At 44.1% G+C, this 71,850-nt stretch overlaps 4 protein-coding genes across 4 annotated transcripts in view; 2 read left to right on the forward strand and 2 right to left on the reverse strand.

Annotated features, from left to right (window-relative positions):
- The first annotated feature begins 11,504 nt into the window (after positions 1-11,504).
- LOC137301176 (claudin-19-like) lies at positions 11,505-25,312 on the forward strand. Its single transcript, XM_067970630.1, has 5 exons — positions 11,505-11,970; positions 13,435-13,599; positions 14,882-14,966; positions 20,793-20,939; positions 24,924-25,312. The coding sequence occupies exons 1-5, from the start codon at positions 11,748-11,750 to the stop codon at positions 24,970-24,972; spliced, it is 669 nt and encodes a 222-aa protein (XP_067826731.1). The 5' UTR covers positions 11,505-11,747; the 3' UTR covers positions 24,973-25,312.
- Positions 25,313-31,666: 6,354 nt separating this feature from the next.
- On the forward strand, positions 31,667-42,469 carry LOC137300859 (claudin-16-like). The gene is made up of 6 exons (XM_067970112.1): positions 31,667-31,746; positions 31,909-32,043; positions 35,959-36,061; positions 40,086-40,250; positions 41,509-41,700; positions 42,057-42,469. The coding sequence occupies exons 2-6, from the start codon at positions 31,930-31,932 to the stop codon at positions 42,143-42,145; spliced, it is 663 nt and encodes a 220-aa protein (XP_067826213.1). The 5' UTR covers positions 31,667-31,746; positions 31,909-31,929; the 3' UTR covers positions 42,146-42,469.
- A 10,488-nt stretch (positions 42,470-52,957) lies between these two features.
- Positions 52,958-70,278, reverse strand: LOC137301178 (claudin-16-like). Its single transcript, XM_067970636.1, has 6 exons — positions 70,182-70,278; positions 69,963-70,082; positions 58,010-58,145; positions 56,003-56,200; positions 54,902-54,966; positions 52,958-53,488 (listed from the first exon to the last, which is right to left on the reverse strand). The coding sequence occupies exons 2-6, from the start codon at positions 70,053-70,055 to the stop codon at positions 53,255-53,257; spliced, it is 726 nt and encodes a 241-aa protein (XP_067826737.1). The 5' UTR covers positions 70,056-70,082; positions 70,182-70,278; the 3' UTR covers positions 52,958-53,254.
- A 129-nt stretch (positions 70,279-70,407) lies between these two features.
- LOC137301177 (CTD nuclear envelope phosphatase 1-like) overlaps positions 70,408-71,850 on the reverse strand; it is a 46,479-nt gene continuing 45,036 nt past the window's right edge. Inside the window, exon 10 of the mRNA XM_067970632.1 lies at positions 70,408-70,475. The gene's annotated coding sequence lies outside the window, so the exon portion shown is untranslated. The remainder of the gene's footprint in view (positions 70,476-71,850) is intronic.

Raw genomic sequence — 71,850 nt, forward strand, 5'->3', positions numbered from 1 at the left:
ACAACGCCCATAAGATACTCCCAAGTTGAATTCATACTCTGCAGCACTAGTTTTACTGTCTGCGGACAACATAATGTGTTTTACTCTCCGGCCCTCCATCTGGGGAGTGCTTGGTGTGGTGTTGCTGTTATGTCATGGGGTGGGAATGAGGAAAGTATTAATGTGATGCTTTTTTCAACCAATTCCCCCCACCACTCCCACTCCAAGAAATTTTCAGTCCCATATCCATTCCTTAAGACACCAACTCTTGGAATTTTTCTGGGGTTGCCCCCTGGTAATTAGCCCAAGTAGCCAATCTTTTCATATGTGCCTAGGCAGTAACTAATTGTAGGATATTTGACCATGGGTGGATCCTGTCCTCATCTGAGATTTACATGTGCACTTTCCGCAGGTGTCACTGGATAACAATCAGGAGCTGGAATCCCAGCTGTTACTTTGCTTCTCTTTAGCCCAGGATCATGGAAGGGAAATGCAGCTCTTCTATCACAATGGCATCGTAGATCAGCTAACTTTGCACGGTTGGGGATTAACATGAAGATTTCTGGTGCATTTATACCAGATCATGTACAGTGCCAGGCAGTGTATACTCCAGGAAATGAAACTACACCAGTCAGCGTACTACACCAGTAAATTAAACTACACTAATCAGTGTACCACACCAGGAAGTGAATACACCAGTCAGTGTACTACACCAGGAAATGAAACTACACTAGTCAGTATACTATACCAGACAGTGAACTTACACCAGTCAGTGTACTACACTAGGAAGTGAATACACCAGTCAGTGTACTATACCAGGAAGTGAATACACCAGGAAGTGTACTACACCTATTAGTATAAAACACCAGGTAGTGTACTACCCTCAGCAGTGTTCTACACCAGGCGGTGTACTACACATTTAATGGTGCCGCAAGGCTGTTGACCACACCAGGCATTGCACTACACTAAGCAGTATGCTACACTCAGCAGTGTCCTAGAATAGGCAGTGTACTAACCTAGATGGTGACATCAGGTTGTATACACACCAGGCGGTGACACCGAACAGTGCTCTACACCAGGTGGTGTACTACATTGGGTGATAGGTACATAGGAACTGGAGCAAACCATTCAGCCCCTTGAGCCCGTTCTACCATTCAATTAGATCATGGCTGATCTGTACCTCAAATCCATTTACCAGCCTTTGATACATATCCATATCCCCTGATAACCTTACCTAACAAAAACCTATCAGTCTTGAAAATTTCAATTGACCCAGCACCCCCAGACTTTTGGGGAAGGAAATTCTACATTTCTACTACCCTTTGTGTGAAAAAGTGCTCCCTGATTTCACTCCTAAATGGCCTCGCTCTAATTTTAAGGTTATGCCCTCTTGTTCTGGATTCACCCACCAGAGAAAATAGTTTCTGTATCTACCCTATTGAATCCTTGATGCATTTTTACTGTCAGACCTAATAAGAGGAATCGGTTAATTTCTGGGAACTGACTGTATTGGCGTACAGAGGTCATGTGATGTTGGTTCATTCTTTTAAGACTACAAAGGAACTCTCCCATTGATCAGTGCATTTGCAATCGAATGTGAACAGGGTGCAGTTAGGAGAGAATTTAAAGAGGTACTGTTGATTGAGTTTAGCTAGTGAATACCAGAACCCTGTCGACCATGAAGGACCCCAGATCTGATCCCTGGCAAGTACTGTGTCAGCTGATCTCATTGAGAGGAGCAGCTGGCCTCACTGTCCCCAGGTTAGGGAGGAGAAAGTGTGTCAGGGTTTCCATCTCGGGTCCCAATCTGTGACCCACCTCCCCCACTGGAAAGGCACGCCTGTTGGCATCAGGCCCGGCTGTGAAGGTCCCCATGGTCGAACAGCCTCCAATACTCACTCTCCAAGATCACAGCTAAAGATTGGCTACTTGGACAAGATACCAAAGGATGACTGGCATCTGTGGAAGTGCATCAAGCAAGGGAGTCAATGACTTCTGGAGAAGAAGGGGCAAAAACTGGTGGAGATAAAGGAAAGGCCACAACATAAATAATTTCTGTCATGTTAACTGATGGTTCAGTCAATTGACAAATCTGTACACTTGTTGCAAGAAGGTGTCAGCTGTTCCCTTAGTTTTGCAGTTTTCACCTTGTTCCAGACATTAATAGCTAACAGTAATGTAGAAACAGAGCAATTAAAGTCCAGCATTAAGCTAAGTGTGCCTGGTTAACCTTTAAATGGAAATAAGCATATTCCACCCATTGATGGACTGGGACTGGAAACATTTGTGAACCTTTCCTTTGCTCACATCGCTACCAGAAGATATTCTTTTGCTCCTTCGGTGGCTCAGCTTGGTGACTGCACTGCCCAGTGTGACACTGAGCCACACAGGCCAGGGGTGTCCCAGATTCCACCTCTGGTCCGTGCTGAGTTAGTTGATCTCAGGGGGAGCAGTAGGGGAGCTAGAATTGGCCTCAGTGATCCTGAAAGAGAAAGGAAAAATCAGTCAGGGTGAGAGCTATCCAACGACCCCTGCTGAAAAGTGATGCCCCACTTAGTTGAATGGCCCCTCCAACACTCACTGTTCCTCTTAGCTGACACCTGTAATCGTATCCCAGCAAAAGTCAGTACATTCAGGAGAGGAGGCAAGAAAATCAAAGTGAAATTTGGAAAAGGAAAATTAGGGACTGAAATCGCTGAGAGCTTTTAGTAAATTGAAACTGGATAGGGGGCAGTGAGGTGGGGACAGGATAGCGGTAGGGAAGGAGGTGGATCTAGAATTGAGATGCGATGTTTGTTTTGCTGTTGGTGAAAATTCATTGAAAACATTAATAACTAACAGCTCCAAGTCATTAGACACGAGAATAAGTGGAAATATGAATCTCTGTTAGAATTGACTTTCGTAGATTTAATTCTCTCTGTGTTATGGTGCCCAAGGCTCCTGTTAAATTCCTCTCTGTGTTATTTTAATGCAGTCATTACCCTGTTACTGCCTTTTGCATCAAAAGGATGCATAGTGAGAATACTAAGTGAATCCCAGTGTGCAATATCACTGCTAAATGGGGTCATGGTGTCAGCCTTGGCTCAGCAGTTGCACTCCTACCTGTGAGTCAGAAGGTCATGGGTTCAAGCTGCACTTCAGAGACTTGAGCCCATTATCTAAGCTGATATTTCAGTGCAGCACTGAGGGAGTGCTGCACTGTTGGAGGTGCTGTCTTTCGGATGAGATGTTAAACCAAGGTCCTATCTGCCCACTCAGGTGGATGTAAACGATCCCACGGCACGATTTAAGGGAGAATAGGGGAGATCTCCCTGTATCGTGGTCAATATTTATCCCTCAACCAACATCACTAAAAAGAGATTATTTGGTTATTTATCTCATCACTGTTTGTGGGACCTTGCTGTGCGCAAATTGGTTGCTGCTTTTGCCTACATTACAACAGTGACTGTACTTCAAAAGTACCATGTTGGCTGGGATGTCCTGAGGATGTGAAAGGTGCTATATAAATAAAAGTTCTTTCTTTCTAACTGTTATAGCGGGGCTACATAATTTGACACATGCACTCCTGGTTCCTGGTGGGTGCAGCTCACTTAAAAGTAGCTTGGTAGAAATGCTGACAGAGAAACAGTGTTTAAAAACTGCGTTAAAAAGGCTGAGATGGATCTAACGTAAATGTAAAATCCAGCGTACAAAAAATTGCACAGACAGGAAAAGAACATCCCCTCCCTGTGCCCAGTTTCCATTTTAGAAATATTCATCCACTTCACTCAAAAAACAAACTTTCCAATTCACACCTATGCAGATGGCAACTTGATCCAAGGGGAGGGAGGTGGTGCTGCCTTATAAAACCTTTATAATTCATTTTGATATGTAATGGAGCTGGGCGACTCTAAGTAAATGCACGCTCCATGTAAAAAGCACCAAACTGCAGGCAGCATTCAGAGTTTGAAAGGTCACTCAACACGTAGGATTTGCTAAAGCTTGCCACACATCTTTGACATTGAGAATGATCATGCACATTAATGTGGCAGAATAGCGTACTGACCCATATCAAAGTTGTAACACTGCTGAGAAACTATCAGAGCAGTGCACTGGAATGCCAGGGCACAAGTTCCTCGTCCAACTCATCCCCTTTCATGGGAGTTTTCTAATAGCTCCCATGGTTGAGTGGGTGAGGGAAAGGAGATCAGTGTATGAGTCACCCTCACATCACTCTCTCCCACCCCATGTTGCCTGGTTGTGGAGCAGCTATTGTGGAGGTCTGGGAGTGGGTTCAGGGTTGTCTTCTGGGCTGCAGGCATGAAATGTGGCACAGGGTGTCACAGAGGGATAGAGAGGGAGAGAGCAGCATAAAGAGAAGGGCTGTTAAATAAGAAGCTGATGATTGCAATCTTTCTTTTTCTCCTGCTTTTCTTCCCTACTGGCCTCTCCAGGCCTTGCACTTCCCATGGTGTGGACGACAGGTGAGTTGGTTGCTCCAAAGTCTTCATTCCATCGCACACTTTGGCAACAATCCTTCAGGTTTTCCTTACCTCCGTAAAGGTATACCCCACGCCTCGACTTAATGCCTCTTTATAACAATGCAGTTGAGATTAAACAAGCATCCCTGGACTCCATGGTGGCACACACTGTTGTCCCAGCAAGCTAACACTGGCAATTGTGTTACTGGATAGCTATGACAACAGGGGGTAATAACAGGTCTGTGTCTTACAAGGAACTGAATCAAATACAACAGTAAAAGACATGTATGTGCAGAGTCTTTATAAAGTCACTGTGTTTCCCGTTTTGTAGCAAAGAAAGATTTGGCAGTGTGGTGGCAGGAAATATTAGTGGGGTCAGTGCCAGGGACTGACTGCAGATACCAAATCGAATCCTGTTATATTCAGATGTCATTGAATGGAAAACACTGAGTAAAGGCTACACAAGCTACCAGCAAGGAAAGGGAATAAATTAGAAGGAAGAATCAGCCTTGAGCAAAGCCTGGCGTCTCCTGGCAATGAGTGAGAGGAGTCACTGGCAGCTGCCTGCATGCAGGTCATTTGCCTGCTTCTTGGCTACAGAGTATTTTAAAACTTTTTTGTGAAGGAGATTTAGATCATGGAATCATAGAATGATACAGCACAGAAAGAGGCCATTCGGCCCATCATGCCCATACTGGCTCTTTAATTAGTCCCACTCCCCAGCTTTTTCCTCATAGCCCTGCAAATTTTTCCTTTTCAAGTATTAATCCAATTCCTTTTTGAAAGTTACTATTGAATCTGCTTCCACCACCCTTTCAGGCAGTGCATTCCAGATCATAACAGCTCACTGCGTAAAAAAATGTGAACTCATCTCTCCTCCGTTTCTTTTGCCAATTAGCTTAAATCTGTGTCCTTTGGTTACCGACCATCTTGGCCCCACATTGTAGAACCTTCTCCCTTAAACCTTTCCACTTTACTACCTTGTCCCCATATGAAGGAAGAAAGGAGGAACCTGCATTTATATAACACCTTTTATATTCTCAGGACCTGTTAAAGTGCTTCAGAGTCAATGAATTAGTTTTGAAGTGCAGTAACTGCTGTTATGTAGGTCAATATAGCAGCGAATTTGCACACAGCAGTGTCCAAGAAACAGCAAAAGACAATGCAGCACTCCCTCAGTACTGCACTGAAGAGAAAAATAAATGATAGAACCAGCCATTGGATTAAACGGTTCTATTTTAATCTTTTCACTTAACTTTGAATTCCCCTCATCATATAACAGTTCAAGTTTTTCAGTCTATTCTGTGAGGTATTGAGTTAAATACATTCTCCAAAGGGTTGAACACATCTCTATATGGCAGCTATAGAAACAAGAGACTGGCGATGAAGGGGTTACTGAGCTGGACTAATCCATGTGCCGCATAAGTCCTGCAGGGAGCTCTACCTTGTACTTGGACTTCAGCTCAAAAGTTTGTGGGGAGGGAACTTTTTCATTCAATCAAATCTGCCTATAACTAAAGGGTTTAGAGTTGATGGATGCATTGAGCACAGACCAACTAATTCTTAAAAAATGCAACAAAATAAATGAATCGAGGACAAAATGTAAGATGGTGGCTTGGAATTCATAACACATACAAACTAGAGTCTAGTCCTGCCCCTTTAACAGGATTATTCCATGAGAGCGACAATCAGATTTCACCAGTTTTTTTCCCCATAGGAACAGGAGTAGACCATTCAGCCCCTCTAGCCTGTTCTGCCATTCAATCAGATCATGGTTCACCTACATTTATCTCAACTCCATTTACTTGCCTTTGCTCTGCATCCCTTGATACTCTTACCTAACAAAAATCTGTCGATCTCAGTCCTGAAATTTTAAATTGACCCGGTATTCACAGCCTCTTGTGGGAGAGAATTCCAGATTTCCACTATCCTTTGTGTGAAAAATCGCTTCCTGATTTCACTCCACAATGGACCAGCCATATTTATGAATGTTAGCAAACCTCCTGTGGTGTTGCTCATTGTAGGTCAGAGGATACATTATTTTAGAATGACAGGACTATTTTACCATGTGATGCACAATGTATTATTCCCTTGCTAAAGTGCAGCTGTATGTAACTTAGTGTGTCCCTTTAAAGCCATAAATTATAATTGCTGCGTTAATTAAAACCTAATTGTTCTTATGCAGATTCTGCAGGTCAATTAGAGAACAAATTGGCTTTCCTGAAATTAATTAGAAGCTATCTTCTGTTGCTGGAGAAGTTTCTTTATATGTTGGAAATGATTGGATTTTTTCCCCTTTTTCAAAAGAAACGTGACTATGTTTATCGATATAATGAGGCATGTATTATTCTGCTGCTAAGTTGAAGCTTTGTTCCTTTAAGGACCTAAAGTCTAGTAGCTGTTAAGTAGATACTGGGTGACATCAGCGTTTAATTGCTCTACAGATTTCAATTCACAACCCTGGCTTGAATTTTTTTAAAGTGTGATTGTTAAGGTCACTCAGAGATCACAGACTTTCTGGCTCCTGCGTCAAATGAGGACATTGCTTCTTTATAATTTTTTTGAGGGGTGACACAGAAATTTCTGTGTGATAATTGAAGTGCGAAGATTATGAACAGAGAAGAGTGACGGATAGGAAACGCACAGCACAGGCCCTAACGTTCTGCAGGAGTTCTCCCACTCTGCCGCTTAAATTTTGGCAGGAGATGGGCGGGACGCCCAGAGAAATGGCTGAATATGGCCATTTATGCCTTTTCTCTGGGGATTCCTGCAGTCACTCACCAAAGTTACAGTAGGAGATTGAGAGGTCTCCCTGGTAATTTTCAGGGTCACCGCTTTTATATATTAAGGATATATTATTTATATATAAAAACATTTTATCTATTTCTTTAAAAAAAAACATTATGGTGACTTGCACTTCCTGTCAAGATTTCTTGTTGTCACATTTTTGCCATATTTTTGTTTTGACTTTTCCATTATATTTCCTATGTCACATTTATAATGGAAGTTGCCTATGTAAACTTCTCTCACTGTGTTTACACCCTCCTGCTAGTGATAGTGCTGAAGTGCCTCCGTTTTGCACCTCCCCGCTCCTTAGCCTGTACTGCAGTTAAACTCCTATGCTTCAATTAACTCTACTTCTCTGCTTCCCAAATTGTGGTAAGTTTTACTATTTCATAATAAATAATTATATTAAATTAAAGTATTATATAAAAATAAAAACTGAATGTATGACTTGAAAAAGTTTATATTTTATACTATACATCTGCCTACATTTTATTAAAAGTCTGACATCTGTGAACCATGGTCCAGATATCCCCTGTTCTCTAACCCTGTCTCACCTGAAAAATACATTTGTTTTTGACTCCTGGGGGATAATTTTGACTTTGGGCGCTAGTGTAAAATGGACAATATCAATTCAGCCGCTTGTTATACATCTCTCCTGATTTTCATTCTATTGATGCAAAGTCAAAATTATGTCCCATGTATAATGACTTGGGAGACTGACCATTACATATATAAATATATATACTAAATAGTTACAGTCCACATTACAAATCAAACAGTTCCATTTTTTGATACGAAATCGGTTTTATTTCGCCTCAGTCTGGATGAGAAAAGACATGAGACTGACGAAAGATGAGGGAACAGCTCCAGAATGGAATGGGGCTCAGTGGAATATGAATTGGAGAAATTGGGAGGAAAATGGGGGGAGACAGCTAACGTCTGAAGTTGGTGTTCAGACCAAATGACTGTAGAGTGCCTGGCAGGAAAATTAAGTACGTTCCTCAACAAAGCACAGGAGACCAAAGATAGAGGTCAGAGCGGGAGTGGGAATGGGAAAGGGGTTGAAATGACAAGTGGCAGGAGGCCAGGAACATTTTTATGGACAGATCGGAGATATTCAGCAAAGTGGCTGAGCCTTCTTCTTTTGGTCTCCCCACCGTAGAGGAGACTGGACTGGGAGCAGCTGGTTAGATTGGAGGAACCATATATAAATTGGTGTCTCCCGTGAAAAACACTGGGATCCAGACAATGGTGCGGGAAGAGGCACATGAACCGATCTTTATAGGACTGACCAAAACAAAGAGGGGATGGACGAACGGAACTGAGAAGCCTTTTTATTTTCCTGATGCCTTTTCACAACCTCACTCGGATGACCTTGGAATATCATCCCACAATTCAGTTAGCACATTTTTCCTCTTTAATTTGGTCAGTCCTAAAAAGGGAACTCACTCTCTTCCTTTTCCGATTCTGACTAAGCATCTCTACTCGAAACAGTCTGTTCTCTTTTCAGACACTGTTGGATCTGTTGGACCATCATTGTCTGTTGCTCTTGCAGTGCTAGGAGTGAAGGTGCCATTTACTTAACTTCTCTTCATTATTCGCTGCATATTCCATTATTTAAGGTTTGGTTGCAGTTTATTAATGGTGACTAAGACCAGTCTTCAAGAGACAAGAGGTCTCCTGGGAAAGGGAAGCAGGGAAGGGAAGTGCAGTTTGGAGGAGGGAAACAGCAGGCTGCTGGGAAAGAAGGATCAGTTTCCTGAGGAAATATAGGAGAGTTGACCTTTGGGAGATAGAGTCTCAGTGATAAAGGCAGTGATGTGTGGAGAGAAGCTGTAGTCTGTGAAGGAAGGTCCTCACTTCATGTAATGGTGACCAGCCCACAGACCACTTCACTGACCACCCCACTGACCAGCCCACCGACCAACTCACCGATCACCCCACTGACCAGCCCACCGACCAACTCACCGATCACCCCACTGACCAGCCCACCGACCAACTCACCGACCAACTCACCGACCACCCCCCCGACCACTTCACCGACCACCCCACGGACCAGCCCACCGACCAGCCCACCGACCAACTCACCGACCACCCCACTGACCAGCCCACAGACCAACTCACCGACCACCCCACCGACCAACTCACCGACCAACTCACCGACCACCCCACCGAGCACCCCACCGAGCACCCCACCGACCAACTCACCGACCAACTCACCGACCAACTCACCGACCACCCCACCGACCAACTCACCGACCAACTCACCGACCAACTCACCGACCACCCCACCGACCAACTCACCGACCAACTCACCAATCACCCCACTGACCAGCCCACCGACCAACTCACCGACCACCCCACCGACCACCCCACCGACCAACTCACCGACCACCCCACCGACCACCCCACAGACCAACTCACCGACCACCCCACCGACCAACTCACCGACCACCCCACAGACCACCCCACCAATCACCCTACTGACCAGCCCACTGACCAACTCACCGACCAACTCACCGACCAACTCACCGACCAACTCACCGACCACCCCACAGACCAACTCACCGACCATCCCACCGACCACCCCACCGACCACCCCACCGACCACCCCACCGACCAGCCCACCGACCACTCCACCGACCACCCCACCGACCAGCCCACCGACCACCCCACCGACCACCCCACCGACCACCCCACCGACCAACTCACCGACCACCCCACCGACCACCCCACCGACCAACTCACCGACCACCCCACCGACCACCCCACCGACCAACTCACCGACCACCCCACCGACCACCCCACCGACCAGCCCGGTGATCAGCCCACAGACCAGCCCACCGACCACCCCACCGACCATCCCACCGACCACCCCACCGACCACCCCACCGACCACCCCACCGACCAGCCCACCGACCACTCCACCGACCACCCCACCGACCACCTCACCGACCACCCCACCGACCACCCCACCGACCAGCCCGGTGATCAGCCCACAGACCAGCCCACCAACCACCCCACCGACCAGCCCGCCGACCACCCCACCGACCAGCCCACTGAGGATCACACCTCTCACAGCCAGAATGTTAAATGACAGGTTTTCTTCTTTTTCCACCTACTTTTTCCTCTCTTGAAGAGAGTGACATCCTGGTTCCACAGGCCTAGCATATCCTCCAATAACTTGACCAAGAGACTATTCTTATCCTGAATTTGGACTGAGTGCCTACAGGCTATTTTACCATGTAGGGCATCACAACGGAGGCTAATCATGTCCTTATCTGATGTCCACACCCCCATTTCCAACAAGGGTCACTGGATAGCCACCAGGAGTGGGAACCGTGGCCAATTTTGCCCAGCCTAATCTAAGGGGGCTGAGGGCAATTGCATTGCTTCCTACTGCTGCTAAGCCTGGACTGTATGGCTTGGCTACTCCCTATCTTAACCACCAGGTGGGCTGTAACGCTAGATATATGAAATGATGCTGCACTGCTGTTTTTGTCTCCCTGAAACAAATTTCCATCTCAGACAGAGAATCCAGGCTCTGGCCCCTGAGTGTCCAGGCTCTGGTACTCAGTGGAAATGTCACTTCTCTAATTGTGGGCTGCCCTGTGAGTGATGACCCATAACTCGCGTTTCATGGGCTCCAGCAACCGTCCGGCACCTCACACAGGTAGCCTCGATAACGAAGATCAGTTAAATTATGGGGCATCAGTGCTGAGCATAACCAGAAGGTCCTGGGTTTGATCCCTGCTCTGCGCCGATTCAGCTGATCTCATTCGGATCAACAGGTGGGACACAACAATTGACCTCAGCATCCCATAGCCGGGGGGAAGGGAAAATGTGCTGTTCCTGATCATTATCCCCCTCCCCTCCTCCCCACACCACCCTCCATTTGCTGCAAGGTGCACGGATGTGGATGTCCAGGCTGTGATTGCCTTCACGGTTGAACAGCTCGCCAACACTTACTATCTCGACTCACAACATAAACAATGGGAAAGCGATTCTGGCCCGTGGACCCATAACTCAGTGATGGCAGGAGAAAAATTGAAACAAGTTACTGAATGTTTTAACACAATAAAATCAGAAACTGAAACTGTAGACATATTTAATTCAGTTACAACATGCAGGTTGACTCTATGTGGCAGTTTTGGGGTAGTTTCTTCGATGACAACCAAATTCAGTTAATTTCACATCTCCAAGAGGGTGTTACTGAAATGCAAAGGGAGCCAATCGCCTTTGGCCGGCTCCATCTGCTTTCAACGCGTCAAAGGCTTTGTTGGTGAGAAATTTATTACCTTGCCCTTGTGTTTCAAACTGCCAGCTGTCTGGTACAATACAAGACAAAATCCGTTATCAATCTGTGGGGCATTCCCACCATTACCCATCTCTTAGTTGAAGTTCCGTCTGTTTGATCAAGTTTGATGAGACCCTGCAGGGACTGCAGAATTACCCCTTGACTGGAGTTTGAACGGGAACTGGGAAAAAGAAAAGAATCCAGGGAGAGGGTTGGAATTTACGATGGCAAATTCAGGGTTTCAGCTGCTTGGCTATTTCTTGGCGCTGGGAGGCTGGGTGGGGATAATTTCCACCACGGCGCTACCCCAGTGGAAACAGTCTTCTTACGCCGGGGATGCGATTATCACCGCCGTGGGACTGTACGAGGGTCTCTGGATGTCCTGCGCCTCCCAAAGCACCGGGCAAGTTCAATGCAAAGTGTACGACTCGCTGTTGCTGCTGGAGCGTAAGTACAGGACCAAAGGGAAAAGGATTGCGCCTTCACTTTGAGCGGCTGTGTGTGTGTTTGTGAGACCGTTATTCGTGGTGTGACTTGTGCTAGTCTTTGGTTTGATGCCCTCGCTTCTCAGTGAAATTGACAAGCGGGTTTAGGTTTAGAATGGAAATTGACAGGAATTTGAAATGAGCAGCGCCTTCTGTGAAATTGAACCGTTTTAAACATTGCCTCCAAAACATTTTGGGCCATTGTAGCACACGTTGATTTCGTTTTATGAGCAACCTTTGGTATTTGCTTTCTTAATAAATGAACATAGTTAATTCCCAAATGTGAGAAAGTTCGCAAGTATTTATTTGTTTATTAATTCCAGTGAAATACCGATTATTCAGCAGGGGATTACTGTGGTAAACCGATTAAAACCTGCCAGCCCTTTTATATCCTCACAATTAGGGTTGCCAACTCTCCAGGATTGTCCTGGAGTCTCGAGGAATTAAAAATGTAATCTCCTGGTGGGAGCAACAGGGAGAAAAATCATAAGGGCATTAAAAAGAAATGTATTTCTTTTCAATCTCTTTGAACACTTTCATTTATTAGTTATAAAAATATAGGAGATGGGGGGAAAAGGCTGTTTGACTGACAGTCAAGAATCATGCAATTGGGGAAGGAAGAGTCTGTTTGCTTTACAATTGGCCATGGGAAGGCGGGGCACCACGAGGATGGATGTGTCGGGCGACCAATGGAGAGAGTGTGGGGGCGGGGCAGTTGGATGCGGGAGGTCATGTGATGAAATCTCCAGGAATACGTCCAACCAGAGTTGGCAACCTTACACAGCCCGAGGCGGAGTGGCGTTCCTGGGATCAAATCCCAAGCTCCAACTCAGACTCCAACTTTAACCACGAGGGGCGGTCTGAAACTTTCACGGAGGGTTTTTTTTGGCTGGGGGGGAGGGATATTTTTCTCACTTTGCTTTAGGGTTACTTAGCGTGACGCAGGATTGTCACATATACAGTTAACTGCCTCAAGTTTCCACAATAACTAAACTTTACTAAAAATTGAGACTGAGACATACTTACAGTGCATTTGCAAATTGAAGCACTGAAAAATACATTATCCACAATAACCAAATAAATTATTGAACTGAATCTTTTAATATATAATAAAGTACAATATACAATACATTTTAAAATCTTGATTTAGTAATTCTATTCTTAAAGTGTTCAGAAGGAAATCTTATGGTTAAAACAATTGATTGTAAAACTAAATTAAACTGGGGAAATGTTACATTTTTTGTGTGATGAAAGTTTAGATTTGAAAGGGTTTATGAACGGTTATTTTTATCTACGTATTTTGTGAATTGAATTGGTGACATTGTATTGTGTAGAATGAACTTAAAAGAATTCCTGATACTCCCGGAGAGGACTGAATGGTGCATTGTTATTTATTTCCCACTCTGTGCCTTTTCCCATCTTTCAGCCCACATCCAGGCATCCCGGGCCCTAATGATTGTTTCCGTTGTCCTTGGATTTATTGGCATCATTGTGAGTGTGGTGGGAATGAAATGCACAAAAGTAGGAGACAATAACCCACTCACCAAAAGCAGGATTGCGATCTCAGGAGGGGTCCTTTTCCTCATGGCTGGTCAGTTTCAAGATTATTTCTTTTATATACCAAGTTATTAAAAGAGGCACTTTCCAAAAATAGGGATCGTGTCAGATAATTTTGTAGCAGAAGCATTGAATAAGTTGGCTTGGACAAATGAAGCTATAATCATACTTTGACATTTTCTATCATTGTTATGATGCCCTGGATATGTTTCGAAGCTTATGAAGATTGCCAGACTTAATAACTTTAGCTACATAATTGTGAATTGCTAAAGTCTGGTTATATAGTGATTGCATCAATTATTTGTTTACTTTCAATTGATGGGACTGTGCTCAGTGTGCCTCTCTTGTTCATTAAAAGCACCAAATAGCCTCACCTGCACTCTCTTTCTCTTCCCGGAATCACCACTGTGTTTAAAATAAAAACTCATCCCATTGTCCCCTACTCCAGCTTGTTCTCTTCAAGCACTTCAAAACTGTGGAACTCCTGACCTCTCTCAATCTTTCATCCCTCCTACAATCTGCAGGCTTTTAAAACCCAAGCTCAGAGTCATCTAAAAATGACTTGATTCACCTCAATGTCTTCCCTACTCTTTTCGTCTTTGGTGATGTCCTGCACTGTGGGGTTTGGCCCTTCACCTGGGTTAACAGATATTACTGAGAGAGCACAGCGAGCCAGTGAGCTAATAATGTTACCGTAGAACAGATAAATTATCTTCCCATATCCTGTTGGTCTTCTACCAAAGTATTCTGTGTTTCTATGTAGCTTTAATATTTTCCCAAATGTTCTCCCCATCTCTCCTGAAGGCAAAGGTTCACACTAGGGGCTAATTCCCTTGGGTAGTGTCCCCTCCAGTAACCCCCCCTCCATGTGACCATTCTCCATGAATAAGCCTAGACTATCAGTATTAGCAGACTGTTCAACCACAGGGAGCTTGATCTTACCTGAGGTCCATATATGTGGAGTTTCCAGCAGGAGTCACTGTATAGAGGTCAGGAAAGTCTGACTGGATCTCCCCCCCACCCCTTCCTAACCCATGGACAAAAAGGCCAATTCTAGTGTCCCAACCAATGCAGCTGGGATTGTCTAGCTCAGCACATATTGAACCTGGGATCTCTGTGGTCTGTGCGGTTCATCTGAGCCATCGAGGTGTGTCTAGTTAGGAAGATAAATAAGAGTGCCATAAGTCAGATAGCAGGTCTGGCACTTTTTAATCCTGCAAAGGCTGCAGTTTGCTAATTTATCACATGTTTGCTGTTGACTCGATTCCACACTGAAGACTGACCACTGACTCCTGCCTGTTGTCTGTTCTCCACAGGACTCTGCACCCTGGTGGCGGTATCTTGGTACGCAACGAAAGTTTCAAATGAGTTCTTTGACCCTTTAACACCGGTCAATGCCAGGTACAGAGCACTGAGAAGGGACTGGGTCAGCGATGGCGCAGATCGGACAATCTCTGACATTTCAGTTTTCATTTTTGACGCTGGAGTGGATTTCATCCGACCACAGAAACAGGAGTAGAAAATGAATAATATAAGTTCGAGATAAGTTGGCACAAGTCTTAGGGACAGAACATTTTCTCTCCTCCCCTCCTAAAGGCTCTGACTCATGTTGGTCTTCTACCTCTAGCACCTCATCCAAATGGGCATCCTTTATGTGTGAGCCTAGACAGTGAGTATCAGCTGGCTATTTTACACTGGAGGGCATCGCGACTAAGTCCAATGCTGTCTGCATCCAAATATGAGCACTTTCCAGCAGGCGTAACTGTTAGGGTTGCCAACTCTGATTGGACGTATTCCTGGAGGTTTCATCACATGACCTGGCTCCTCCATCCGTCCCGCCCAGTCAAACAGCCTTTTTCCCATCTCCAATATTGTAACTAACAAATGAAATTGTTCAAAGAAAATGAAATAAAAACCCATGCAATTTTTTTTTCAATGAAATTTCTCCTGGGTTGCTTACAGCAGCGTCCAGGAGATTTATCTTTAATTCCAGGAGACTCCAGGACAATCCTGGAGGGTCGGCAACCCTAGTAACTGGATTGAGTTGGTTAATCTCAACCGAGGCAGCAGTTTAGGCCCTTCTGGGTTGGGACAGGATGAATCGGCCAGAATTCCTGCTTCTGTTACCGATCCCTGCTGGAACGTGCTTGTGTGTGAATATCAGCTGAGAACTGGTCCAGGGTGCGACACCCTCCACTGTCAAAACCCAGCATTCACTATCTGGGCTCAGGGATGAAGGATGGTGTAAGAATATGGTTTAAAACAAGCATAGAAAATAGGAGGGCAAAAGTTCAGCATCTCTGTGAGAACAAGGACAGCTCACACAGCAGATCATCAGGGAGACCACAGGATAGATAACATTAACATCAGAAAGTGGTTTACCCCAAAACAGTTGACGTGGTTGCTATGAAACTGACATTGGTGGGTTAGTGCAAGGCCAGATATTGGGGGGCAGTACTCAGATAAGAAGGATGCATTCCTCAGAGGAACATAGCAGCTTGTAAACAGAGATGGATGTGGAGATGCCGGTGATGGACTGGGGTTGACAATTGTAAACAATTTTACAACACCAAGTTATAGTCCAGCAATTTTATTTTAAATTCACAAGCTTTCGGAGGCTTCCTCCTTCCTCAGGTGAACGATTTTCGACATCGTTCACCTGAGGAAGGAGGAAGCCTCCGAAAGCTTGTGAATTTAAAATAAAATTTCTGGACTATAACTTGGTGTTGTAAAATTGTTTACAGAGATGGAGGTTGAGGTTATTAGCTACGTTATGTAAAACTGCTTATCTTGAGTTGCTAACATGGTGTCAGCACGGTGGGAGGACTTACGACCATGAGATAAGACCAGCGGTGCTTACATACAGAACAACGAAGCTGAGTGGTATACAGGTAAGGTGCGCTCCCTCCCAAAAGTTAGACCTCTCAAGACGGGATGGTCAGAAAGCCATCAGGTTGTATTGATTGCTTGTCATTTAATGTAATGTGTAGACAGTTGAATTATAACTATAATACTGTTGAATGTAATGTTGAAGACAGCTGTAGTGCAACTCTGTTGTAAGTCAATTTATTAAACTTGCTATTTTATAATCACTCGGGCTAAAATCAAGCAGAAGTTATTGTTGATGGATTAACAACCCATAGTTGCGACAGTAACGGGAGAAATCCACTCGTATAATGACATCCCTGAATGGGCGCCAGTTTTAAAGGTTTAAAAATAACCAGTGTTGGGAGACAGATAGAGACAGACAGAGAAACAGACAGAGAATTAGACAGAGAGATCAGAGACACAGAGACAGAGAGAGAGAAAAATAACCATGGTGAGTGCACCAGAAGGTTTATGTTCTAAGCAAAAGAAAAGAGGGAAAGAAATTGTGCAGGAGGACGAGGAGTTAAAATGATTCCTTTCACAGCAGACAGAGGCTGTAAAGGAATTATGTAAAAATCAGTAGAATGTTACTAGCTGCAGAGTGTGTGCTTTGTTTTAAAAGCCCGTGTAAGTGCTTTCTTTTCGCAATGTTTGCTTTGTGTTCTCTTTTGCGTAATGTTACAAAGATTTTGTTTAGTTGTGAAGGCTAAAGTGTCCTTCGATTAAAAGTGGAAGAAATGTAAACTTAATCTCCTGTCTCTATGCCAACAATCTGGAAAAGTTGGACGAACTAAAAATAAGATGAATGAACTGAAATATTATCTTCCCTGACACGAAAGGTTTTTAAAAAATTTATGTGAATGCTGTGTTGTCGCACACTGCGTGAGTTGTTTATATTTCTGTTAAGCTGTTAACTTTTTCCAAGGACACTGACATCTGTTTTTAATTCATCAAGCAACAACCTTTGCATCTATTTGAAATAAGTTTCTTAATGTAAGTGGATATTTCCCCATGTGATAGAAGGAAATATTGGGCATAATTTTGTGCTCCCTTTGTTGACTATTCCCCCTGGAGTGAGGTAATTAGATTCATTCACAGAAACGTGCATGGAGTCCTCTCTTGGCTGAAGGGTGACAGAAGAAAATTAATGAATGGTTTATTGTTTTTAACCCCTTGGGCTCTCAAAGAGAGCCACAATGAATTTTCTGTGTTTCTTTTAAAACAGGGGACCATGGTTTTCGGGACTGCAAAAGTGTTGGTGCAGGAATCGATCCAGTGGTGTTAAGAAATTAAGACCTTATCTGCAGACATTGGCGGATATCAAATGTCACAGCACAGTGACGTTTTGGACTAAGACTTAAAACTTAGATTTCAATAATTCAAAATTACATAGAGATGGAAAAGCAATCATCAGCCTTGATCCAAGTTGCTTTTCCTCTTTTGAAAACATTTTGATTTGTTTTGCTTTAACCCATTTTATTTTCCAAGACAGAGTGCTTATGAGGCGGGGGTGGGGGTGCAGATTACTATCCAAGAGTAATTACAAGCACTTTTGTCTCTACTGTAAAACCACAAAGCCTGGATATGATTTGTTTCTGAAATTGGAACTGATAACATAAATTGATCTGAGTTGCTATTCAAGCACTCAAATTGGGAAAATTTACCTGTAGTTTAAGGGGATAATCAAATTATATTTTAAAATAAAAGAAGTCCAGTCTAAATGGTTCCTATCCAATGCTGTGTATCAAGGTATTTTGTGGGGGGCAAAATAAAATTGTACATTGACAAGTCCTGTCAGTCCAACAATAATGCTCTTGAATTGGGATAATGAAAAGGAGAATTTAAATAAAATAAACAAAAAATGTATTGGCATATTGGAACAAACTGTAAATATTGTATTGGACAGTAGAGATCCTTCAGAGCTCATGAATGAGATGAAATGGTAATATAATGGGATGTGTAAAATTGGATGAGAGGAAGTGAATGAGGATCGAAGATAGAAACAGAGAAATTACAGCACCAAATGGGACTTTCTGGGTTATGTTGAGTAAATAAATCACCTGGGCATGATTTACCAAAAGATATCAATCTAATATAAATGTACAATCTGGTGAAAGTCAGGAAAGTGTAGTTAAGAATAGTAAATTGATAGCTTTCTGGTGGAGATATTTGTGTCCTTGCCTATACTGAACAGTGAGAAAACTGCATTCGGTAGCCTGGCCCCTACCTGAGGAATCAGGACCATGCAGGGGAAGATAAGCAAAGACCTCCAAACACCTCCCGATCTGTTGATAAGGTAACCTGAAAGCCCATGAATGGCTACAGTGGACATTAAAGAGACTAATGTATGTTGTCATCAATTGGAAACGGAGACCAGGATGAAGAACTAGATTACAAAGGTGAACTATTGGAACCACTTTTTAAACAGAGCAGTTGTTCTTACAGGATTGAATCTTACTGGACATATGGTGTGTGCCATGGAAAACACATTCGGAAATATCATGAGGAAAAAGAAACTGGCCAGCAAAAAGTTAATATCCTGTGATATGTTGCGTGTGAGGTGACCAGAATGCGGAAATGCGTGATGAAGATGCACTGAAGAATGGGTCTCAGATATGCTCAGTCACTGAACAACAGCACGACATGAAATGGTTAATGTGGCTCAGGAGAGTGAGAAAACCTTTTTTAACAAGGCACTGACACAGGCTCCATAGAGAAACCGACTAATTAATGAAACAATCAGGAAACACTGGTACCAATCAGAGGGACTGAAATTAAAGTAAAGAGGGACATAGTAATTTAGATTTCCAAAATTCAGTGTTAGTTTCTTTTCACTTAACAATGAAATTGGGCTATGGAGAAATAATACTTAGCAAAAATATCCACAAGATGGATATTAGTAAAAGGAGAGCTGGAGAATCTTTTAAGTCCATGATTTCTTGATTATATGATACACTGTAGGTTTCTGTATTAACCAAATGAAACTTAGAAGCAATATGTATATGTTTATTTGTGCTTACGTAAACTCGAGATGCTCTTAGGCAAGACCAAGGAGATAATTGAGGAATAAAGTGAAAATTGAACTTGGGTGGAACCAGGAGCCATATCCCATCTCGCATAGCTCGCATAAAGCTCCCAAACATTTAGCAAGAGGGCGGTGTTAATAGAAGGGGACGAAGTCGTGTCTCGGTGTGTGTATGAACGACAGTTTGTAAGAGACAGAGCATGCTGACACTTTAGAACTATAAACATCCAAAGATCAAGAGATGGCCCGTTTCTAGATGCTATAATTGAACCAGAGTAATACCATTCAGGTTCAAGAGGAGGGGATGTAAGAATATGGTTTAAAACAAGCATAAAAAATAGGAGGGCATAAGTTCCGCATCTCTGAGAGAACAAGGACAGCTCACACAGCCAAACATCAGGGAGACCACAGAATAGATAACATTAACATCAGAAAGTGGATTACCCCAAAACAGGAGATGTGGTTGCTATGAAACTGACATTGGTGGGGCCGTGCAAGGCCGAATAAGGGGGGGGGGGGGCTGTACTCAGATAAGAAGGATGCTTCCTCTGAGGAACATAACAGCTTGTAAACAGAGATGGAGGTAGAAGTCATTAGCTTCGTTATGTAAAACAGCTTATTTTGAATTGCTAACATGGCGTCAGCACAATGGGAGGACTTATGACCATGAGATAAGACCATCGGTGTTTACATACGGAATAACGCAGCCGAATAATATAAAGGCAGGGCGAGCTCCCTCCCAAAAGTTAGAGCTCTCAAGAGGGGACAGTTGGAAGTCCATCAGGTTGTATTGATTGCTGTTATTTAATGCAATCTGTAGACAGTTGTATTATAACTATAATACTGTTGAATGTAATGTTGAAGACAGCTGTAGTGCAATTCTGTTGTAAGTCAATTTATTAAACTTGCTATTTTATAACCACTCTGGTTAGAATCAAACGGAAGTTATTGTTGATGGATTAACAACCCATAGTTGCGACAGTAACGGGAGAAATCCACTAACAAATGGTCTCTTGGGTGAGGTGCTAGAGGGGAACCATAACCCAGTGTGAGTCAGTACTTTAAGGGCAGGGAGAGAGAAAGGGGGAGGGGAAATACTAGATGAAAAAAAATACTGTAAGTTTAAAAATTTGTCTTAAGAAAATAATGTTTTGAGGAGGGCCTAGCTACCTCATCACTAATGTATTGATTTTTATTTTAGCATACAATTTATTTAAACCTATGCTTTTTTTCCAGTACAGCAACATTTTACTTAGGTCTAAATGTTTGCTTTGTTACAAGGATGGAATAGTCCACACGGTGAACTTTGACCTCTTGTCCTTTGCCCTTTGCAGGTATGAGTTTGGTTCGGCCCTGTTTGTGGGATGGGCAGCTGCAAGCCTCACCATTCTGGGAGGATCTTTCCTCTGCTGCTCCTGTCCAAATGAAGAAAGGAGGGGCCAGTCATACTACAGATCCTCTCAACCATCCGCTGTCAAAGAGTACGTCTGAAACACAACTCACACAAAATTAGTTCACACGCAGGCCGCATCTTAAAACTAGGGTTGCCAACCCTCCCGGATTTGTTCCGGCATCTCCAGGAATTAAAGACTAATCTCCAGGACATTGCTGCCAGCAACTCGGGAGAAAAATCATAGGGGCGTTTAAAAAATTGTGTGATTTTTTTTCATTTTCATTGAACACTTCCATTTATTAGTTATAAAAATATTGGCGATGACTGACAGTCAAGAATCATGCAATTGGGTAATGAAGAGCCTACTCTCCAATTAGCCTGGGAAGGCGGGGGCCACGAGGATGGACATTTCGGGTGACCAATGGCGGGAGTGTGGGGGCGGGGCAGTTGGAGGTGGGCGGTCATGTGATGAAACGTCCAGGAATACATCCAACCAGAGTTAGCAACCTTACTTAAAACTGACAATACTTTCACCACATGAAGGAAGTGTCTGGATAATTTTAAAATATTTCTATTCACATTGTTATACTTTGTAAATTTTCATGAAAAAAACCCCACCAAAATGAAATGTGCAACTGATGCATATCAGGTCCCCAATGCATTTCATTCTTTCTTTTAACTGATTTTCTCAATTTTCTCCTGTAGGTGATGCCTCGTCCTCGGGTACATTTTTAAGGGTGCTAGGCATGCCTTGGCAACTCACCCAGGTGGCCATATGGGCTTGGACAATGGTTGTTAGCAGGTTATTCAACCATGTGGGGCATCCAACACCGATCCTGTCCTTGCCCAATGTCGACGCACCTGTACTTTGCAGCTGGGCTCTCTGGATAGCGATTAGGAGGGGGAGCCCTGCTGGACTCTTCTACTTTCTAGACCCAGGGCTGTTGAGTTCACCAAATGTTCAAAAATTACCCCCTATGGGCACTTGTGCTTTCTGCACTTACAGTGTTATTGGACTGGTAATCCAGAGATCGTGAGTTCAAATCCCACCATGGCAGTTTGAGAAATTGAATTCAGTTTTAAAAAAATCTGGAAATAAAAAACTGGTATCATTAAAAGTGACCATGAAGCTGTCGGATTGTTATAAAAACCCAACTGGTTTCACTAATGTCCTTTAGGGATTGAAACTTGCTGTCCTTACCCGGTCTGGCCTATATGTGATTCCAGTCCCACACCAATGTGGTTGACTCTTAACTGTCCTCTGAAGTGGCCTAACAAGCCACTCAGTTATTAGGGATAGTCAATAAATGCTGGCTTTGCCAGTGATGACCATCTCCCAAGGATTAATATATTTTTTTAAAATGGCACTGGTTGGCAAAATATATAAATAAAAATCAGAAAGTGTTGGGAGTACACAACAGGTCCATCACCATTGGTACAGAGAGATACAGTGATCATCAAGCAAATGTAGCTCTGATCTAGGCCCAACTGTTGGTCCTAGTATAGAATTCTAGAGTAACAAACCACATCCCATTCATAGAATCATAAAATGTTACAGGATAGAAACAGGCCATTTGGCCCATCAAGCCTGTACTAGTGTTTTTCTTCACATGAACTATCTAGTCTAATCCCACTCTCCTGCTCACTCCCCATTGGTGCATAAACTTAGCTTGTGTTCCTTTCAGTTTAGAAGGTTGAGGGGTGATCTAATTGCGATGTTTAAAATGATAAAAGAATTTGATCGGGTAAATACAGAAAGCTATTTCCTCTGCCGGGGGAAAGGGGCACAATCTTAAAATTAGAGCCAGGCCATTCAGGAGTGAAATTAGGAAGTACTTTTACACACAAAAAGTAGTGGAAATATGGAGCTCTCTTCCCCCAGAAGGCTGTGAGTGCTCGGTCAATTGACATTTTTCAAACTGAGATCCACAGATATTTTATAGGTGAGGGTAGCAAGAAATAAAGATCAACGGTGGGTAAATGGAGTTGAGGTACAGATCAGCCCTGATATAATTGAATGGTCGAACAGGCTTGAGGGGCTGAATGGCCTACTCTTTTTCCTATGTTCATATCCTTTAATATTTCTCTTTTTAAAGCAACTATCTGACTCCCTTTAAAATATTTAAAGACTGCTTCTAGCCACCCTCTGCATAAAGATTTTTATTAACCTCCCTTAAATTTTTTTGTGTCCTCTCGTTACCCATCTCACCAACTACTGCAATCAATCTAGCTCTATTTACCTTATCATAACCCTTCACAAACCCGACGGCCTCCATCAGATCACCCCTTAATGCCATTCACCACCCACTGAACAGAATTCCCATCCAAACACATGGTGCTGCACAAATGCTGCGTTTTTAAAGGGACGCTGTTTTCATGTCTGACAAGCTTTTTCTTCATGAGAGTGAGAGGAGCCACACTCCATCTTCATCATGGTGACCACTCGCAAGTGATGCGATGATGTACTTTGGTGCTGTTTAAGCTTTCCAGTCACTTCTCAAGAGGGTGTTGTCCTCCTTAGCAATGAGCTCATTGCGTTTGGCAAATCCAATTATCAAATTTCATCTCCGGGCACAGTGCATTTTAAAAATGAAATCACTTTTATCTAAAGCACAGGTTTCAGTTCTATGCTTTATTCTGGTTTTCTTGAGTTTGCGTTGGTTGAGTTGTGACATCGACATCTGCCGATTGGTGATGTTTCCCATTTGGTTTCAGGAATCTTAATTGGAAAATGTTTCTGGGCAAACCAGTATTGGGTTCAAAAGCGTGTTTTTTTGGTGAATTTTGTGCTCATCAAGGTGAGGGATGTTAATCCTGGGGAATGATGTACTTCCCCATTTCAGGCTCACAGTGTCAGAATCAATCATCACTTTACACCCCATGGTAAAGCCCTCTCTTTGCCAACAATGCACCTCAACCCCAATGTCAGAAAAACACCCCACATTCCAGGATGTCCATGCTTTTTTGCTTTGTTGGCCACATAGATATGTACCATGGAGTCTCAGGACTACACATTAAGTTTAAAGCTATGTTCCCATCAATTCAGGTTGCTGATACTAACAGATTTTGGTGTTCTGATCTGGGATTTATCTACCATTGAGGCAAAAACACTAAGAACAGCCCTTTCCAAACATTTGGGCCCCTGAGTAAGAAATATAAATACAAATAGAGCTGAGTTGCTTTGTCTTGGAGTTGCTGGATGTCCAGGACTCAGGGGCTGAGTGTTGTTGGACATCCCTGTTCAATTGCACCACTCCCCGCCAGCTATCCTGTGGCCGCTCTAAATGAGATTGCTAATTAGTGACATCAGGGACAGTCTTGTGTTGTCCCATAGACACTAGGAACTGGATTGAGTCTGCTCCAACTCATTTCATGTGGGCTTCTTACAGCCATCGGGAGAGGAGACTTTCATCTTACCAGACTCAGCTGGATTTGAACTCAGGTCTCAGAGGTGAAATCAATTGTAGCTCAGTGTAAATGTACAAAATCAATTCTCATTAAAGGTTTCAAACATTAAATCCTGTCTTTGACAATGAAAGACGGATAAAAAATGTGGGGAGAGGAGAATAAATAGGGCAACTGTACACTCGCTAGGGCTGAGATATGCTCCAGTACCTCTTGGTCCAAATTCCAATGATTTACTAATTATATCTTTGTTACCATCAATAAGTGGACAACACACCTCCCACTAGCAAAACAGACTTTTTCTGTTTTTCTGTCATTTGTTCTCTGCTATTTCTTAATTTTCATTTCTCTCATCCTGCCATGACTTTCTCGCTCTCTCTCCAATTCTCCATTCTCTATTTCCTTCACGGTGCTGTCTCTCCCACTCTTTCTGCCATTCCTCTACTCTCTATCCCCTCGCTGTGCTGTGTCTCTGTCTCCTTTACTGTGCTGTGTGTCTCACACAATGGGGTAGACTTTCATCTTCACTGCCTGGGCAGTAATCTGGCAGAGCAGATCACCCGGCAGATTGCCAGTGTGCTTTCGTTACGAATTTACACGATTAAAGCTGTGTTGTTGGAGAGCTTGTACATTTTTCTGACCTTTTGTCTCTTCTTTTAAATTCCAGATCAAATTTTAAAAAAACATCACCTGCCAAGGGGGAGCAGTACTTGTAGCGAGGCCGTGCACTGCGATTTTGTAACATCGGCACAAATGTGTTTGATTCCTTCACGTGAGCAATCTTTAAAAGAATGTAATTGTAAAGTTCTGTGTCTTTACCAAAAACGTACTTAGACCCTAGGACAATGTGCAGGACACTGTGTAGCCCAGTCCCCTTCCCTTCTTCACTGTTGCTTATATACGGCCTGGAATTAGAACTCAAATGTACATACATTCTCTGATTATATATGCTTTATGAAGATTGTATTTTCGTGTATGCTGAATGTTGTTAATTCAGCTGTTGTACTGGATGCTGAAGAAAAAATGTTTTCTTTTAATAAAGGTGAATGAAATGTGTCTCAGTATTTATTTAAAGTCAGGAATGAGAAAGATAGAAGGTGCATTTATATAGCACCGTTCACCTCCTCAGCACATCTCAATGTGCTTCTCAGTCAATGAATCACTTTGGAATTACTGTTGTTATGTAAGCAAACACGGCAGCTAAATTGTGCACAGATAGGTCCCACAAACAGAACAGATGAATGACAAATTAATCTGGTGTTAGTTGAGGGAAGAAAGTTAGTTAGTTGAGCAGGAGAGCTACCAACTCTTCTTCAAATAGTACCATGGAATCTTTTATGGGCACCTAAAGGGGGCCTCAGTTTAGCATCTCATCTGAAAGTTAGCATCTCTGACAATAAAGCAACAGCAACTTGCATTTATATAGCGCCTTTAAGGTAGTAAAATGTCCCATGGCGCTTCACAGGAGCGTTATTAATCAAAATTTGACACCGAGCCACATAAGGAGATATTAGGACAGGTGACCAAAAAGCACTTGCTTGCTGCTGTACTGAAGTGTCATTTCTAGATTACTGCCTAGAGGTTCCTCCGAATTTGTGCCCAGAGAAATGTGTAATCTGGGCGCAAACCAATTATGTGGCTTAAAAGATCGCGGAATTTTGGGCGTAAGTGACGTCCATCCATTAAACTCTTCATCTAAATGAATCTCGTCCACAAAACGGGCCACACCCTCAGCTCTCCGATGCGAGTATTCTCCAATTGCACATGTTTGGCAGGATTGGGTGGGGGGCTTCTCAATATCGCGACCAGATTTTCAGGCGCAGTTGGAAAGAAATCCTTCTTCTGGTGTTTAATTGCAATTTTAGGAACATTTATAAAACATTTATCCTCACTGTGACCCGCTCTGTATTTTCTGTTTCTTCGAATGGATTTTTATGGCATAAGCACATGTCACATTAAAAATTGAAAAGCTTCCCCCGATTGCAGGTTCCGAAACATGAAGTGCCTGATGTGCAGGAATAATGATTAAATGAGTTGAAACCCAAATTTTCATGCTTAGGGAGTTAACATACTGGTGTGAGTTCAATGCTTTCCTTGGGCTCTGATTGTTTACCCTGATTTATGCCCATTTTAAGTTGGGGCGTATTCTAATGAGATTGGGAGGAGATTTGGGCAAAAATTAACATCGGCAAAATGAGCGCAGCATTGGGTGCAATTTTGCTTCTAACTTCCAGGTTGTGCCCAAAGAGGAAACTCCAGGCCTCTGTGCTTCAGTCCTGACTCAGAGGGAAGAATGGTACCAACTGAGCCAAGCTCACAGTTAGGGGTGCCCATTAGGCCTATTGGTTCATTTTGTCTTCGTTCAGGATTTGCGTGACCTTTTTTTGCAATTTCTCCCCTTCTCTCCTGAAGATGCTCGCTTATGCTGGGGCTGGGCATTCTTCATGTGAAAGCCAAAGAGACTCAGTTATGGCAGGCTGTTCAAGCCAAGCCTCATCCTGTCCTCACCCGCGGCCCAAACACATGCACGTTTCAGCTGGGCTCATGGCAGCTGCCAATCAGAAGTGAGAATGCTGGTTCATCTTTCCTTTTCTAGCCCAAGGTTGCTGAGGCTAAATGTCCCAACCACCGATCACAGATGAGTGAACTCATCACAGACCAGGAATGGAGCATGGCTCCTTCCCCAACATTTTAAATTTAAAACCCTCATTCTTGTTTATAAATTCCTCCATGGCCTGACTGCACCTTAGCCTCTGCAAGTTCTTTCAGCTCTATAACCCCTCTCAAACTTTCTGTTCCTCTGATTGCGGCCTTCATTCATAGAATCATAGTATCATGGAACCTTACAGTGCAGAAGGAAGCCATTCGGCCCAAAGTGCCTGTGCCAGCTCTTTCAAAGAACGATCCAATTAATCCCACTCCCCCGCTCTTTCTCCATAGCCCTGCAAATTTTTCCTTTTCAACTTATATATCCAATTCCCTTTTGAAAGTTATATTTAACCTGCTTCCACCGCCCTTTCAGGTGGTAAAACCTTCAGTCGCCTTGGTCCTCTCTCTTTCAATCTCTCCCTGGACCTCTCCAGCTCACCACTTCTTTCTCCACCTTTAAAAACCTTCTCAAAATCCACCTCCTCAGCCAAACTTTTCACTATATCGCCTAATTTCACTTTTCCCAGCTCAGTGTCCATTTCCAACTCCCATCTGCCTTGAGACATTTTTTTTTACATTAAAGGCACTATATAAATTCAAGTCGCTATTATTTATCAATGAGTTAACAAGTTCTTCTGTAACAATAGTGAACAAAGATGTCAGCCAGCAGGAGGCAGCGCAGCTGCACGATAAATAAACAGCTCAGTCTCCAAGATAGGGTGCACCTCCTATTCCACTGAAAACCGGCCAGAATCATTGGACACCAATCAGAAGAGCCAATCCTGGCTGATATTTTCTCTGTCCCTAGTCTAGAGGCACTGAGGCCAATTGTAGTGTTCAATTACTACACTGGATGTGATAAAAATATGAGAAATCTTGGAGCAAGAAAAAACTATTCACCCATCAAGCCCACTCCATCCTGAACATTGAATGACTATTCTGTTGTGGAGGCCACCTCCCCCCGCCTCCCACTCCCAGGCAACTATCTGTTGATCCCCTACTTTAAGGAGCATTAAGTTCCTGCCCTTTCTCCCTTGAAAAAAAACTAATTAAGTAGTGCTGTTAATATCGCATAGTCCTCAATCCCTCTTCTCAACCGACATTAATCCAGCTCCCTCCTAAAGCTATTAATTGATCCTTAGTCAACTCCCTTCTCTGGGAGTCTGTTCCTAATGTCCACTATCCAGTGGGGAAAAAACTTCTTTGCTGATCTTGCTCAAGACTTGTGGGATTATCTGACTTGCATAGGCTGGGGACTGAATCTGGGATGTTCCTGGTCCATATGGCTCAATATCACACTAGGAGGAAATCTGCTAAAACCATATAGGACATAGGAACATAGGAACAGGAGTAGGCCATTCAGCCCCTCGTGCCTGCTCCGCCATTTGATAAGATCATGGCTGATCTGTGATCTAGCTCCATATACTTGCCTTTGGCCCATATCCCTTAATACCTTTGGTTGCCAAAAAGCAATCTATCTCAGATTTAAATTTAGCATCTATCACTTACCATGAGTCCTGGCCTGTACCCTGCCACTCCCTTTGAAATAAGAATTTATTTCTAAACTATTCAGGCAAGTCCACATTTACTGCATTAAGTGGCAGTTCATTTCATGGACAGTGCTATCAAGCGGCACTTATCAATAACCTGCTCACCGATGCTCAGTTTGGGTTCTGCCAGGACCACTTGGCTCCAGACCTCATTACAGCCTTTGACCAAACATGGACACAACAGCTGAATTCCAGAGGTGAGGTGAGAGTGACTACATTTGACCAAATGTGGCACCAATGAGCTCTAGTAAAACTGAAGCCAATAGTGGCCAGGGAGGGAACTCTCCAATGGCTGGAATCATACCTGGCACAAAGGAAGATGGTAGTGGTTGTTGGCGGTAGTCATCTCAGCCCCAGGACATTGCTGCAGGAGGCCCTCAGGGCAGCGTGCTAGGCCCAACTATCTTCAGCTGCTTCATCAATGAACTTCCCTCCATCATATGGTCAGAAGTGGGGTTGTTTGCTGATGATTGCACAGTGTTCAGCTCCATTTACAATTCCTTATGAAGCAGACTATGCCTGCATGCAGCAAGATCTGGATAACATCCAGGTTTGTAAAATGTTAAGTAAATTTCATGCCACACAAGTGCCAGGCAACGACCATCTCCAACAAGACAGAGCATAACCACCTCCCCTTGACATTCAATGGCATTACCATCACTGAGTCCCCTACCATCAACATCCTGGGAGTCACAATTGACCATAAACTTAACTGGACCAGCCACATAAATGCCTTGGCTACTAGAGCAAGTCAGAGGCTGGGTATTCTGCAGCGAGTGACTCACCTCCTAATTCCCCAAAGCCTTTCCACCATCTACAAGGCACAAGTCAGGAGTGTGATGGATTACTCTTCACTCGCCTAGATGGGTGCAGCTGCAGCAACTCTCAAGAAGCTCGACACCATCCAGGTCAAAGGAGCCTGTTTGATCGGCAGCCCATCCACTGGCTTAAACATTCACTCCCTCCACCACCGGCGCACCGTGGCTACAGTTTGTACCATCTACAGGATGCAATGCAGCAACTCGCCAAGGCTTTTTTGACAGCACCTCCCAAACCCACGTCCTCTACCACCTAGAAGGACAAGGGCAGCAGGCACATGGGAACAACACCACCTGCCCGTTCCCCTCCAAGTCACACACCATACTGACTTGGAAATATATCTCCGTTCCTTCACTGTCGCTGGGTCAAAATCCTGGAACTCCCTACCTAACAGCAGTGTGGGAGAACCTTCACCACACGGACTGCAACAGTTCAAGAAGTAGGCTCACCACCACCTTCTCAAGGGCAATTAGGGATGGGCAATAAATGCTGGCCTTACCAGGGACGCCCACATCCCATGAATGAATTAAAAAAAATCTCTGCTGGTTACCTATAGCCCCATTACCTGGTCTCTGTTACTCACTGTTGATTACCTGTAGACCCACTATCCAGTTCCTCTCCTGCTGCTGCGTTCACACAGCCCTAATATCCAGTCTATCTCTACCCATACACTTCCCTGACTCATCCAACTCCTGTTCCAGGGTCAATGAGACCCCTGCATTTTGTTCTTGCCCCCAAACCGTCTAATCTCGGCTCCTTATTGAAAACTGGCCAAACTCAATTGAATAAAAATCAGCAGCAGTAGTGGAAACTAACAGAATAATTAGCAGTCCCAGCCCACATTGATCAGGTTAGCAACACCACACTGCCCGAACAATTCAGTTTGGTCTACACGGACTAGGTATATCAGAGTGTGGGAATATTAAAGTGTGGGTATATCAGAGTGTGGGTATATTAAAGTGTGGGTATATTAGAGTGTGGGTATGTTACAATGTGGGTATATTAGAGAGTGGGTATATTGACTGTAGGTATATTAGAGTGTGGGTATATTAGAGTGAGAGTAAATCAGAGTGTGGGTATATTAGAGTGTGGGTATATTAGAGTGTGGGTATATTAGAGTGTGGGTATATTGACTGTAGGTATATTAGAGTGTGGGTATATTAGAGTGAGAGTAAATCAGAGTGTGGGTATATTAGAGTGTGGGTATATTAGAGTGTGGGTATATCCAAGTGTGGATAGATCACAGTGTGGGTATATTAGAGTGTAGGTATATCAGAGAGTGGATATATGAGAGGGGGATATGAACAAATGTGTTACATGAGAGAGTGTTGTCTATCAGAGGTACATCAGAGAGTATTATACATACAGTGGATACCTGAGAGTATTGTATATCAGATGGTTTGGTATATCAGAGAGTGGGTACAGTACAACAGAGACTCTGATGTGCTGTCTCGATTCTCGATGCACTACACTCTACAAGACTTGTTAAAGGTGTAAATGGCAGGTTGACTCAGTTTTAGCACTCATACCTCTGTGTTAGCAGGTTGTGGATTCAAGTCCTACTATGGACTTCAGCATATAATCTAGGCTGACATCTCCAGCTGTCTGTTCAGGTGGCACTACTTGAAGAGTAAACAGTTCTCCTGATCCCAGCACCACCATTGTCTGAATCAGATAGAATTGCGAAAATGTCAGTACAGAAAGAGACCATTCAGCGAGCTGGCTGTAGATCGGAAGCATTGACATTAACAGCACTTCTTGCAAGTATTATTCTCCTGTAATAGACCAGAAAAGCCTCAGAAATTTTCCATTAGATGGCAGTGGTTTAATTCAATGCACAAGCACTTTTGGACATTTTCTCGATGGGTAAGTGCACCATCTTGGACTGTACAACACGGGCCAGGAAGGTTCCAGGTTTGATTCTTGGTCTGTGCTGCGTTGGCTGATCCCAGCCAAGGTGCCAATTGGAGCTGGCGCTCCTGATCACTGCAGTCACCCCTAGTGAAGAGTGTGTGTGTGGGGTGAGATTGGACTTGGGCAGAATCAGTCACCCTCTCCCCACTGATAATGTCTGGAGTGGCCGTTTGGCGATGACCTGGGGGGCTGCCCATCCTCCTCGGGGCCATTACCCAGTGAGGGTGGGAGACGGGGGTGGGAAATTGCCAAAAAGAATTAAATGATTTTGGAGTGAGTTGAGGAGTTGAGGAGTTGAATTTTATCATCAAAAAACTACAATAGGTAAAAGCCCCCAAAAAATCCCAGCACAAAACAGTGTATAAATATTCAAATGAAAGGGAAATGGGTGAGGGGCTGTCTGGATTTTTCCAGCTCCAGCCAGCTGTCAAGTCAAAATTTCCGGTCGCACATTTGATTTTTACGGGTCCCTGAGCACAGAGAGGTCAGAATAATTAGTTTCTGTAGTTGTGAAAGTGACCGGTTATTTACAATGATTCCTGAGTGCGTCGGGTGGAGGTAATGTTTGTGCAAACCTTTCCTTTCGTATTATTTTTTCTAAAAATATCTACCATCTTATTTTTCCTTCAATTAATTAAGGAACAGTCTGCTTTGTGTGTGTGTGTGAATCCATTCACCTTCATTGTTAAAGTCTGATGTTGAACATTCTTTTCCCGCAAGTGCTCCAGCCTAGAGTTGAAGATGATTTTCGTGCTGCAAATTATGTCCTTCGGTTTGGCCTTTGTGTCAACTATTTTCTTGATTGTGGCGACCTGGACGGATTGCTGGATGGTGAATGCTGATGATAGTTTGGAGGTAAGTGATCACTGACTTGTTTTGGAAATCACCTCCCCACCCCCACACCCCCACCCCTCGCCCACCAAAACTGGAACTCAACCGTAGACACCTTACCTTGCAAACCAGGGTCTTATCTAACTCATTGTTCTGTGTGGTGGCACTCTTGAATATTGGGGAGCTTATGGTTGTATTCTGGAACTGGCTTGTTTTCTGCAGTGCTGTTGGAGGAGGGAACTGCAGAGTGTAAGATGGTTGTGGGTTCAAGTCCCACTCCAGAGACTTGAGCACATAAGGTAGACTGATACTCCAGTGCTGTACTGAGGGGGTGCCACACTGTCAGAGGTGCCACCTTTCGGATGAGACGTTAAACCGAGGCCCCATCTGACCTCTCGGGTGGACGTAAAAGATCCCATGGCACTATTTCGAAGAAGAGCAGGGGAGCTCTCCCCAGTGTCCTGTCCAGCATTTATCCCTCAACCAACACCTGAAACAGATTATCTGGTCATTTATTTCATTGCTGTTTGTGGGAGCTTGCTGTGCACAAATTGGCTGCTGTGTTTTCTACATTACAACAGTGACTACACTTCAAAAATACTTAATTGGCTGTAAAATGCTTTGGGATGTCCTGAGGTCATGAAAGGCGCTATATAAATGCAAGTTCTTTCTTTCTTTGTATGAAATGTGCTGGGTATGTGAGTGCCAGTGCTGATTATGTCGGGATGGATGAGCTGGGATGGGTCGATGGCGTTCATCCTCTGTATCTGTCTTGTGGCAAATCAGTCATTCATTCCCATGCTGTCAGGACAGGGCTGGTTTCAGAAATCTGAAACTGTGGTTGCTCCTTGTCTTTCACCTCTACGAGTTGAACCCTTGACTGCAGCTCTTGTTTGGGGGTTGGGGGGGGAGGCAACAATGGTGGTAATTAGCGCACTGTTCCGTCATGGAAGGGCTACTGCTGGAATTCTGTGGAGAACGATCGTAAGCAGGGCCACTGATTCAGGGCAAATGTATAAGTCAAATTCCATAATTTCTTATGTGGGATTCTGAGATTTTTACTAGTATTTTGGAGGACTGTATTACAGAATTCCATCTGTTTGTAATTAGGCCCATTGGGTTTATGGTGACTGAATAAATCAAACTCTGTCATTTGTTACACTGGATTACAGAATTTTTAATGTTGTCTTGGGGATTGGACGCAATTCCATCCATTTTTCTATGAAAACCACAAATCAGTTACCTTGATCATAAGTAGGCGAGATACAGAGTATTGCTCTCTCCCCAGTGGAGAGTGGATTTGGGGGTTGGTAGGATTGGATGTGAGAAAAAGGCTTGTTGAGTTACAAATAACAAGCTCACACATAAGCTCACAAACTGAGAATAGCTGAATAGGACTTCAATATTTATCCTCCCAATGTTTTTGCATTTGGAAAGCTGAAAGAACGAAACGATTGACCCTCATTGAAAAATAGCCTGTTTACTGCCTAAGGAGCTGGCACATGCCAGAGGCGGTGAATGGCCTTTATTTGTTCCTAACATATGTTCTGATGATGGCGCAAGTTGTACTTATTGTGTAACTTTTGCCCTTTGCCATAAAACTATGCTAAAACGTTTGGCTAATGGGCTATATGCGGGCACGGAGCCAGTGTTAGCCCCATTAAGATATCCCGGGCAAGGGTGTTGTGATGGCACATCTTGTTAAAGCCCTTGTGAGCTGGTCATGTGGTGGGGAGATGTTCGGTTCAGGACCTGAAACAGGGGAGGTATCAGCAATGTGCCCGCTGTGTCTGCCCAACGCCATGGTCGAGAGACCCGAATCATTTTCAGGTTCAAGCCTCATTTAGGTTTTACCGGCAAGCTGCGGGCGCCAAACAGGCCCTCCTCCCTTGCTTGCTGGTTTCGTGATGTGGAAAATTGGCCGTCTTCTGCAAAGAGCTGTCCAGCAGGTAGAGCCTGTTGGGCGGGGGGGGGGGGAGGGGGGCGGGGCGGGGGGGTTGGTGAGGGAAGCAGATAACGGGGGAAGGGGGTGGGGGGAGGCAAGAATAGGCCGGCTACGAGCCGAAAGATTTTTCGGGGGCCAGGAGGAGCATGGATGCTTTTTCTGGCCCCTCAAAAATTTTTTTTAAAGATCAAAACTCACCTTTTCGGAGAAGGCTCCAGTGGTCCCTTTAAGGACCACTAGTAAGGCCACTCAATGCCTGGAAAAGGAGGCACAAGCATGTACTTCGCATGCTCCGCCCACTTCTCCTTGAAAATTGCAATCGGAGGTCCTACAAGCTGCGTAGGACCCCTATTTGCATATTTAAGCAGCCTCCCACCTGTTTTGAGCGGGAGTGCTGGGCGCCCATTTAAAGACCAGCTTGAAAATTGAATCAGGCGGGTACAAATCCCCACCAGATTTTCGTCTCCCAATTGCCAATTTTTCAGGCAAGGAACGGGCAGCAGGAAGTTGAACACTAACTTTTAAACACTTTTCATACCTGTTTGCATCTTTCTCCTCATTCCCTTCATCTCATTTTGAGGTGGGAGCACCTTCCAAGGCATTGGAACATGGGGACATAGGAGCAGGAGTAGGCCATTCAGCCCCTGGAGCCTGTTCCACCATTCAATAAGATTATGGCTGATCTGTGTCTGAACCTGCCTCGGTTCCGTAACCTTTAATACCCTTGCCTAACAAAAATCAATCAATCTCAGTTTTGAAATTTTCTTTTGACCCCCAGTCTCAACAGCTTTTTGGGGGAGAGCTCCAGATTTCCACTACCCTTTGTGTGAAGAAATGTTTGCGGATATCACCCCTGAATGGCCCAGCTCTGACTTTAAGGTTATGCCCACCTCCCCCCATCAGAGGAAATAGTTTCTCTCTATCTATGCCATCAACTCCTTTAATCATCTTAAACCCCTCAATTACATCACCCCTTGTTCTCCACTGGGCTTTCACTGGCTCCAAAAGCTGTTTTTTCCCCTCAGTTGAAAGCTCGAAGATTGAAACAGTTGCTTCTTTGACTTGGTCAACTCTTGAAGCACAAAAATACATCAAACCTGAAAGGATTATTTTCTGTCGAAAAGGCTCTCCGGCAGTCTCCAGAGCCCAGCAGCGATGGATTAATAAACTCATCCATGGCACAGTAAGGGTTAATGTCACACATGATATTTTAAAGAAGAATACGTCAGCAATGATCCAGGGTGAACATCAAAAGAATCAGAAAGCTAACCATCGCAAATAAATATTTGATGTAATTTCAACCTTGTGAGGATTTCACATATTTCTAAGAATTTACTGGCAGCTCATAGTGTGCTGTTTTATTTCAGTAAATTAAATTGGTCTCGTAGAGGGCCAGACAGTCCTAGCCAGCTAGATGACCATTACAGACATGGCCAAAAGGTCCTGTCCAGCAAGTTGACCATTTAGGGGAAGCTAGATAAGGACATGAGGGAGAAAGGATTGGAAGGATATGTCGAGAGGGTGAGATGAAGTAAATAGAGTTGGAAGAGGTTCGTGTGGAGCACAAATACCGCCATGGACCAGTTGGGCTAAATGGCCTGTTTCTGCGCTATAAATTCTATGTAATTCTGTGTAATTATACACAGACTGCCTGGTCAGTGAATTGACCATTATAGACATGGCCAGACTGCCTGGTCAGTGAGCTGACCATTATAGACATGGCCAGACTGCTTGGCCAGCGAGATGACCATTATAGACATGGCCAGACTGCCCTTGCTGATTAGCTGACCAATATAGTCATGGCCAGACTGCCCTGGTGGACAGGTAATCATAATAGACATGGTCAGATTGCTCTGTAGGAGAGATGAACACTACTGGCATGCCCAGACTGACCTGGAGGAAAGGTGAACAGGATAAACAGGGTCTTGATGGAGCATTGACTGGCACAGATAGACACAAATGATCTTAATTCTTTCTCTTACTCAAATTCCCAGGTCAGTCAGAAATGCAGGGGCTTGTGGTGGGAGTGCGTCACGAACTCCATGGACGGGATCAGGACGTGCGATCAATATGACTCCATATTAGCAGAACATCCACGTAAGTAGCTACAGAAGACCAGGTGCATAATGCACTGAAGCAGTTGTTCATTGGCCAGAGTGGTGGGGAGCTCTGGTCCACCTTACCAATGTGGAATGTGTTTGAGAGCACTAATAGCCCTCAGGTAACATGATGGATCAATTGGAATCGTTTTGTGGGTATGTACTGTCTTTGAAAAATGCAGCAATTTTCCATTATTGTGAGAGTCCTTCAGGTTATTAAATGTTCCCGGGTGCTGCAGGTATCCCTTGTTTAGCATTAGATCTCCACAAGGTTATGTGACATGAGCAGCTTTTGAAAGTTACGACGGGAATAAAACAAATGTAATTACTCAAAAAAATGGGATAAAGAAATGAAGGCAGAAATCTCAAGTCGGCAAAGTTCATGCTTAAAGCACTCGTACTACATTCCTGTATGTGCTGTTGTTAGGAAGGAGTTATCCCAATTAAAATAAACTCGCACATTTTCATTCTTACTTCTGAGTGAGGTAGTTGTGGGTTCAATCACCACTCCACGCTTTGAGTTTATAATCCAAGGTGACACAGCAGTGTGGCACTGAGGGAGTGCTACATTGTCAGAGGTGCTGTACTTCTGATGAGGTGATCAGATAGATGTAAAAGATCCCATAGCACTATTTGAAGAAGAGTAGGGAGTTCTCTCAGTGTCTTGACCAAGATTCATCCCTCAACCAGCACCATCAAAAACAGATTAACTGGTCATTTATCTCATTTGCTGTTTGTGGGACCTTGCTGTGTGCAAATTGGCTGCTGCGTTTGGCTGTAATTCAAATGTAATTCATTGGCTGTGAAGCAGCTTGGGATGTCCTGAGGATGTGAAAGGTGCAGTATAAATACAAGTTCTTTCTTTCTGGTACGAATGCATTAATTTAAATGGATGGAAAATCAGGCACTGCTAGCACTCAACCAGGAAATACGCCCTCCAATTTTCGTCTAGCACTGGGATAATGGAGCTGGAGTTAGCTGTCTAAACCCTGGGAGGCAGCTCACAGATTCCGGTCTCCCAGAATCTAAACTAAAATAGCATCAGTAGAAAAACTGCTTCGAAGTGATCATAGAAAGGGTTCCATTCCCTCTGGTACTTTGCTTTGCCTTAACCCATTCATGTAAAATTCCTTTGACTTCTAATCTAATGCATTTATTAACCCATTTATTTTAACAAGAGTGTTAACATAGTGCACAAAGGAACCTTAAGTGAACTGGTTAACCAGTGGACTATAAGAAGAAGTTGAACCCCAACGAAATATGCTCATTCCCTGGACACCAGTACCCAGTGTCAGCATCAAGGACTCTCTCAAACCAGCCACCCTATTGGTTCTTCGGGTAATTTAGCATCAGTCGGTGACAAATTAAGGGCAGTTGTGGATTCAAACCCATTAGGAATTAGGTTGAGAAAACACCAAACTCATTGCAACATTAACAATAACTTGTATCTATATACTGGTAAAATATTTCACAGGAGTGTAATCAGACAGAAATTGACACCGAGAAGGAGACATTAGGACAGGCGACCAAATGCTTGGTCAAAGAGGTAGGTTTTAAGTAGCATCTTAAAGGAGGAGAGAGAGGTGGAGAAGTGAAGAGGTTTGGGGGGGAATTCTAGAGCTTAGGGCCTAGACGGTTGAAGGCACGGCTGCCATTGGTGAGGCGAAGGAAGTGGGGTTGCACAAGAGGCCAGAGTTGGAGGAACACAGAGTTCTTGTAGGGTTGTGGGGCTGGAGGAGGTTACTGAGATAGGGAGGGGAGAGGCCATGGAGGAATTTGAACACAAGGATAAGAATTTTATAATTGTGGCGTTGCCGGACCGGGAGCCAATGTAAGCCAACGAGCACAGGGTTGATGGGTGGATGGGACTTGGTGCGAGTTAGGGTATGGGCAGCAGAGTTTTGGATGAGCTCAGTGGAGGGTGGATCACTTAGAATCCTCCTAGCTATCAGAGAAAGGAAACTTCCATCCCATTCAAGCCCTGGTGGTGATACAGAGAAGAGCCATGAGGTTAGAGTTACTATATTGATGTATGAGGAAAGATTAGAGAAACTTGGGCTCTTCATCCTTAAGAGGAGGGAGTTGAAAGAGATCTTATAAGGGTGTATAACAACAGCCACGTGCATTTTTATAGCGCCTCTTAAATAGAAAAAACATCCCAAGACGCTTCATGGAGGCATGAGGGAAATAAAACAGACACCGAGCTAAAGGAGGGATTTGAAGGGGTGAACGTAAGCTTAGTCAAAGAGGTAGGTTTTAAGGAAAGTCTTCAAGGAGGAGAGTTAGGTGGAGGGGTTCAGCGAAGGGAATTCCAGAGATTGGGACCTATGAAGATGAAGGCATGGCTGCCAATGTTGGGGCAAGGGGGGAGGAATCCTGAGGCCAAAGGAATGCAGAGTTCTGGGGGAGGAAGACTATAGAGCTAGAGGAGATTGTAGAGATAGGGAAGAGTGAGGCCATGGAGGGATTTAATGACAAGGACAAGAAAATAAGAATATATTTAAGCTATAGGATGCACAAGTTAAATCTAGACCACCACTTCCAGGTAAATCGTAACATTAGGACAAGGGGCTGAGGTTCAAACTGGGGAAAAACATAGGAATGCTGTCAGCTCGTTCTTCTTTGCATGAAGAATGATCAACACTGGGAATGGGTCAGATAGTGAGGCAAAAATTCTGGAATAGTTTAGGAGCCAGGCAGATGCTATGACGAGGGCCAAATCACCGTCCTTACTTTTTATCCTGCTTTGCCCTGTACTTCCAAGAGTCTGAACCAGATTCAAACTGTCTCAGAGGTTAAAGGTCAATTGTTCAAAACAAAAGCCACCCCACAACCCTTAACAAATTACAAATGAGATTCAGTATCAAATAAGGAAGAGCAGTCACTCTTTGATCATTTAATTTTCAGAGCTTTTATATCTAATTTTATTTATTTATGTTGAATGCACAATTAGAAACAGATGTGCAATTGTGAAATATTTCACTCCAAATAAGCAACAAAATAAATCCCAGTGAAAGGGTCATTTTTTTTACATAATGGGATAGAAAAGGTAAACCTGACACAATACTTTTAAATCCATTGAGGTAACAGGATAAGAGGGTTTAGGGTTATGAACAACAAGTTAGGGACAGATGGTAAGACCAAACAAACTTTCATTTATATAGTGCCTTTCATCATCTCAGGGCATCCCAAAGCACTTTACAGCCAATGAAGTACTTTTGAAATGTGGTCACAGTTATAATGTAGGGAACCACGACAGCCAATTTGTGCCCAGCAAGGTCCCACAAACAGTAATTAGATAAATGACCAGATAATTTGTTTTTGTGGTGTCAGTTGAGGGCTAAATATTTGTAAGATACTGGGGGAACTCCCTTGCTCTTCTTTGAAAAGTGCCATGGGATCTTTTATGTCTACCCGAGAGGTTTAACATCTCTTCTGAAAGACGGCACCTCTGGCAGTGCAGCACTCCCTCAGTACTTCACTGGAGTGTCAGCCCAAATTATTGCTCAGGTCTCTGGAGTGACGCTTAAATACACAACCTTCTGACTCAGAGGCAAGAGCGTTACCACTGAGCCAAGGCTAACAACTTGTATTTCTTTACATGGGGGTTCACTAATGTACTTTAGGAAAGGAAACTTGCCCTCCTTACTTGCTCTGACCTATATGTGACTCCAGTCCACACCAACGTAGTTGACTCTTAACTGCCCTCCAAAGTGGCCTACCAAGTCACTCAGCTGTATCAAACTGCAATAAGTGTTAGCCTTACAAGCAACTCTTATATCCTGAGAATGAATGAAAAAAACCTGGGGCAGATTGCAAGGAAGGGTTGTTGAAGCCAGAGTACTGGACTCAATTAAGAAACAGCTAAATACTGTAATGGAAAAATACCCTCAGTGGTATTCAGGAAGGATGAGATCATGAGGGCCGATGGGCTCTCTTCATCTGACTCTATCTTGAGGCATTTGTGACATCTAATATAAATATATTAAGTGAGTTTCTTTCTTTCTCTCCTTTTCTTCCAGTTAAGATAGTGCTCACTCGAGCGCTAATGATTACAGCAGACATTCTGGCAGGCTTTGCACTTATTATATTAATTTTGGGATTGGACTGTGTGAAGATTCTAAGAGATGAACCTCAGATCAAATTAAGGATCTGTTACATGGCAGGCTTCATTTTTGGAATAGGAGGTAAGACTGACTCATTTAATTGATTTGGTAACACATTTCTTAAAGGGTGCTTGGTGAAATAATTGAAGAGTTCTCCCGATGGCACAATTGGTTTGTGCACGACCTGATATGGACCTGAGCCATGTGGACCAGGAAGATCCTAAGTTTTATTGCTGACTTGTGTTCACTGAGCTGGTTTCAGGCTATGGATGTGCTACAATTAGCCTTCGTGTTCCAGGTAGCCAGGGGCAAAATCAGCCAGGGTTCCCGCTTCTGATTTCTCTCGCCGCTGGCAAATGCTAATGTGTGGATATTGGATGAGGACAGGATTGGGCTTTGCTGTAAAGCCCTCAATTATTGACTAGCCTGATTAAGATAATGTCAATCCGAAAATCTGGGCTTCACTGACTGGGATCGGACATGAAAAATGGATTCTTGGATGAGCCACCAAAAGCTGTGGAACCAAAATCCAGTAACAGTCATCACCTTCAGGAGAGAGGGAAGGGAATTGGGGATTTTTTTTTAATATGTGCACTATCATTATTAAAAAAACCTCTTAGGGACCATTTTTATGTGTCTGTCCAAACAATGTGATGTAATGATGTAAATTATCCATTGTTTTATTGAAAAGCCATAGAAAACCAAGGTCTATAGATACCACTAATGTTGAAACGAGTGGGAAAGAAGATGAGATCATTCAAGAAGCAGGGGTTAGGTGGCATAAAGCTTGGACTTTCAAACCCTGTAAATTGTAGGAGGAAGGGAAGACTGGGGGCATATGATACTTTAGAGTAAGGCCTATACAGTTCATTCTCAGTCATTAGCAAATGTAGTGTCTTGAGACCCACTGGAAGCAATTTTAAGTTTTTTTAACGTGTTAGGATTATGTTGGTATTGAGGGTGGTTGAGGCCAAGTCTCTGGACACATTGAAGAAACAGCTAAATGGAAAAATAGTTAGTTAATGGGATGACACTAGGATTGTCAATGGGAAAACATTAGGGTTGACAATGGGAAAGCATTAGGGTTGGTAATGGGATACATTAGGGTTGGTAATGGGATACATTAGGGTTGGTAATTGGAAACATTAGGATTGTAGGGTTGTAATGAGAAACATTAGGGTTGATAATGGGAAGATGGTAAGATTGTTATCCTGGAAAGATGGGATCAAATGGGCTACAGGGTCTTCTTTATCCAAAATCTGTCTTGTAACTGTGTGAAGCCCTCGGTAAGATGGAATGTATAAAGCTGTAAATTGACTTGGTGACTGTCTGTCTGCAGGTATCCCAGGTATGATCGGTTCAGTGTGGTACGCTGTGGATGTGTATGTGGAAAGAGCTACACTGGTACTGCAGAATGTGTTTTTAGGAATTCAGTACGAATTTGGTTGGTCCTGCTGGTTGGGAATGGCTGGGTCGACAGGCTGCTTCCTGGCTTCCATCGTGTTAACCTGTTGCCTCTATCTTTTCAGAGGTAAGTTGTATCCAACTTTAGTCCCTCCACAACAATTAGCTGTCTTCCTCTTCCTAGTGCCCTGTATTACTGTGGCACAAATAATGGGAATTACATCGTACGATATACTCAATGATATTTGCACTTTATTACAATATGCCCGCCCATATTTAGATGGAATCATTGGATGTTTGACGGGGCTTCTGGGGGGATATCCAGGAAGTGTGGATGACTAGTCAGCACAGCTTTCTGCCCGATTTTCTGCTCCCGCCTTTTGGAGTCATACCAGAGAACTGGCATAGCTGCAGAGGAAAATCGGCCTCTGCACTCTTAAAAACCCCATCTGGAATGACACTTATTTCTGTTTTCTTAAACAGATTCTAGAACTGCACGATCCAACCTATCCTTCTATCAATATGGAAGAACAGCCACTGGCAAAATGTACGCCATGGATTCACGAGTCTAGATGCATCTCCTCTAGAACTGTGTACCAGACTTAAATGTAACAGCTTCTCCTGTCCGTCAAAGGACATATTGCACCCTTAAAAAAGGTGAAAGGCTACATATTGCAGCTGGTTTTAATTGTTAATGCTTTTGAATTGTTTTTTGTGTACACCGAATCACAAAGAGGAGGCACTGATGTAGTTTAGTTAAATACAATCATCGAGTACAATCACAAATTTCTATTTAGAGCAGTAAATTGTTTTAATAAATCCTTTACGTGCAGTTGTGATGAAAAGCTTGATGTCACATGACGAAAAGAATAAAATGTACCTTTGGAAAGTGTGAATCAGTTCTATATTTCAAATCTGTGCAGTGCCTGAAGTAAATTATGAATGAATGAACATGCTAATTGCTCAATGGAATTTTAAGTAAGGTAATGAAGTGGAAATATCGTGGAAACTGTTGCCCAAGGGGTATAAATAGTGGCTTGAACCTTGGTGCCTTTAACTCTCAAGGGCAAAGACCTGACTGTTAGGTAATCTGTACTGTTTGTAAAGGATTACAGCACTTTTAGATTTTTTTTAATTGGGAAAACTGGATGAAGAGCCAAAGACTCAAGGTGCAGGATACAGTCAAGGTTGAAAAAAGTAGGAGCGAAGATGAGGTCAATCTGGAAGTAGTAATTATGTGGTGCCAAGATCATCTTTTAAAACCTGTAAATTTTAGGAGGAAGGGATGTCCCAGGGAGGTAAGAAGTTCCATTGTTTTTTGAGTCACTGGGATAGGATGAGTTAGAGCAGGCGACAGTACGGTGAGACTTGATTTCAACACGGTGAGGAAGAAGTATTTCTGTGCTGTTGGATCTTTTGGACTTCTCAAAGACAAGATGAGGTAAATCAGGGAGCAGTGATTATATGACACTAAGTTTGGATATCTATTCATTGAGTGTTAATCCAAGAGGAAACAAATGTTGTCCAGAGAGAGATTTCATCTCACCATCATTAGTGGATGCTTCTATCTTCCTCAACTATTATTTCATGCTTCTGATGGATTCCCCCAATGGCTCAGTAGGTAACCACACCACCTGATGTAGTATTAAGCTATAGACATCAAGAAGGTTCCAAGTACAATCCCCAGTCAATTGGCACGTTTCAGCCAGGACAACAGTAGAAATCCTACAGTTAGCCTTGATGCCCTAGGGCTATTGAGAGAAAAATCAGCCAGAGTTCCTGCTTCTGATTCCTACCAAGCTACTCCTACTGTAAGGTGCATGTGTGTGCATATTGGGTGAGAGACAGAGTTTGGCTTCCTTCATGGTCAAATACTGACGGAAACTCACTGTCCAGGCTCACACGATGAATGGCCTCTTGGAAGAACCACAGGAAGATGACTGGTATCGTGGAATCTTATCCCAGCATGAGCCAGTCCTTCAGGAGTGGAGGGAGGAAATTGGACAAACCTGTTGCTTTCTTGCTTGTAGTTGTCCTGGCATGAGGTTTTAGAGGTAATTCTGCAATCTCATGCTCCCAGTGGGGAGCAGCCTTGCAGCAAACACATTTCAGGAAACCTGGTGCTCCCTGGAAACGTCGGATTGCACAATCAGCCCTTTTATTCCTTCTCAGCTGTGAATAGTACATTTTTGGTTAGATGAGAATTGTCCATTTAATATTTATATCCTGATCAACAGACTCTGCATTGCTGAAGAATGTCAGCAATTGATATCAGACTGAACGACTGACAGATTTATTTATAACTTATTTCTGATTACTTACTTTGCATATATTCCTCATTACATGTTTTTATTGAAATATCTACACCCTGAGTTTGCCATTAGGTTGAGGACCATGATTTAAAGAGCTGTGCAGAAAATTTGGGGTGACGGCAGACTATGGACCGTGGGACAAATCTGTTCCCCTATCGCTGTGCTACACAGAATACAGCTCAAGGGGACTTTCAGCCTCCTGCTTTTTCACCGGTGGCCCACAGCATACCAGCTCCTGTGCTTCCGTCCCTTGAACACCCACAACTGTTCATTCTCTGGCTGTAACAGTGGGAGAAAGGAAGGGGATTCTTTTAGGAAGCAGGGCTATTCCAGGAGTCGCAGAAGAGACTGGGCTCTGTTATGACGATTGGACCGGTAATTTCAATAAAACTATTGGTCCTGCAGATATTTCTTTCCCTTCTGTGGGGAAATGCTTGGTGCCCAAAGTAACACACTTGAAATTAAGAGCTCACTAAATCACAGGCACAGACTCATAGCTCATCAGCATTTTACAGTCTTCTTGAGGATGGCCTTCCAGGAAGACAGGGATTGGGATTGTGACCAAAAAAAACACTGTCCAAAGGGATGTTAGCCAATATCTACCGATTATAGTCGATGGGAGAGAGTATGTTGGACGTTCCTCTTATTACATGAACTTTAGTCATGAAAGTATCTTGTTTGGCTTCTTTTACCTGTGTGACAAACTAGTTCACCCATGTTCTTGTAACCCCGTTATTGACTTAGTAAGGTGCCAGTGCCCACATCATGAAGTAGAATGGACCAAAGCAGTGAATTACCTTAGAAAGTCGTTAGAAAGTGAAATATTGTTTTGAATTTGTTATGTATTGCACGCCTCCTGTACAGATATATTTGGAATGTGGTTGTTATAATTTTTTTCAAAGATGTGCATGTAACAGGGCAGGATGGACTGCAAATATTAAGATTAAAGTTCAGGATTTATGTGGGCTGCCCTGCTCTGCACTCCTTCTAATGCATCATTGTTCAATTTGAAGGTATGGTGACCAAAGTTATGCATGTTACTGAAATGTGATTTTACTGTACTGCATAGAATTACACATTCAGACCAATCAATAATAACATTCTATTTACCTTGGTCTTTAAAAACTTTCTTTCTCCACATCAGACAGTGCTCACTCTTCCTTGTATATGGTACCACATGGACCAGCAGACCTCCAGCACCTCGCCTAAGTGGCCAATCTTGACCGTGAACATATTTGTCCATGGAGCTGAGCACAGTCTTGCTCTTGTGGAATGTCCATACATGCACACTTTCCAGCAGGGGCCATTGGATAACAACCAGGAATGGGAACGCTGGATAATTTCCCCCTCTCTAGCCCAGGGGTCTTGATGCCAATTAGAGCCCCCCTGCTGCTGCCCTACATGAGATCAGCGAGTGCAGCACACATCGGGAATTGAATCCGAGACCTTGTGGCATTTATGTCTTAGTATGGCAACAATACCCACTAGACCACCAGGGAGCCTTGATTCCCGTTAATCACCAACTAGCATTGTGAAGGCAAGACTTTTTAAAGATTCATATACAGCCACTGCTCTCCCTTTCAAAATATGTCCATTCCACTCACATTTCAATGTTATTCACACTCGCGTCAATAAATTTGGATTGAACAGACTGTTCTAATCATTTGCTCAGTGGAAGAGACTCCATGGATCCCTCTGAATAAGGTTTGCTTCAGTTACCTACATAATCTTGTGCTATTTTTAAAAAACTTTTGCTTTTGATATATTTGTTTATCACTGATGATAGAACCACTGAGATAAAGTACTTCAACTATCTTGTGATTCAAATTGTGCTAATTCATTTGTGACGTTCAGTGGTCCGTGGTGAATTAACTGATTTCAGCTAGCTCAGCACCAAAATTGACCACAGTGCCACTGGCCTAGAGAGTGGAAGGAGGGATGATTCCACTCCTGATCACCATCAGATGATCCTTGCTGGGCAGTGCACTTCAATGGCCCTCAGGTGAGGGCAGGTTTGGGGGTGATGCTACTTCATAATCAAGTAGCCTTCCACCTATCATATCAAGGCCCACACACACAGAATAGCTACTTGGGTGAGGTAGTGGAGGGCTGTTAGCTCCCTCACAAACCAGCGCCTTTGTGACAGAGAAGTGAAAATAAGATCAGACAAATACAACTGTTTGATTTTTAAATTGAGCCCTGATGGCAAAACTCAATATTCAAACAGTTAGAGGGAAGAAATTAAGACCGCTGCTCACATGGACATTTAATGCTCTTTGTACCAAATTCTGTTCTGTGCAATTAAAATAAACAGCACAGAGAGGAGTTTGATACACGCATGTTAAGCCAATCATGACTGAAACTTAAGTCTGGGTCGCGTGGCCAGTGAGCACCGTGCATCATCAACCATAGCAACTGCCCATTGATCATTAGAATGCACATTATGGGTTAGGTTTTCTGAATTCGCATTTCCAATGCAATCATGGGAGGTTGGCAAGAACCTCGTGGGGCTCACTGACCTCTACGTTTGTATTCCTGGTGCATGAAGCTCAGGGCTAGGAGCACGGATTCATAAAATCTACCCCGGTGCTTTCTGGCCAGCACTTGGCACTTCTGCAATAATGAAGCCTCAATGTCATTGGCAAACATCAGCTGTCTGGCTGGGGGCCTCCTCCATCTCAGCACCAATTTTTCACTTCGTTGCAGATTTCCTCCTCTTCCTAAAAACTGTGAAAATGTATGAATAGGAGGCTTGGTTCATGAAACAAGAAACCATGGGTTATAAATTGGGCCACGTAGCATCCATTTTGTATATGCTACGCGGCCTCCTAAGGACCCAAAATAGCATCTGGAATGCGGGCGCACACTTCTAGCGGGACGTGCACCAAAGGCGTTTTCGCATGTGTGGATAATGAACGCCGGCAGCATGTAAAGTAGGGAGAATATGCAGTAGATCAGTGTGTAACGCTGATTTAAAGGGACAGATGCGATTTTGCAACTCAACGCTCCAGCCAACGCGCTGTCTTAACCTCGCACAGCTGAACAGGTCGTAAACAGCATGGAGGACACCCCAACAGCGCTATTTAAAGGGATCATGCAGGAGTTACAGGTTAGTTGCTGGATTATTGCTTCTAGCTGCTGATGCATTTGTAACTGTTTTTGGAGGTCTCCTATACTTGAATACTAGAACTAGGGGACATAGCCTAAAAATTAGAGCCAGGACTTGCAGAAGTGAAGTTAGGAAACACTTCTACACGAAAAGGGTGGTAGAAGTTTGGAGCTCTCTTCCGCAAACAGTGGTTAATGCTAGCTCAATTGTTAATTTTAAATCTGAGGTTGATCGATTTTTGTTAACCAAAGGCATTAAGGGATATGGGGCTAAGATGGGTATAGAATCATAGAATCATAGAAGTTTACAACATGGAAACAGGCCCTTCGGCCCAACATGTCCATGTCGCCCAGTTTATACCACTAAGCTAGTCCCAATTGCCTGCACTTGGCCCATATCCCTCTATACCCATCTTACCCATGTAACTGTCCAAATGCTTTTTAAAAGACAAAATTGTACCTGCCTCTACTACTGCCTCTGGCAGCTCGTTCCAGACACTCACCACCCTTTGAGTGAAAAAATTGCCCCTCTGGACCCTTTTGTATCTCTCCCCTCTCACCTTAAATCTATGTCCCCTCGTTATAGACTCCCCTACCTTTGGGAAAAGATTTTGACTATCTACCTTATCTATGCCCCTCATTATTTTATAGACTTCTATAAGATCACCCCTAAACCTCCTACTCTCCAGGGAAAAAAGTCTCAGTCTATCCACCTCTCCCTATAAGTCAAACCATCAAGTCCCGGTAGCATCCGGTAAATCTTTTCTGCACTCTTTCTAGTTTAATATCCTTTCTATAATAGGGTGACCAGAACTGTACACAGTATTCCAAATGTGGCCTTGTACAACTTCAATAAGACATCCCAACTCCTGTATTCAATGTTCTGACCAATGAAACCAAGCATGCTGAATGCCTTATATGGAGATAGGTCACAGATCAACCATGATCTCATTGAATGGTGGAACAGGCTCGAGGGACTAAATGGCCTACTCCTGTTCCTATCTTCCTATGTTCCTATAATAAAGTTTCAATACTCTATAGGGAGTGGGTTGACTAGCTGACAGACAACAGCAAGGGTACCAGCAGAGTGGCAGGGGTGGGACTGGAATGCTGTCATCCTGAGAGAGGACAGCAGGTTCATATTAAATGGAGCCACTGTCACTTGCTGCCTCCTGTTTTGCGCTACTTTCTCCTGCAAGAAAGCGGGACTTTTTTTTTATTCGTTAATGGGATGTGGGCGTCGCTGGCGAGGCCAGCATTTATTGCCCATCCTTAATTGCCTTTGAGAAGGTGGTGGTGAGCCTTCTTGAACCGCTGCAGTCCGTGTGGTGAAAGTTCTCCCAAACTGCTGTTAGGAAGGGAGTTCCAGGATTTTGACCCAGCGACGATGAAGGAACGGCGATATATTTCCAAGTCGGGATGGTGTGTGACTCGGAGGGAAACCTGCAGGCTGTTCTCATGTGTCTGCTGCCCTTGTCCTTCTAGGTGGTAGAGGTCGCGGGTTTGGGAGGTGCTGTCGAAGAAGCCTTGGCGAGTTGCTGCAGTGCATCCTGTGGATGGTACACACTGCAGCCACTGTGCACCAGTGATGAAGGGAGTGAATGTTTATGGTGGTAGATGGGGTGCCAATCAAATAGGCTGCTTTGTCCTGGATGATGTCAAGCTTCTTGAGAGTTGTTGGAGCTGCACTCATCCAGGCTTGTGCCTTGGAAAGGCTTTGGGGAATCAGGAGGTGAGTCACTCGCCGCAGAATACCCAGCCTCTGACCTGCTCTTGTAGCCACAGTATTTATATGGCTGGTCCAGTTAAGTTTTTGGTCAATGGTGACCCCCAGGATGTTGATGGTGGGGGATTCGGTGAAGGTAATGCCGTTGAATGTCATGGGGAGGTGGTTAGACTCTCTCTTGTTGGAGATGGTTATTGCCTGGCACTTGTCTGTCGCAAATGTTACTTGCCAATTATCAGCCCAAGCCTGGATGTTGTCTTGGTCTTGCTGCATGCGGGCACGGACTGCTTCATTACCTGAGGGGTTGAGAATGGAACTGAACACTGTGCAATCATCAGCGAACATCCCCATTTCTGACCTTATGATGGAGGGAAGGTCATTGATGAAGCAGCTGAAGATGGTTGGGCCAAGGAACTCCTGCAGCAATGTCCTGGGGCTGAGATGATTGACCTCCAACAACCACTACCATCTTCCTTTGTGCTAGGTATGACTCCAGCCACTCGAGAGTTTTCCCCCTGATTCCCATTGACTTCAATTTTACTAGAGCTCCTTGGTGCCACACTTGGTCAAATGCTGCCTTGATGTCAAGGACAGTCACTCTCACCTCACCTCTGGAATTCAGCTCTTTTGTCCATGTTTGGACCAAGGCTGTAATGAGGTCTGGAACCGAGTGGTCCTGGCGGAACCCAAACTGAGCATCGGTGAGTAGGTTATTGGCAAGTGCCACATGATAGCACTGTTGACGACACCTTCCAACACTTTGCTGATGATTGAGAGTAGACTCACGTGGCGGTAACTGGCCGGATTGGATTTGTCCTGCGTTTTGTGGACAGGACATACCTGGGCAATTTTCCACATTGTCGGCTAGATGCCAGTGTTGTGGCTGTACTGGAACAGTTTGGCTAGAGGCGCGGCTAGTTCTGGAGCACAAATCTTCAGCATTACAGCCGGGATGTTGTCGGGGCCCATAGCCTTTGCTGTATCCAGTGCACTCAGCCGTTTCTTGATATCACGTGGAGTGAATCGAATTGGCTGAAGACTGGCTTCTGTGATGGTGGGGATATCGGGAGGAGGCCGAGATGGATCATCCACTCGGCACTTCTGGCTGAAGATGGTTGCAAACACTTCAGTCTTGTCTTTTGCACTCACGCGCTGGACTCCGCCATCATTGAGGATGGGGATGTTTACAGAGCCTCCTCCTCCCGTTAGTTGTTTAATTGTCCACCACCATTAACGACTGGATGTGGCAGGACTGCAAAGCTTTGATCTGATCCGTTGGTTGTGGAATCGCTTAGCTCTGTCTATAGCATGTTGCTTCCGCTGTTTAGCATGCATGTAGTTCTGAGTTGTAGCTTCACCAGGTTGGCACCTCATTTTTAGGAATGCCTGGTGCTGCTCCTGGCATGCTCTTCTACAATCCTCACTGAACCAGGGTTGATCCCTGGCTTGTTGGTAATGGTAGAGTGAGGAATATGCCGGGCCATGAGGTTACAGATTGTGCTGGAATACAATTCTGCTGCAGCTGATGGCCCACAGCATCTCATGGATGCCCAGTTTTGAGCTGCTAGATCTGTTCTGAATCTATCCCATTTAGCACGGTGATAGTGCCACACATGTTGGATGGTGCCCTCAGTGCGAAGACAGGGCTTTGTCTCCACGAGGACTGTGCGGTGGTCACTCCTACCAATATTGTCATGGACAGATGCATCTGCGACAGGTAGATTGGTGAGGACGAGGTCAAGTAGGTTTTTCCCTCGTGTTGATTCGCTCACCACCTGCTTCAGACTGGCAGCTATGTCCTTCAGGACTCGGCCAGCTCGGTCAGTAGTGGTGCTACCGAGCCACTCTTGGTGATGGACATTGAAGTCCCCCACCCAGAGTACATTTTGTGCCCTTGTTACCCTCAGTGCTTCCTCCAAGTGGGTTTGTCGGTAAGTGTCCTGTAAGATGTTTCGGTGATGTGCCTGTCATGGTTGACTAGCTGCCAGTTTGTGTGACCTTTGAGTTGTGGGTGTACGGCTTGCAACAGTGGTAATGTGTGAGGGTGAGGGGAAGCATCTGATTGGAAGAATTGAGTAATGATTGAAAGAGTTTGTTGGTATGTGGGTGATGGGGGGGTGTAGTGTGTGGAGCAGTGGATGCGGCTAGTGGTGCAGTTGGTAGGAGATGCCACTTGACAGTTGACCTCACTCACCTTGACCACTTGTGTCAAAGCATTGAACTTCTTCCTGCACTGCATCCATGTTCGTGGTGCTATGCACCTGGCATTGACTTGGTCCCCTACTGCCTCCCACTACCTAGGAAGCATATGTCTGGAGGGCCTTTTGCCCCCTGCAGATATAGGATGCCCCTCCTTCTGTCCACCTTATGCACCAAGGCTTCTCATGCACTGTCAGAGAACCTTGGTGCATGCACTCTCGCAGGCCTGGTACAAACTCAGATCGACAAATTGGTGAGGTCTGGCGTGCAGATTGGAGGATGTGGGATTTAGTAGTGCACAACCTTTAGTCAATGTTTTCACATAACTCATCAGTTTGTAAACATAGGGACAGGATCTGCATCTGTGTTTTACGCGTGTGATGTCTGCTCTCCATTCAGACTCCATGTGGACCCGTATCTGGTATTTTGCAAATAAGAGGTGCAGGTTGTCTTTAAGCGGTGCAGGCTGCCTTTGAGTGGTGCTGGCCACTCACGATATTGGGGCCCCCCCCTGCTGGTGAGCAGCCACTCAACAGTTCAGCTCGGCCTGGCTTCTCACGGAAATCAGGTAAATCACCGGGCAGCACAAATGTTACAATGCTGCCCACATCTCAACAACCAGGCGCGGGTTAATCGCGCACCGCGACCGGTTTCGGGGGTTATCTGATATAACCCCCCATTTGTGTTGTTGACAACAGATATTTCTCATCTACTTCATAAACAGGGCATCTTTAAATTATTTTTCAACAATTTACATGCAGATACATATTTTGTGAAGTCATACGAACATGGGAACAGGAGGAGGCCATTCAGCCGCTCCAGCCTGTTCAGCCATTCAATTAGATCATGGCTGGTCTATATCTTAACTCCATCTACCCGCTTTGGTTCAGTAACCCTTAATACCCTTGCCTAACAAAAATCTATCAATCTTCGTTTTGAAATTTTCAATTGACTCCCAGCCTCAATAGCTTTTTGGGGGAGAGAGTTCCAGCTTTCCACTACCTTTTGTGTGAAGAAGTGCTTCCTGACATCACCCCTGAACGGCTTAGCTCTAATTTTTAGGTTATGCCTCCCTCACCAGAAGAAATTGTTTCTCTCTATCTACCCTATCAATTCCTTTAATCATCTTAAACACCTCAATTAGATCGCCCCCCTGTTCTTCTATACTCAAGGATATACAAGCCTAGTCTATGCAACCTGGCCTCATAATTTAACCCTTTTAGCCCCGCTTCATTATACAATTTGATTCCATGCTGGTTGCAGGAGAGTAGATTGGTACGTTGAGATTTTGGGGGATCTATGTGTTTGTACAAGGAGCAATGCATTTAAGGGTTGAGGCAATTCATTTGATCCTAGTGCCTGGCCTTTTGTTGGGCTGGGGAGCATAAGTGGTTCTTCCCATATAGCCTGTTGGTCCCAGAACATGACATTGCTTTGGGATCAAGATCTCTCTCGTCAATACAAAATTCTGACAGTAATGGGGAACCAGCTTCATCAAAAAGTGTTTGCCAAACCTTTTCCCAGCTGACCTTGCACATAAATGACATGATCTTGCATTTCAACATAATTTTTGTCGTCGTTTGCAAATGAATGAAAAAATATTTTTCATCTGGAGTATCGCTTGCTTTCCAATATACAATGTACCACAGCCCTTCCATGTTTCAGACGAAGAAAGCTGTATTTATGCTTACAGGTCTTTATACAATGACACAGTCTGCCCTCTTTAATCTGGATGAAACTGTCACTACAGATTTTGTCTTTTTAATCTGTGTGCCTATATTTCAACATGGCTCCAGGTGCAATAATGCACATATGCAAATTATTTTACATAGAATTACACAGAAGTTACAGCACAGAAACAGGCCATTCTGCCCAACTGATCTATGCCAGTGTTCATGTTCCACATGAGCCTCTTCCCACCCTACTTCATCTCACCCATAGCCTTCTATTCCTTTCTCCCTTATGTACCTATCTAGCTTCCCCTTAAATGCACCTATTTTTTCATATAAAAGCAAAAGAACTAGAACACAAATGACGTGTAGCATGAATCAACATTTATTTAACACTAAAAATATCCTTCACAATTACAGCACTGTACTCAGACAGACATTTTGCATTTGGTTGGTCAAACCGTTTTGTCAATTTATCAAGGAGATGCCCACTTACCAAAACTGGTTTGCTGCCAGATTGGGAGAGTCGTAGCTGCAGTACGATAACTGAATGCTAAATACACTACTCTGAACTATTCCTTAACCAGTGGTCAGATAAACACAAGTTCCACATTAACCAGGGCAGCTAGTGAGACGATTTAACGTTCAGTCTTGTTGGACCCATTTTTACACGTATGTTTTTCCGATCGTGGGGCAGGGTGCTGGCAGGGTGTGTCTGTACTGGTCAGTTAGGAACAGAAATGCAGGTTTTCTCTTTTTCCTTTGGCTGGATCTGCTGATTTTCGCGCAGTGTGTTGACACAAGGAGCACTCCAGCCAGGCATGTGCACAGCACTCCAGTAGAGGCCAGCCAGTAGGAATAGGCCAGTTCGTATGTGATTCCAGGTACCTCGAAGCTAACCTTTAAGGTGGTGCAGAAAAAAGTTTGTCATAAAAATAATAAAAACCAACCCCTCCCCAACAAAAACATTGGTTCTTTATTCAGTGCCAAATAACCTGACTGACTTTCAAGATCTTTCGAGGATACATCGGATTAAAAAACGGCAGCAAACTGAAGCATTTTTAATTTCATAGGAGGGGCTGCCATTTTGCAGTATTCGAACACGTGAAGCCAGGAATTCCCTTGTGGTTCAGCAACTTCAAAATGAGAACCGAGGCCAGTGAAACAATTAACATATTAAATTCTCTGTTATCCAATAGGAATTGGCTATAGGAATACTAATTTACATCTGCACATTCATAAACTCTACTCTTGCTGGACTGAAATATGTGTTCCTGTACCTTGCAGAAACAGTCAACAGTCAACGAAATCAAAATTCATCTTGCGTGCGGCCAAGAATAAAGGAGCCAATCGAAAAACTAACACAGAAAAAAGTACTTCATTTTTGTCGTAATGGATAACTATCACCTGGTAGTTTTGGAAGACACTCTATTGAGAATGTAAACTGAGTGACACAATGACCACTAAAGATGTTTTTAAGATAACGTGTTGCAAAAGTACTGCGGTTGCCTTGGTGATGAACCATCCTGAGCTACTCCATCGACTGAGTTGACCCAAACCTCCCCGGAACAGCAACTAAACACACCTGTAGCCCCATCCAACTGTAAAGTGAAATGAGTTTAGGCAGTTTCCATACAGTTGTCAGTAGGCAAGAATTTATAGCACAAAACTGCCCATCATTCAGTAGCAGCCTTAGTCAGAGAAACCTCAAGGGTGCCTGTGTACAGGAAGTGGAAAAATACACACAGGTGTAGTACAAGTGGTCGTGGTATATTATTGGGACGGTGTAGAGGAAGCTCTGTCTGTATGGAGGTTTATCTGGGAGTGCTTATGCTGGCACTAAAGGCTAAATTCCGCACTACCCATCAGCGAGCCATGCTTGCCGGGACTATGGGTCAGAGAATTGGCCTGTCTCTTTCCCATGTTCCACTCAAGTCTCATTCCCTGCTGAAGGCGCAGGGAATTTACCTTGAAGAGTGTTCTGTTGCCTGATGGCTCTCACTGAGTATTTTGGCAGGTACAAGGAGATGGCTGAGTTCTGCATGTATGCTTGTGCTTCATGCCTTTGCCTTCTCTTTAGCCAAACCTGGACACAAGGCTAGCCAAACATCTTTCTTTAAACAGTTTTCCTATTTTGTCATTCCAACTTCACACATTCAGGACTTTGTGCATGAGTGACAGCATCTTGAAAAAAAATTTGCCAGTTGCACACATGTGAAATTCTACACAAGTCCACTGACTGGGTACTGACAACAGCCATACATTACCATCAAGTACAGAGTGACTTCTAATGTCATTCTTTTCAAAACTTACCTCAAACTTGTACTTAATGACAGTCTCAGCTGCGTACCAAGTCATGCCAATGCCACCTGCAATTCCTATTTGGAAAGAAAATGAAAGTTGCAAATTTAAAAAGTCTGAAGAAATATCATTCTATATGCATCAGACTTTGTTACATGTACATTTTTCCCATTCGATTTTCTCCCTTCCTCTGCTGAAGGGATTCACCCATGCTGGGATGTGGTTCAATGGGCACCAGACGCTGTCCAATACCTCATCCGTTCACCTGCGAGTCTGGGCAGTGAGTGTTGACCAGCCATTGAACATGGGACTTTACTGGGGTAGATTCGTCAGCATCCAGTGGGAGGGAAGGTGGGTTGACTCTTCAGATTGACCATTCGTCAAAACTCATTTCTGGGGAGGGGTCTGTGCCAGAGGGGTTTCCCTTTTTGGGACTGGTGGACCTTACCATGTGTTTCCAGCATTTTATGTGTTCATTTTGGACTTCCTATATCTGGTTTCCCTTTTATTTCCCTGTGTAGGCCTTTCCAACGCCTTTTCAGCGTCTTAGTTTTTTGCACGCTCTTTTGCGCCTTCAATGTTTTTTTTCATTGCTCCACTGAAATAATCTTTTATACTTTCTATTCCATTCAGGATTTTTCAATAAGCAGTTCGCAGGTCATTCAATCCCTCCCTATGATTGTTGTTTCTTCCCCTTGTCACTTTTTTCTCCAGTTCTACTTTCAATTTACAGTTCCGACAAAGGGCTACACCCAAAATGTTAACCTGACTTTTCTCTTTTCAGATACTGACAGACCTGCTGTGTATTTTCAGCATTTTCTCTTTTTATTTACAGCACTTGTGTTTTCTCTTTTTATTACTCTGTAAAGTGCCATGGGCCATTTGAGTGTTAAAGGCGCTATTTAAATGCAAGTTGTTGCTGTGTTATTATTCCTTTCTGGTTTCAATGCTTGGTTCAGTACCACAATGGGTGGCAAATTTACCCACTCAGCCGTCACGGGCACTCTTGGTAGGCTATTTTTGTACTGAGTACATGGCTATTAATATCATTGCTCACAGGTTTGTTATTTCATACGTTTAAAAGTCAACCACTGTGCGTTTAATTAACTCTACCTCCAAGGAAGAAGATGGTTCCAGCGCAGATGATCAGTTTGTCTTTCTCTGTCCCACCGTCACTTACAAACTTGGTACATTTCATCCCGCTAATGAGGACAAGTGTGGCCACAACACAAGCAATACAGGCAACAATTGCCAGGGCCCGGGTAATCACCAGATCGGCTAGTACAAGCAAACAGAAGACAATCAACCAGTCTGTTGAAAACACAGAACTCAGTTAGCTAGTAACTCATTTAACATAATAACCCATCTTCTACAATGTCCTCTTTATTCAGCCATTTTGCACTACGGATCACAATAGACAGGCCGGCAAAGTCTTCCATATTCAGCAGGGGACTAATTGATAAGACCGTGATCCCATGTCCTGCCTTATGCCCGTGATCTCGCATAAAGTCTGTGTGTGTAAATCTTGACATTCTGGTACATTTCTCTCACCAGAGGATGTGTGTGTGTGAGAGAGAAAAAGAGAGAGAGAGAGAGAAATCCTTTATTAAAACAAGAGACCCAATAGTTGTAATAGAGGCTTTCATTACTGCTGTGGCTGCTGGGATAGCCCTGCTCCACAGCTGCAGGACAACATACTTACAAATCCCATAGCCAGATTGGGAAGAGACGAGAAATACAGGGAAAGGGTAAGAGAAAAAGCAAAGACAAGGCCTAGAGGTTAAAAGAGAATAGAGAAGTTCTTTCAATGTTCCTGATTCACGTGGGAAATAGAAAGCTATGATTAAATTTTAAATAGTAGTAATGGTCCACAATTGGTCTCAGGGAGGAAAAAAAAAACAGGTTTCCTGTTCCTGGTCAGTACCCAGTGAGCCTGCTGGAAAGTGCTTGTGTGCGGATGTCAGATGAGGATTGGATTGGGTTTGGCCGCCCGCATAGTTAATTGCCTGCCAAGATTCACTGCCTAGGCTTAACCATGATGAATTGCCACTTGGGCAAAGTACTGGAGAGTTTCAATCTCCCTTTTAGGATTCCACTGGAACAAGTCCCCATTCTACAACTAAGAGATATGCCAAAAACCTACTCCCCAGGCAAGAGTTTCAGATTCAGCCCTCAAACTTTTTTGCCCTCCCTTGCTTTGTGGAATCTAACCGGAGTTAGCTGCTTTTCTGTATGGATGATTGAAATCAGGAATTTAGTGTGTGAGGAAGCATGGCAAGTGACTCGATGATTTTTCTCATATCTAACAAAAATGGGTAAATTTTGCACTCATTGAGGTGAAGGATGTCTGTGCTGGGGAGTGGAGCAATTTTTCACCAGGTATTGGCATGAAGTGTTGATGAACTTCCTCAGATCAGCTAACTTAGCACATACTAGGGACCAATTTGGTCTGGATGGCTCACTGGTCCATGGGGCAGTGCCTCTACCCGCTGAGCATGTGTCCATTGGTTATTTTTTTATTTTTAAAAAGCTTCCCAGTGAGAGTTGTCAAAACGGCTCTAAGCTAGAAATAACAGTTAGCGATTACTGAATTCTCTACCCCAGAGGGCTGTGGACGTTGAGTATATTCAAGGCTGAGATGGATAGATTTTTGGACTCTAGGGGAATCAAGGGATATAGGGATCGGGCAAGAAAGTGGAGTTGAGGTAGATGATCAGCCATGATCTGACTGAATGGCGGAGCAGGCTCAAGGGGCCGTAAGGTCTACTCCTGCTCCTGTTTCTTACGTTCTTATGATGGAGGAGACAAATACTTAACACGTTCGTGTGATTCTTTTTTGTGCTATTTTAATAGAGATGTTAACGAGTTTAAAATAAATGGGAAAATAATGGAAATTGCTGATACTGTTGGGTAGGAAATGGTAAAGCAAAACTAACAATCAATGCAAATTGGCTACAAGGTGATAATAATTCTGCACTGGATTAACATCTCCAATATTCATGAAAATCTGACTGTTGCTTCCAAACATGGCTACATTTAATGAAGACCTCCTAGGTGAAGGGCCAAGGCATATAGTACAGGACACAGGCAAGGTTAGAAAGAGTAGCAGAGAAGACTTACTGGGGAGATTCCCTAAAAATGAGGTTGGGACATCACAGGTCCAGTAACCTGCTGTGATGTCGTAGATGCATTCACCCCACAGCCCCCGACAGCGGTAACTTAAACCAATAGAAGAATGTGGATCTTTTGCATCGCTCTGGGGAAAAAAATAACATGAAGTCAAGAGTTATATTATTCCAACTTTTGCTCAGGTACTTTATAAATCCCATATGACCCAGTTATTGTGTTGGTATTTTAGCAACTTACCTTTGTATTTTTCGTAACTTCTGAAGTAGTTGCTTACAAGAGCGGTGAAATGTTGAGTTTTACTTCTCATCTTTTGACTCTTTTGTTTTTTCATTCCTCTCTTTTAAATGATTCTATATCCAGAGGTTTGTAAACCATTTTTGATGTCTCCCTTGACCAATAGCTCTGAGAAGCCTTTAAGGAGACTACTAATAAAATTAGAAAACAAGAAATAGTGAGTGCTCGTGAGAGGCAAGAGCAGGTGTCGGACTGTGGGGGAGGAGTCAGACTGTGGGGGGAGGAGTCAGACTGTGGTGGGGAGGAGTCAGACTGTGGTGGGGGAATTAGATTGTGGGGGGGAGTCAGACTACAGGAGGGAGTCAGACTGTGGGGGGAGTCAGACTGTGGGGGAGGAGTCAGACTGTGGGGGAGGAGTCAGACTGTGGTGGGGGGAATTAGATTGTGGGGGGGGAGTCAGACTGCAGGGGGGAGTCAGACTGTGGGGGAGGAGTCAGACTGTGGGGGAGGAGTCAGACTGTGGTGGGGGGAATTAGATTGTGGGGGGGAGTCAGACTGTGGGAGGAGTAAGACTGCGGGGGAAGGAGTCAGACTGCGGGGGAAGGAGTCAGACTGCGGTTGGAATTGCAACGGCTAGAGCTTCTTTCTCATCCACATAAATAATCTAGATGTAGAAACCAATTGTAAAACGGTTAGATTTGCAGACAATGCTGCAAGAGGGAGTGCAGTAGGGAAGGAGGATGTAGTTTATGTTTTCCAGGAGGATTTTGATCAGTATTGGAATTGGGCTGACAAAATAGCAAATGAAACGTAATACAAATAAATACAACATATGACATATTGGAAGGAAAAATGGATATACAATGAATAGAACAGAATTAGCACAAGGATCGTTGAGAAGGATCTTGAAGTGACGGTGGACTTGCCAACTGAGACTGGGCTTATGCTGAGGCTTTATAATGATCGCTGAGAGTACAGTGTACAGCTTTGGCTGCCTCACATAAATGCACTGGAGAGGACAAAGAGAGGAGGGTAAAAAATGATCCAAAGCGTAAAGGCACCAGATAACATAGTGAGTCCAAGATATTAGGGGAGTTCAAAATGCAGTTGACTGTTAGGAAACTGGAGGGATGAGCTCCATGGATCGAATGACCTATTCTAGCCTGTGACCTTTTCTTATGTTCTCATGGATTAACCTTTAAGAATATGATCCAGTATTTACTAACTGTGCTAATCAAACCTAGTGATAGAGCAACCGTACTACACTGATTTACCTCCAAAATTCTCTATCCATCTCCTGAATAGATGCTTATCCAGTTGCAATAAGGGTTTAACTGGAAACGCTGCCCCCTCTCCCTCGCTCACATGCTGATTGACCTGCTGGGCATTTCCTGCTTTGAATAAAAGTTAAAATGAATTTTATCCAAATCCACTCCCTCCCCCCTGGAGGGAGTCTCCTCCATCTACTGGTTGTAAAGGGTTAACATTGTATGAGTTTGGGCGGTCTCTGTCCAGTTCCTAGTGGGCATGGGCCCACTAATTTGCTAATTTGGCACCAACAGGTAATCCCATTCAGAGAGGCCACAGTCGACTGGACTGGGAAATGGGAAAGAATATCAGACTGGTGTAGTGGGGAATGCTGTTCTGAGGTTGAACTGAGGCACGTACTTTGCATCTAACAGTGTTAAACCTAAACTACTTCATGCTCCTACTGAGCATTGCTCAGCATTAATAACCCCTCAATGAGCACAAAGTTCACAAATAAAAGTTAAAAAGTGTGAGTCCCACAGTGAAAAAATTGGGAATATGATTTAGATTAAAAGCAGAACTGCAACAGAATGTATCCCACGGTGTAAGTGAATATATTGGAATATCTGCCACAGCACACTGGGTCCATCCAGATTTACTTCGGATTATATAATTTGTAATTCAGGGAAATATACGTAAACTCCCCGTCCTCCCCTCAGTCACAGACGGGAAAGCTGCACCACATTCCTAACTCCTTAGTTCCATTTCACAGTTTAATGAGGAAAAAAACGCTTAGGTTCCACCTGCTGCTCTTACATGAAATGTAGGTAACCTCCTCTTATTGATGAGTGGCCAACAACTCTAAACAGATTGATCACATGATCCTTCCTGCTTGGCAAAACATTTTGTTCAATTTTTGAAGCAGAAAAAAAAACAAGTAAAGCTTGCAGTTTTTTACATTTCATACTGGACTAACTTTTTATCGCCCTCTGTTGCAGGTGCCAACTCTAGCTGGCATTGCACAAGTGCTTGCAGCCCTCTGTTGTCCTTCATCTGTGAGTCTGAGCATCAGCAGGCTATCCTGCTGTGGATGGCATCACAGCGAAGCTCGCTGCTGTCCATACCTGATATCCACGCAGGTGCACTCTCCAGCGGTAGTTTCAGAGAGCCTGGCACCCCTCTGGTACCTCACTCAAGTAGCTATTCTTCAGGCGTGAGTGTCAGCAGCTTTACAGCTGAGCCCGATCCTGTCCTCACTCAACACGCACATTTTCCAGCCGGAGTCACCTGATAGCGGTTAGGGATGAGAAACCTGGCTGGTTTCTTGCTACACTGAACCACACAGTAACCAACTGTGGACTCAGTGAACTCAACACAGGCTAAGTGTGAAACCTAGGGCTTTCTTGGTCTGTATGGTTCAGTAATACATGGAGCAGTGCATTTTGATTGCCCAGAAAGAGACCAATTTGTGTCTTCTTGTTTGCGTGTGGTCATAAGGTGCATAGACGGCATATTGACTGAACGGTGACAGCAATTATCTCTATGAGCAGCACATGTGCAGTAGTGGCAGGTGGCTCGAGCTCTGATGAAAGAAGTGATAAGAAAAAAATAAACTACTGGAAATTGGATCATTGATAAACCCACGTGCGGCTACAATGGATGGATTCAAAATTTATTATGTTTCAATTCTTGCTTCTTATACATCCCTGATTTTCTTCGGCCCCACCATTGGAGGCCGTGCCTTCAGCTGCCTAGGCCCTAAGCTCTGGAACTCCCTCCCTAATCCTCTCCACCTCTCTCTCCTCCTTTAAGAAGCTCCTTAAAACCTACCTCTGCGTTTTGATCACCTGTCCTAATATCTCCTTATGTGGCTCGGTGTCAAATTTTGTCTGATTACGCTATTGTGAAGTGTCTTGGGACGTTTTACTACGTTGAACGCCCTATATACAAATGCAAGTGGTTGTAGTAACTTGCTCCAGCTCAACAGCTATTTCAATGTATTGGAACAATGCTTAAATTCTGCTCTCTCATGACTGGTTGGTAAAAGTTGAGCAAACTGGTATTCGCCACTGGAGCTGTGGAGTCAGCCATGTGGTTTTTTGTAGATGGTAATTTCCACCATATGACAGAAAGAGGAGGGATAACAGAGCTATGGACGGAACACTCAGCTGCATATCACATCACGTGACAGAAAGGACCAGTAACATAGGAGCACTTCATTGCTTTTTTAAAAAAAAATTGAAATATAATTAACTGGCAAAAACCCGTAATGCAGGACACCATCCAGGTTGAAATACAAAGGAGAAGATGCGTTAATCAAGAAGCAGTGGTTGGGTAACACCAAGCGTGCGGTGTCTGTAGATTGTAGGAGGAAGGAAAGACCGAGTTAGGTGAGGAGTTCCACAGCTTTGAGAATGAGTTAATGTAAGAGACTGAGCAGAGAGTCTTCTTTTCAACAGTCAGGCTAGTGAGTTATCAGAATGAACACATGCACAGTCTTAAGTTGGTTTTGGCTCAGTTCATGCATAAGCAGTGAAGCCATGACTGCCAAACTTCCATATGGGTAAATCATCTTTGACCATGTTAATTTGCATAATCTTAACATATTATAATGAACTGTGGTTCGTCACATAATTCTGGGTAATATATTAACACCCGTCATTGTAACCTACTTACTTTAGCTCTAAACTCTATTCGAATGGTGTAGATATTTTTGGAATGGAAGTTTCTATGGGCTCGATTTTCGCGTCGGGTTACCTGCGGGTTTCCAGCGGGGGGCCCCCGAAAATCCCGATATCCGGTCACGTGACCGTATCGCGCCGAAATCCCGCCCACTTCCGGGTACCGCGCTGACGTGCGGGGCTGCGCGCGCAAGCCCCGCTGGTGGGAATCCCGCAGGCAATTAAAGCCAGCGGGGTTCCACTTGAGTGTACTTACCTTGCTTGTTGAGGTCAGTTAATGAGCTGAAGCAGCTGTCAAAAGAGGAAGTGTGGGATTTTGGGTTCAAGGCAGTGAGTTTCCCACACTGGGGGAAACAGTCTCTCTCCAACCAGGCGTGTTGCAGCCAGCAGCCTGTGGCAGGTGCCAAGGTGCACTCCACGGGGGAGAGCCCTCACCCACGCAGGAGGCCACCGCGTCACATAGGGCAACCCCTGCCCTCCACCACCCCCCGCCAAGCCAGAGGACAGACCAACACGAAACCGCAGCCCTAGTGCGAGGAACCACCCACCTACCCTACACAACCCCTCAGACCAACACCTGCCAGATGGGTGGTGCGTGGACACCCTCGGAGGACGAACAGCATGACCAGCCCCAGCAGCCTCGCAGTCCACGCCGTCCGCCTCAGAGACGTGGAGCCCCCCAACACGGTGTTGTTGCACGCCCACCTGCACAGCAGGAGGGAGGGCTACCGCAGGGAGAGACGCATCGCAGAGGGCACTACCCTCGCCGCAGGGTCCACAGACCGAGGCGCAGCTCCCCGGACCTCTCCGAGCAGCAGTGCACAGGGAGGCGCAGATTCGCTCGACATGTAGTCGTGGAGATCTGCAGGCTCTTTCATGCCGAGCTGCTCCTGGTTGGCCCCAGCACCAACTGCTTACCTGTCGCTGTCAAAGTCACCACTGCCCTCCACAACTTCTCCTCCGCATCCTTCCAGGGTGCAGCCGGCTACACCGCCGATGTCTCTCAGTCGTCTGCGCGGAAGAGCCCTGCAAATACACCTGCACCTACTCTGCAGTAACACGATGGGTGGCATCAGTGGTGGGTCCTCATAGTGATACCCAGGAGCGGGCATTATTGGACACAACGGACAGGATTCGCGGAGACATGGCAGTGGTGGTGTCAATATAATGTGTGCTGTTTGTTGCTCTGAAATTCAATATAGGTAACACCCAGGACAAACCCTCAGACACCCTTGTGCACTCCCTTCATGCTCACGACACGTTTGCCTTACGCTGCCTACTGCACATATGTGATGCATGCCCTGTGGCTGCAGCACAGGTGGTGGCAGGTTGAGTGAGGCTGGCCGTGAGGGAGATGCACGAGAGGTTGAGTATGGGATGGAGCAATGAGATTGTATGAGGATTGGGTCGCGTGTTAGTGGCAGGATGAGTACTGGCGAGGTGAGTAGGTGGAGGTAAGATGAGGATGGGGTTTGAGTGGGTATGAAGGGTGATGTGACAGAGTAGTGTTGGCGGTGCCGAAGGAGATGTGGGGTGGGGGCAGTGTTGTGGCAGACGGAGTGTAGGGGAAAGACTTCGTGTTCTCACTGTGGCTGACCTACTGCGGTCATTGCAGCGCCTCCTGCACTGTATGCAGGTGGGCGATATGTTGGTGGCGCAGGTGACCCCCTCTGCCACCTCGAGCCAGGCCTTCTTGGTGGCAGAGGCAGGCCGCTTCCTCCCGCCCGCCAGGGGGAAGATCTGTGTCCTCCCCCTCCTCCTCACCCCATCTGATGATACCTGGGGTGAGGCATCATTAAACTGGGAGCAGCCTTCCCCCTGGGCTGCTCCATGCTGCAATTTGTTCCATTGGTTGCAGCATCTGTCAGTGGAGGACTGCCCCTTTAACTAGAGAGCCTCCAGCTGACAGATCGTACTGCGCATGCGCAGCCCGCCCGACGCGCAGACCAGCGCCGTGGACCCCGGAGGAGCAGGTAATTGATTCCTATTAGTGTGTTGCCTGCTACGATCGCGTGGGCAACCCACTAATTTCGCCGAGCGTGTTGACCACGCTCCCGGAGGACCACCCGCTGGGAACCCGCAGACCTGCTAAATTCGAGCCCTATGTATTAATTACAGGCTATGTTCTGTTGACCTATGTGACAATCTGATTGATTCACACAATATTACATTATTCCATGTAACTGAAAATGAGTTTTGCCCTGTGATCTATTACATAGCATAAGTATGTCATAAGTATGAACATGTGACTGAATGCTTAGGAATTCATATTCTACACTATTTTAAGTCTAGTTGATAACAGAATAGAGCAGTAGAGACCATGAGGGTTTTGAACCTAGACCTGCTGTAGGTCTTTTACAGTAATGTCTGCTCAATCTTAAAGCCTCTATTCTTCTTTTGATGATGTCACAAAACATCCTGTAATGTTCTGTTCTTGATGCCAATAGTGCCTTACCACTTAAGTGAAACATAATAAATTCTCCAGGCCGCAGTGCCAGATAGTGAGGATCTTTCAGAGGAAAGCCTGAAGGGCGAACAGAACGCAAGTGTCCTTATTCCATCTCCCCATGGGTGGAGGGGTCTGTAATGGTACAAAACACTCAGACTCACTCAAGACAAGATTCTGAAAGCACCATGAAGAACAGTCAAGATTCATTCTGTGAAACTGCTTGATACGAGAAAGGAAAACCAGAGTTTGAAGGAAGAAGAGGGGAATGTTACTGGGGGTCTGATAATGTATCAGGTTATCTTTCGCCTCTCTTCCACGAGAAAGCAGTGAATAAAGGAACGCTTTACTACTCTGAATTGGGCTTAAAATTGGCACAAGATTATTTCCAGAAATGATAAGATTGTTTTTTGAGAGCAAAACAACATTCAAGAAAGAGTCACATCATCAGGATCCTTACAATTAGCATTCAACACCACAGAATGATCACTGTCCTTTTATTTTTGTCTATGTCCGTATTTCATTCGAACAGCATTTACTCATGATAGTAAATGGTATGGAAAAGATAAATCTGGAAGACAACTTCAAGCTAAACCACAATGATAGGACAAGAGGCTACAGATTCAAACTAACAAAAGGCAAATTTAGGACTGATGTCAGGAAGTTCTTCAAACAAACAGTGATCTACATGTGGAATGGGTAGGGTAGTACAGGCAAAACCTTGGAGTCAGTTAAGAAGCAGTTGTATGCACAGTTGATATAAGTATAGAAGTTTGAGGGGTGATCTGATTGAAGTATTTCCTCTGATGGGCGAATCAAGAACGAGGGGATATAATCTTAAAATTAGAGCCAGACCATTTAGGAGGGAAATCAGGAATCACTTTTTAACACAAGGGGTAGTAGAAATCTAGAATTCTCTCCCCCAAAAGGCTGTGGATGCTGGGGGACAATTGGAGCTTTCAAGACTGAGCTTGATAGATTTTTGTTAGGTAAGGGTATCAAGGGATATGGAGCTAAGGCAGGAAAATGGAGTTGAGGTGCCGATCAGTCATAAGAACATAAGAAATAGGAGCAGGAGTAGGCCAATCGGCCCCTCGAGCCTGCTCCGCCATTCAATAAGATCATGGCTGATCTGATCCTAATCTCAAATCTAAATTCATGTCCAATTTCCTGCCCGCTCCCCGTAATCCCTAATTCCCTTTACTTCTAGGAAACTGTCTATTTCTGTTTTAAATTTATTTAATGATGTAGCTTCCACAGCTTCCTGGGGCAGCAAATTCCACAGACCTACAACCCTCTGAGTGAAGAAGTTTCTCCTCATCTCAGTTTTGAAAGAGCAGCCCCTTATTCTAAGATTATGCCCCCTAGTTCTAGTTTCACCCATCCTTACCGCATCCACCCGATCAAGCCCCTTCACAATCCTATATGTTTCAATAAGATCGCCTCTCATTCTTCTGAACTCCAATGAGTAGAGTCCCAATCTACTCAACCTCTCCTCATATGTCCGCCCCCTCATCCCCGGGATTAACCGAGTGAACCTTCTTTGTACTGCCTCGAGAGCAAGTATGTCTTTTCTTAAGTATGGACACCAAAACTGTATGCAGTATTCCAGGTGCGGTCTCACCAATACCTTATATAACTGCAGCAATACCTCTCTGTTTTTATATTCTATCCCCCGAGCAATAAAAGCCAACATTCCGTTGGCCTTCTTGATCACCTGCTGCACATGCATACTAACTTTTTGATCTTCTTGCACTAGGACCCCCAGATCCCTTTGTACTGCAGTACTTTCCAGTTTCTCGCCTTTAAGATAATAACTTGCTCTCTGATTTTTCCTGCCAAAGTGCATAACCTCACATTTTCCAATATTGTATTGCATCTGCCAAATCTCCGCCCACTCACCCAGCCTGTCTATATCTCCCTGTAGGTTTTTTATGTCCTCCTCACTCTCCACTTTCCCTCCTATCTTTGTATCATCTGCAAACTTTGATACGTTACACTCGGTTACATAGATTGTAAAGAGTTGGGGACCCAGCACCGACCCCTCCTCCAAATCGTCAATATAGATTGTAAAGAGTTGGGGACCCAGCACCGACCCCTGCGGAACACCACTGGCCACTGGTTGCCAGTCCGAGAATGAACCATTTATCCCAACTCTCTGCTTCCTGTTAGATAACCAATCCTCCACCCATGCCAGAATATTACCCCCAATCCAGTGATTCTTTATCTTGAGCAATAATCTTTTATGTGGCACCTTGTCGAATGCCTTCTGGAAGTCTAAATACACTACGTCCACTGGTTCCCCTTTATCCATCCTGTACATTATGTCCTCAAAGAACTCAAGCAAATTTGTCAGACATGACATCCCCTTCGTAAAGCCATGCTGACTTTGTCCAATTAAATTATGTTTATCCAAATGTTCCGTTACTGTCTCCTTAATAATAGATTCCAAAATTTTACCCACCACAGATGTTAGGCTAACTGGTCTATAATTTCCAGCCTTCTGCCTACTACCCTTTTTAAATAAGGGTGTTACATAGCAGTTTTCCAATCTGCCGGGACCTTTGCCGAGTCCAGAGAATTTTGGAAAATTATTACCAAAGCATCCACAATCCCTACTGCCACTTCCCTCAAGACCCTCGGATGTAAGCCATCAGGTCCAGGGGATTTATCCGCCTTGAGTCCCATTATTTTACTGAGTACCAATTCCTTAGTGATTTTAATCGTATTTAGCTCCTCCCCCACTAGAGCCCCCTGTTTGTCCAGTGTTGGGATATTCTTAGTGTCCTCTACCGTAAAGACTGAAACAAAATATTTGTTCAGCATTTTTGCCATTTCCATGTTTCCCACCATTAATTTCCCGGTCTCATCCTCTAAGGGACCTACGTTTGCCTTAGCCACCCTTTTTCTTTTTATATAACTATAGAAACTCTTGCTATCTGTTTTTATATTTTTTGCTAATTTATTTTCATAATCTATCTTCCCTTTCTTAATCAATCCTTTAGTTACTTTTTGTTGTCTTTTGAAGACTTCCCAATCTTCTATCCTCCCACTAAGTTTGGCTACCTTCTATGTCCTTGTTTTTAGTCGGATACTGTCCTTAATTTCTTTACTTAGCCACGGATGGCTGTCATTTCTTTTACACCCTTTTTTCCTCAGTGGAATATATTTTTTTGAAAGTTGTAAAATAACTCCTTGAATGAACACCACTGCTCATGCACCGTCTTACCCTTTAATCTATTTTCCCAGTCCACTTTAATCAATTCCGCTCTCATACCATCATAGTCTCCTTTATTCAAGCTCAGTACGCTTGTTTGAGAATCAACCTTCTCACCCTCTAATTGGATATGGAATTCAACCATGTTATGGTCACTCATTCCAAAGGGATCCTTAACTAGGACATTATTAATTAATCCTGGCTCATTACACAGGACCAGGTCCAAGGTTGCTTGCCCCCTTGTAGGATCAGTTACATACTGCTCAAGAAATCCATCCCTAATACACTCAATAAACTCTTCCTCAAGGCTGCCCTGCCCAATTTGATTTGTCCAGTTAATATGATAGTTAAAATCCCCCATAATTATAGCTGTTCCCTTATTACATGCCCCGACTATTTCCTGATTAATACTTCTTCCAGCAGAGTTGCAACTATTAGGAGGCCTATATACTACGCCCACTAGTGTTTTTTTCCCCTTATTATTCCTTATCTCTACCCAAACTGTTTCATTATCCTGATCCTTTGTCCCAATATAATTTCTCTGTATTACAGTGATTCCTTCGTTTATTAACATAGCCACCCCACCTCCCCTTCCTTCCTGCCTGTCCATCCTGATTGTTAAATACCCTGGCATATTTAATTCCCAGTCGTTGTCACCCTGCAGCCATATTTCTGTATTGGCTTTTTCCTTTTTTAACACTTTACCTTTTACTCCATACCTTCTGTCCCCTCCTGACACGCTTTCCTCTGTCTCCCTGCTCAGGTTCCCAACCCCCTGCCACAGCTTTGATGCTGGGTTAATCGCCTCACGCCTTCTAGTTTTTATTTTTTCTGTCGTGCCTAAAGTACAGTTTCTTTCCGCTGCTCTACGCTTTTCCCTTTCACTTGTTCTTGAACAACTGTTTGTACTATTTGTATTGTAGATTTCCCCCGGGTCTTCCCCTCTCTTGCTGCTCTCAATTTTATTCCCTTCTGACTCCCCACTCAGGTTCCCATCCCCCTGCCACTCTAGTTTAAACCTTCCCCAACAGCACTAGCAAACACCCCTGCGAGGACATTGGTCCCGGTCCTGCTCGGGTGTAACCCGTCATGCTTGTACAGGTCCCACCTTCCCCAGAACCAGTCCCAATGTCCCAAGAATCTAAATCCCTCCCTCCTACACCATCCCTGCAGCCACACATTCATCCTGTCTATTCTCCTGTTCCTATACTCACTAGCACGTGGCACCGGTAGTAATCCTGAGATCACTACCTTTGAAGTCCTGCTTTTTAATTTATCTCCTAACTCCTTAAATTTGCCTTGCAGGACCTCATCCCTTTTTTTACCTATGTCGTTGGTACCAATATGGACCACGACTACTGGCTGTTCACCCTCCCCCTCCAGAATGCCCTGCAGCCGCTCCGTGACATCCTTGACCCTAGCACCAGGGAGGCAACATACCATCCTGGAGTTACATTTGCGGCCGCAGAAACGCCTATCTGTTCCCCTTACAATTGAATCCCCTATCACTATAGCCCTGCCACTCTTCTTCCTCCCCTCCTGTGCAGCAGAGCCATCCATGGTGCCCCGAACCTGGCTCTTGCTGCATTGTCTAATTGAAGTCATGATCTAATTGAATGGCGGAAGGCTCGAGGGAATGAATGGACTACTCCTGTTCTTATACAGTACTGTGACGGGAGGTGACTATAGGTTCTTGCTGGATGAATGAGCTGAGATGGATCGAATGGCCTCCCTCATCCCATCTTGTGATGTCATGGGAGGGGCTGGAATTTGCATCCATTACTGACTCGAACAGTGCAGGGCAATTGAATTAATATAGAAAGCGCCTTGAACTGTGGCATCATTAGGCTAATGACTAGCTTTATTGTTGTTAAGTTACCTCCCTCACACTGCCAGTCTCTGGAACTCCTTTGAGCAAGAATATTCTCAGCAGTCACTATTCAAATGAAAACTTTGATGATGAACAGAAAATAGAAGGAACAAAATAGGACATTGTTTATGCTTACTTAATTTTAAAAACAGATGGTCTTTTTTAATAAGGGTTTAGTTATTCAAATCATTGATGGCTTTGCTGTATTTCTTAACTATGATATTAAAAAATCAGAAAAGTGGCCTCACCCTCCAGCAGTCTGTAAGATTGGAAATAATCAGCAAAGCAGCAGCAGAAACTCCAAGAGCTAAAGAAAAGACCTGTAAGATCGTGGCCCCCATAATTAACCTTCTCCAGCAAAGCTAATCCTGCAACAAAGTCAAAAACACAGTGCGTTAAAAAAAATAAAGTGACAGGAATTAAGGATCTGGAACAATGCACCAAATTTATTTCATTTAAATCCTCACCTTATTGCTGCAGTCTGTTGGGAGATTTCTCACGTTCTGGAGCAAGGGAATGTAGCTGTAATTCTATTATCATTAAGATTACAAGAGTACTTCATACAACTAGCTCCAAGAGACAGAAAGAAAAGGCTTTGGGCTTCAAGTGAAATGTCATTCTCTCAATCCAGTAGTTTACGACGCAGGGAACAGCTTGACATTTCACCTTATGCACTCCTGTTGTACCCAGACGCAGGGGGATACCAGGCAAATGGTGGTGCTTTTACCAGACAAACAAACCCAAAGCACCGTACTGTTAACCTGAAAAGACGTTAGCGGAGGAGAGTAAACAGGGAGATTTGTGAACCATTTCAGCGAGAGACACAGTGTACACAAGAAGGGGAGAGCAGCCAAAACACGGCAGGGTTCGTTAGCAAAGGTTTCACAATTTACAGTCCACGACAGCTTGCAAACTGAGCTTCGAGAATTACCAACCTTGGATTCAATCAACGTCCTTAACAAGCCCCCTACTAGCACATTTCAATAAAGAGAAGAGGTCATTCTTATTATTGCAACTAGATTGAAAAACTGTTCAGAAAATAAGAGCCTTGATGCAAAATATCATACGTTTCTTGGGTGGAACCTTATTCAGTGCATTTTTAAATGAGCAACTGTTAAAATGTAATTTCATCAATGATTTCAACAAAACATTGTGTTTAAATGAATTTTTCCAATGCATATACCCTTCATCAAGGCTCTTGACAATTTTAGCAACTGGTTGTAAAAGATCAAGCAGAAAGGCCTTTCATCTCATAATAGTACTTCTGGAAGCATTTTTAATAAAGGTGCTTTTATACTTGGTGCTCCTGTAGTTCAGGTGACTGGAGAGCAATGTCCCTGCTGTAGGACCCCGTGTTTAGACTGTTGTGGATGTACAATTCTGCTGTCAGCATGAGCTGGTCTTACTAATGTAAATGCATGGAGCTGAGAAAGGGACATTGGTTCTCTGCAATCCCAACCAACCACAGAACTACCAGATGTAAAAGTCCTTTAGTCTGGAGTTGTATTACACTCAGTGCATATTCAAGCTGGTGTGAGATAGCCACTTGAAAGGGGTTGAGATACCTGAAGGTTTTAATTTGCTTGGCACTCTCTTTAGTTACAGTGTTCACTGACCTACATTAGCTCCCTGTCGGGCAACGCTTCGATTTTAAAATTCTCATCCTTGTTTTCAAATCCCTCCGTGGCCTCGCCCCTCCCTATCTCTGTAACCTCCTTCAGCCCTACAACCCTCCGAGATCTCTGTGCTTCTCCAATTCTGGCGTCTTGCGCACCCGCGATTTTCATCGCTCCACCCTTGGCAGCTGTGCCTTCAGCTGCCTCGGTCCTAAGGTCAGAAATTTCCTCTCTAAACCTCTCCGCCTCTCTCTCCTCCTTTAAGGTGCTCCTTAAAACCTACCTCTTTGACTAAGCTTTTGTCACCTGTCCTAATATCTCCTTATGTGGCTCGGTGTCAAATTTTGTTTGATAACACTCTTGTGAAACGTCTTGGGACATTTTACTATGTTAAAAGCGCTATATAAATGCAAGTTGTTGTTGTTGCTAGTTTTGTGCTCTTGCCCATCTAAAACCACTTCACAGTGATGTAAAAGTAGCAGTTTTACTGTACCCTGCAAATCCTCCCCTATATGTGATC

Source organism: Heptranchias perlo, chromosome 32 (assembly GCF_035084215.1).
Source record: "Heptranchias perlo isolate sHepPer1 chromosome 32, sHepPer1.hap1, whole genome shotgun sequence".
NCBI lineage: Eukaryota > Metazoa > Chordata > Chondrichthyes > Hexanchiformes > Hexanchidae > Heptranchias > Heptranchias perlo.

Coding starts and splice junctions, on each gene's coding strand:
- LOC137301178 (XM_067970636.1), bottom strand. CDS start 70,055: ATGGGGGCCACGATCTTACAGGTCTTTTCTTTAGCTCTTGGAGTTTCT. Junction 58,146..69,962: donor ATCTTACAGACTGCTGGAGG/GTGAGGCCACTT, acceptor TTTTTTCCCCAG/AGCGATGCAAAAGATCCACA. Junction 56,201..58,009: donor ATTTTTAGGGAATCTCCCCA/GTAAGTCTTCTC, acceptor TGTTTTCAACAG/ACTGGTTGATTGTCTTCTGT.
- LOC137300859 (XM_067970112.1), top strand. CDS start 31,930: ATGATTTTCGTGCTGCAAATTATGTCCTTCGGTTTGGCCTTTGTGTCA. Junction 36,062..40,085: donor CATATTAGCAGAACATCCAC/GTAAGTAGCTAC, acceptor CTTTTCTTCCAG/TTAAGATAGTGCTCACTCGA. Junction 40,251..41,508: donor CTTCATTTTTGGAATAGGAG/GTAAGACTGACT, acceptor GTCTGTCTGCAG/GTATCCCAGGTATGATCGGT.
- LOC137301176 (XM_067970630.1), top strand. CDS start 11,748: ATGGCAAATTCAGGGTTTCAGCTGCTTGGCTATTTCTTGGCGCTGGGA. Junction 13,600..14,881: donor GGTCCTTTTCCTCATGGCTG/GTCAGTTTCAAG, acceptor TGTTCTCCACAG/GACTCTGCACCCTGGTGGCG. Junction 20,940..24,923: donor CAACCATCCGCTGTCAAAGA/GTACGTCTGAAA, acceptor TTTAAATTCCAG/ATCAAATTTTAAAAAAACAT.